Below are 72,089 nucleotides of genomic sequence, written 5' to 3'. Positions count from 1 at the left end.
AAGCTTCAAATGTAGGGTTCCTCACTTGCACTGGCCTCTTCTGAAGTATTTGGTGGGGACATAATAATGTATTAACAAGTCTAATGTTTTTAGAAAGTTTGCAAAAGTAAAATATGGGCATGTCTCCGTGCTATTGCATGTTTGATTCCAAATCACTGCATAAAACAAATACAGCAATAAATTCAATCACATGATATTTTAGTTACCCAGTGGATATAAAACTTATGTTTACACTATATTGTACTCTGAAAACCATGCAGTGACATTAAGTCTAGAAAAAAATGCACATATCTTATTTTAGAAATATTTTATTGTTAATAAAAATAAAGGGCTAATGATCACCTGGGCCTTCAGTGAGTCCTAATCTTTATGCTCTTGGTGGGTTTAACTGGATGTTGATGGCTTTTGATCAGGGTGGTGAAGGCTGAAGTTTGGGGCTCCTATAGTAATTTATTAAAATAAGACAACAATGAAATTTTTGAATTTTCCTCCCATGAAATACTTCTCTGTAGCAGACAATGCTGTTTTTTTGGTCATTTATCCAAAGACCTTCTTTCAAAATTGGAGTCTCAAACCCTTACACTGTTTTGTCATCAATTTTTGAAATATTCTATGTCCTCTAACACAATGTCAACAATATTCATAGCATCTTCACCAGGAGTAGATTCCATCTCAAGAAATAAGTTCCTGTTCTCAGCCATAAGAAGACACAACTCAACCAATAATGTTTTATCATGAGATAACAGCAATTCGATCACATCTTCAGGCTTCACATCTAACTCTGTTTCTTATTATTTCCACCAGTTACTTTCTCTACAGAAGTCCTGAATCTCTCAAAGTCTTCCATGGGGGTTGGAATGAACTTCTTCCAAACCTCAGTTAATGTTGATATTTTTACCTCCACCCATGAATCTTGGATGTTCTTAATGGCATTTAGAATGATGAATCCTTTCCAGAATGTTTTCAATTTACTTCCCCTAGGGTCATCAGTAGAATCACTATCTGTGGCAGCTGTAGCCTCACAGAATTTATTTCTTAAATCTTGAAATTTGAAATTACTCTCTGACCCATGGGCTGCATAATGAATGTCATGTTACCAGGCCTGAAAACAACATTCACCTCAATGCAGGTCCCCATCATAGCTCTTGGGCATTTTCAATGAGCAGTAATATTTTGAAAGGAATCTTTTTTTTCTAAGCAGTAGGTCTCCATAGTGGGTTTATGACATTCAGCAAACCATGTTGTAAACAGATGTGCTGTCATCCAAGCTTTGTTGTTTCATTTATAGAGCACAGGCTGTGGAAATTTAGTATAATTCTTAAGGGCCCTAGGATTTTCAGAATGGAAAAGGAGCATTGCCTTCAATGTAAACTCACCACTTCTCTCTAGTTATGAAAGTCTTAGATGGCATCTTCTTGCAATATAAGGCCGTTTCATCTACATTGAAAATGTAGCCACCTTCATGGATTTTCTTAGCTTGATCTTCTGAGTCACTTGCTACAGCCTTGATCAGTATAAGGTGAAGCATCAGCACTTGATGCTTCACCTTATACTTTTATATTATTGAGTTGACTTCTGTCCTTAACCCTCATGATCCAACCTCTGCAATATTCAAAGTATTGCAGCTTCCTCACCTCTCTTGGCCTTTATTAAAATTAAAGAGAGTTAGGGACTTGCTCTGGATTAGGCTTTGGCTTAAGGGAATGTTGTGGCTAGTTTGATCTTCGATCCAGACCACTAAAACTTTGTCCATATTAGCAATAAGGGTGTCTCACCTTTTTATCATTCATGAGTTCACTGGAATAGCAATTTCAATTTTTTTAAGAACTTTTCTTTTGTATTCACAACTGGCTAATTGGTGCAAGAAAGAGGCCTAGCTTTTTTGGTCAGTCTTGGTCTTTGACATCCCTTCCTCATTAAGCTTAATCCTTTCTAGTTTGGGATACAAAGTGAAAGATAAGCCATTGTAGGGTTATTAATTGGCCTAATTTCAATTTCATTGTGTCTCAGGGAGTAGAGAGGCCTGAGGAGTGGGGAAGATATGGGGAAATAATAGCCTGTTAGTGAAGCAGATAGAACACATACAACATTTATTAAGTTCACCATCTTATATAGGCAAGGTTTGTGGTGCTCCAAATCAATTACAATAGTAGCATCAAAGATAACTCACTGATCACACATTTAATAATAATAAAAAATTTTTAAATATTGCAAGAATTACTAAAATATGACACAAAGACACAAAGTGAATGCACACTTTCAGAAAAATGGTTCAGAGAGACTTCCTGTATGTGAGGTTGCCACAAACCTTCAACATGTAAACAAATACAGTGTCTACAAAGTGAAATAAAGTGAAGCACAATAAAATGATCTAACTCTATATAAAATTATTAAAAATAATTTTATATAAATAAATAAAATGTATTTTAAATAAAATTATTAAAAATACCTCAAATTTTCTCCATCATATTTTTGTTTACATCACTTTTCATTTTTCTGGTTGTACATGATGCTAAGTCACACCATTCATGCACTCATACATGTGCGTAGGGTAATAAGTCCATCTCATTCCTCCATCTTTCCTACTCCCAGACTCCCTCCCCTCTTTTCACTCCCTTCTGTCCAAGATAGAACTGCTTGTATATTATTTATACAGAAATATCAAAAGTCATTGTCATATGAAGAATTAAAGGATAAAAGATATGCAGACAAAAATATTTGACAGTTAATCTTAAAATGTAACTTTTCTGAATTTTTTACATTTGTCAATTTTTAAAAATGTGTATTAAGATCTTGAATTAGAAATATAAAAAATAGACTTAAATTTACTAATATTACTAGTTATATTAAATGTAATTGCTCCTACTAAACCAAACAAGAAGCAGAGATTGTCAAACCAGAGAAGATATCAAAAAACAATAAGTGCTTTCTATAAGAAATCCACTTAAATATGAAAAAGCATATCTTAGTCTGAAATAAATCTTTTTAATATTTAATGTATCTATTAAGAGAGCTTCAAAATCATGAAGGAAATACTGTTACTATTGGAAAAATGAATAGACAGATTCACTGAGAGCCAGAAATTTCAATACCTTTTCTCAGTAATTTACAGAAGTAGATAGAAAATTGTTAAATATATAGAAGATTTGAACATCACTCACCCCTGACATACTGAATTTTATAAAAAATTCTATTTAACATCAACAGAATATGCATTTTTTAAACAAATATACATAGTAGGTTTACCATGTATGTTAGTTTCCTGGGGCTTCCATAAAAAAGTACCACAAAATGAGTTCTATGATTTTGATATGGTTTGATTATATCCCAAAAGTTTTATGTGATTGAAGGATTGGTCCTCAGGGTGGCAGTACTGAGAAGTATTGTATAATCTTTAAAGAGGTAGAGCCTAGGGCAGGTCCTCAGGTCACTGAGAGTGTGAGGTAGTTCTTTTGCAACCCTTTGGTAGTTCTCACAAGAAATGTTGCTATAAAAGGAGAAACGCTGGCTCCTACCATCATCTCTGCTTTCTGGCTCACCATGCAATCCTTCATTCACATGCACTCCACCATCTGCTATCTGCTACAGGTTCCTTGCCAGAGACAGAACACATGCCATGTCTTTTGGGTCTTGAATCTCCAAATTAGAGCTAAATAAACACCTTTTTTATAACTATCCTCTGTCAAGTGTTTAACTACAGTAACATAAAGCTAACCAATACACAGAATGACTTACAACAACAGAAATGCATACTCTTACATATTTGGAGGTCTGAAATAAGGGTATTGTCAAGGTTGGGTCCTTCTGGAGCCACTGAAGGAAAGTCTGTTCCATGCTTCTCTTCTAGGTTTTGGTAGTTACTAACAATTCCTGGTGTTCCTTGACTTATGGTTACATCCCTATATGGAATTATTCCATAAAATTACATAGAATTATTACATAGAATTCTCCCATGTGTCTCTATGTCCAGGCAGTCATTGGATTAGGATCCAGCCTAATCAAGTATAGCTTCATCTTATCTTGATGACATCTGAAAAGACTATTTCTAAATAAAGTCACATTCATGGTACTGGGGATTAGGATTTAAACATATTTTGGGGGGAACACAATTCAACCCATATCAACATAAATTTAAAATGACTGAAATAATATAACATATATTCTCTAACCACAATCAAATTAAATTAAAAATCAACAACAAAAATATTCTCAAAATCTTCAAATATTTGGAAACTAAATAGCACTTCTAAATTACCCAGGGGTCAAAAGCAAATCATGAGCAAGATTAGAAGCTGAACTGAATGAAAATGAAAACACAACATCTTAAAATCTAAGGACCCAATATATGAAGGTAGATGAATGGATTAAGAAATTGTGGTACACACACACACACACACACACACACACACACACAAACACACACACTGGAGTTCTTCTCAGCCATAAAAAAGAATGAAATTATGGCATTTGCTGGTAAATGGATGGAAATGGAAAATATCATACTAAATTAAATAAACTAAACTCAGAAAGTCAATGGTCTAATGTTTCTCTCATATGTAGAAGCTGAAGTAAAACAAAGAAAATGGGGAGGGAAGGATAGGATAACATAAAGAACCAATCAAATTAAGATAAATAGATGAGAAAAAGGAAGTCTAGTAGAATAGATGAAGGAGAATACTGTAGATGGGAGAGAGGGGAGAGGATGAAAAGGGAAAGGGGAAAAGAAAAGGGGTACAAAGATCATGAGCTGAAATCGATTTCCATACATGTATGAGTTTATCAGGATGAATTCAACTACTATATATAACTATAAAGTGCTAATAAATAAATAAAATTTATTGACTACAATCTAAGTGTTCTTAGGGGTGTCATAGGTTTAAGTGTTTGTAGTATATATAGTATACTTGTATTAGTAATGTAGAAGGTTTAAAATGAATGATTAATGTATGAAGATGTGAGGGAAAAAAAGAATAGTATTACCTTAGATTAGGTAAAGAGAAGTGATGGGAGGGGAGGGAGGGGCTGGGCAGATAGGAAGGATAGTAGAATGAAACAGACATTATTATTACTGTGTATATATATGTGAATGCATGACCAATGTGATTCTGAAACCTGTATACTCAGAAAAATGAGAAATTATATCCCATCTGATTCAAATGTATGATATGTCAGGGTCATTGTACTGTCATGTGTAACAATTAAAACACATAAAACAAATAAAAAAGAGTTTCTTAAAGAAAAAGGAAACTTGGAAGCTGCTGAAAAAATGAATGATTTAGGTATATATCTTAAGGAACTATAGAAAGAATAAGCAAGGCTATATATGAATAAAAGGAATTAAAATAGATAATAACAGAAATCAACAAAACAGAGCACACAAATGCAATAGATTGAAAAAATTGACAAAACTAAAAGTTGGTTCTTTGAAAAAATAAATAAAATTGACAGACCCTTAGCCATGCTAGCGAAGAGAAGAAGAGAGAGAACTCAAATTACTAGCATACGGGATGAAAAAGGCAATGTCACAACAGACACTTCAGAAATACAGAAGATAATCAGAAATTATTTTGAATCCTTATACTCCAATAAAATAGAAGATAGTGAAGGCATCGATAAATTTCTTAAGTCATATAATCTGCCCAGATTGAGTCAGGAGGATATAGACAACCTAAACAGACCAATATCAATTGAGGAAATAGAAGAAACCATCAAAAGATTACCATCTAAGAAAAGCCCAGGACCGGATGGGTATACAGCAGAGTTCTACAAAACCTTTAAAGAGGAACTAATACTACTACTTTTTAAGCTATTTCAGGAAATAGAAAAAGAGGGAGAACTTCCAAATTCATTCTACGAGGCCAACATCACCCTGATTCCGAAACCAGACAAAGACTCTTCAAAGAAAGAAAACTACAGACCAATATCTCTAATGAACCTAGATGCAAAAATCCTCAATAAAATTCTGGCGAATCAGATACAAAAACATATCAAAAAAATTGTGCACCATGATCAAGTAGGATTCATCCCTGGTATGCAAGGCTGGTTCAATATACGGAAATCAATAAATGTTATTCACCACATCAATAGACTTAAAAATAAGAACCATGTGATCATCTCGATAGATGCGGAAAAAGCATTTGACAAAGTACAGCATCCCTTTATGTTCAAAACTCTTGAAAAACTAGGGATAACAGGAACATACCTCAACATTGTAAAAGCAATCTATGCTAAGCCTCAGGCTAGCATCATTCTGAATGGAGAAAAATTGAAGGCATTCCCTCTAAAATCTGGAACAAGACAGGGATGCCCTCTCTCACCACTTCTGTTCAACATAGTTCTTGAAACACTGGCCAGAGCAATTAGACAGATGAAAGAAATTAAAGGCATAAAAATAGGAAAAGAAGAACTTAAATTATCACTATTTGCAGTTGACATGATTCTATACCTAGCAGACCCAAAAGGGTCTACAAAGAAACTATTAGAGCTAATAAATGAATTCAGCAAAGTGGCAGGATATAAAATCAACATGCATAAATCAAAGGCATTCCTGTATATCATCAACAAATCCTCTGAAATGGAAATGAGGACAATCACTCCGTTCACAATATCCTCAAAAATAATAAAATATTTGGGAATCAACCTAACAAAAGAGGTGAAAGACTTATACAATGAAAACTACAGAACCTTAAAGAGAGAAATTGAAGAAGATCTTAGAAGATGGAAAAATATACCCTGTTCATGGATAGGCAGAACTAACATCATCAAAATGGCGATATTACCAAAAGTTCTCTATAGGTTTAATGCAATACCAATCAAAATCCCAACGGCATTTCTTGTAGAAATAGAGAAAGCAATCATGAAATTCATATGGAAGAATAAAAGACCCAGAATAGCAAAAACAATGCTAAGCAGGAAGTGTGAATCAGGTGGTATAGCGATACCAGATTTCAAACTATACTACAGAGCAATAGTAGCAAAAACAGCATGGTACTGGTACCAAAACAGGCAGGTGGACCAATGGTACAGAATAGAGGACACAGAAACCAACCCACAAAACTACAACTTTCTTATATTTGATAAAGGGGCTAAAAGCATGCAATGGAGGAAGGATAGCATCTTCAACAAATGGTGCTGGGAAAACTGGAAATCCATATGCAACAAAATGAAACTGAATCCCTTTCTCTCACCATGCATAAAAGTTAACTCAAAATGGATCAAGGAGCTTGATATCAAATCAGAGACACAGCATCTGATAGAAGAAAAAGTTGGCTACGACCTACATACTGTGGGGTCGGGCTCCAAATTCCTCAATAGGACACCCATAGCACAAGAGTTAACATCTAAAATCAACAAATGGGACTTACTCAAACTAAAAAGTTTTTTCACAGCAAAAGAAACAATAAGAGAGGTAAATAAAGAGCCTACATCATGGGAACAAATCTTTACTCCTCACACTTCAGATAGAGCCCTAATATCCAGAGTATATAAAGAACTCAAAAAATTAGACAATAAGATAACAAATAACCCAATCAACAAATGGGCCAAGGACCTGAACAGACACTTCTCAGAGGAGGACATACAATCAATCAACAAGTACATGGAAAAATGCTCACCATCTCTAGCAGTCAAAGAAATGCAAATCAAAACCACCCTAAGATACCATCTCATTCCAGTAAGATTGGCAGCCATTATGAAGTCAAACAACAACAAGTGCTGGCAAGGAAGTGGGGAAAAGGGTACACTTATACATTGTTGGTGGGACTGCAAATTGGTGCAGCCAATTTGGAAAGCAGTATGGAGATTTCTTGGAAAGCTGGGAATGGAACCACCATTTGACCCAGCTATTCCCCTTCTCGGTCTATTCCCTAAAGATCTAAAAAGAGCATGCTACAGGGACACTGCTACATCGATGTTCATAGCAGCACAATTCACAATAGCAAGACTGTGGAACCAACCTAGATGCCCTTCAATAGACGAATGGATAAAAAAAATGTGGCATTTATACACAATGGAGTATTACTCTGCATTAAAAAATGACGAAATCATAGAATTTGGAGGGAAATGGATGGCATTAGAGCAGATTATGCTAAGTGAAGCTAGCCAAGCCCTAAAAAACAAATGCCAAATGTCTTCTTTGATATAAGGAGAGTAACTAAGAACAGACTAGGGAAGAAGAGCATGAGAAGAAGCCCAACATTAAACAAGGATGAGAGGTGGGAGGGAAAGGGAGAGAGAAGGGAAATTGCATGGAAATGGAAGGAGACCCTCAGGGTTATACAAAATTACATACAAGAGGAAGTAAGGGGAAAGGGAAAAATAATACAAGGGGGAGGAATGAATTACAGTAGAGGGGGTAGAGAGAGAAGAGGGGAGGGGAGGGGAGGGGGGATAGTAGAGGATAGGAAAGGCAGCAGAATACAACAGACATGAGTATGTCAATATGTAAATCAATGGAAGTGTGACTGATGTGATTCTGCAAGCTGTATACGGGGTAAAAATGGGAGTTCATAACCCACTTGAATCAAAATGTGAAATATGATATATCAAGAACTATGTAATGTTTTGAACAACCAACAATAAAAAAAAGAAAAATATCAATGAAATAAAAATCCATGCACAAAAATTCAGACACAAATATGTTACAACAAATCCCACTATTGTGTATAAATATAATGCACCATTTAAAAAGCAGGTCTTTTTAATAAAATAAACAACATTAACAAATTTTAGCCAGAATGATCAAGAAAACACATAAGTTATCAAGGTCAGAGATGAAAGAGGAGATTCTATTGTCATTAAAAGGAAAATTAAGAACAAGTTTATGCCACCAAATTCTACAACTTGATAAAATGAAAAAAATTCCTTGAAAGACACAAATAACAAAAATTCACCTAAGAAAATTGAACTAGAGAACATTATATCTTTTAGATAAATTGAACTCATAGCTAAATTTTCAGACACATACATTTTTTTTAAAGAGAGAGAGAGAATATTTTTAATATTTATTTATTTTTTTAGTTTTCGGCGGATACAACATCTTTGTTTGTATGTGGTGCTGAGGATCAAACCCGGGCTGCACGCATGCCAGGCGAGCATGCTACCGCTTGAGCCACATCCCCAGCCCCACATACATCTTTTTAACAATTATTTTTAGTACTGACACATTTTAATTTTTTAGTTGCTTATAAAATTTTCTCCTTGTCTTTTGTGTTCTTAGTCTCACTGCATGTCTTATATGGCTTTTGGCAAGAGACTCCTTGTGTTTCCTAAATCTAGGAATTAATTTTTTTCCTCAGTTCCAGAAAATTTTCAGTCATACTTTCAAAAGTGGAAACTGACACTCAATCTTTGTTTACCCAGTGTTAGGTTCACTTTTTTACTGTAGTTGCAGAACATATTTAGACACACAGATCTATCTAGCTGAAATTTTAGTTCTTGTAGACACTCCATTATTGTAACCCTTCTGTATTTAGATAGACTCCTTCTACAAATAATCAATGCCCTATCTCTAAATTTAATTAGTAGAATATTGAAAAATAAAACCCTATAGTAGAGACATTTTGGAATATCTGCTGAGTGCCTGGCCCTTCTTTGTAATTTCTCTTGACTCTCACTCTTTTCTGCTATATTTGTACCATATTTTCTCTGCTCCCTTAATGAAGCAAATTGAAACAAAGATGCTGCCTCAATCAAACAGAGTTCCTTGTCTTTGAATTTCAGAATGAGAACATATTAGTCTAAGTCGGTTTATATGAGGAAAGAAGAGACATAAACCAAAACAAATGTAACCAAGGCCTTTTGAAGGAAGCACTATTATGGGGACAGAAAACTCCAAACTAGTAATACCCTCATAACTGACACTCTCTTACTAAAAAGATTAGCTTCTATGGGATTGGAATCCCCAGAACACCACCCAGTTTATTTAAGATAGAGTATGAGGGTTGAGAAAAATCAGCAACCCCACAGTACTCCACTTTCCTAGTCATTGGCCTTTAATCTTTGAGTCTAACATTGGGAAAGACATAAAGAAAGACATTTTTCACTTTCTTCCAGTATAGGAGCTTTGCCATAATTTTTGACATAAAATGTGTTGCTATCAATTAGAATTCTAAATTCAGTGCCATAGATATTGTTTTTAAAGTAAAGTGTCACATTGTTTAAAAATCAACTATCATTAGTATCTGGTGTATTTCTGTCAATTCTGCTCTTTTATTGATGTTGCTGCAGAAAATGGAGAATGGCTCAGAAGAAGACTACTGTCTTGACATCCTTTCTCCATGGTTCATGTTTACAAGACAAAGCTATTGATAATGCTCTTTGATTATGTGGACTCTGACTTTTCCACTGCCATAAATAAGCTTTTTGGAAATAAAATTTTTTTTCATAAAAAATTTCCAGTTTCTTGGATTTCCACAAAATCACACGAAACCTTAACACAATCCCACAATGTTTTTAATCTCTTATAACTCACCCACTAGTAAAATGATTAATTTCCAATCAGCTCTATATTAATGCTATTCATGATATTTTCATAGCAAAATCTGGGCCCATATTTCAGCATAAATGCCCTTGGAAAGGCTCAGATATATTCTAGTAACTTTAGTGTTGTAAGTATCTGACTAGAAACTAAGATATTTGATAATCTCACTCAGAGAATTCGCAGGAAATATGATAATCACACATGGCCATTACCAAACTGCTGCCTTTCCTCCTTTATCTTCCCATGAACAATGAATGATGAAGTATCTGATAGTGCTGTTAAGAATCACTTCTTGTTCCCAGGTTGATTTGCTCAGTGACCACAAGAATGGCTTCTTCAGTCTCAATAAACAGAAAGAAATCCACTTCCTTATGGTCAAAAGTTTTAATATGAACATGTTGGTAAGGCAATGTAATATCTCACATGATCATAAAGGCCAAACTATTAAAGGAAGGTTACTGTTATTTTGAGAAATTGAGAAATTTCCATTTGTGCTTGTCCATACCAGTGTTGTTCAACTTCCAGAAAGGAAACCAGACATTGCTGTCCATACCTAATTATTTTACCACTGAGCAGTTAGGCCAAATCATGAAGACCAATTTTGCTTTTAGAATTGGAATTGTAGACAATAAATTTATTTATACAAGAAGAACTCACAGCAAATACATATGATCTCAACAGCAGATTAGTGTACATGTCAGGACCTCATCAGGAAATACGGAGAGAAAAAAGAAGGAAAGAGAAGAGAAGGGGGGAGAGGGCCCTTGTACAAGTACTGATAACCTCAAATAATCGACTTAAAGAAGAGTAGATGGGTTGGGCTGTAGCTCAGTGGCAGAGCACTTGCCTAGCATGTGTGAGGCACTGGGTTCAACCCTCAGCACCACAAAAAAATAAACAAATAAAGGCATTCTCTCCATTTACAACAACAACAACAACAACAGAAATGAGAGTAGAGTGAGTTCATGATGATCTTATTCCTCCATACACTAAATCTATCACTCCCCATACCTATTTCCATTATCCTCATAAATGTTTATACATGAAAAAAAATAACTTCATTGCTTTGTTTTCTAAGAAAGAAAAGAATAAGCAAAGATGAATCTATAATATTCTAAATAAATAAGAAAGTAGATTAAATCACAGTCAATAAAGAACATCAGATCTATAAGTCACTTCTTTTTCCCATGTACAGTCCATTAGGAGGGGAAAGAGAGAAAAAGGAAAGAAAAAAGGGAGAAAGAAAGAAGAAAAAGTACTAAATATAGAAAATGAGAGAGAGTCAATGGGGGAGGTACAGAATAACAAAAGTGATGTCAAATATACCAATAAAAATAGAAAAGGAATAACTGAAATGAGTACCAATAACAAACTTAATTCTTTTGGTAAACACTGAACTAATTCCAAAATGCCTCTCTCTCCCTTTCCTTTTACCTCCTTCATTTATCAAATTGGTAGTGATCTTTAAATTTAAATTTTAATACAATAGTTTGCAGGGTTTAAAGACAGTTCTTACATCTTTCACCAGAAACTGGACTCTGAGCTTATATTCAGAGGTTTGTTGATTTTTATTTTCTGAAAAAATATGAAGGGAAAAAGTTACTGCTTCTCAGTGCTTGTGAAGTTAAAATATAATGGCACTTCATTTTGGGTTGAGGGGTCAGGAAAAAGGCTAAATGGTCAACCAACACCTCCAGTTTATTTCTATCATTTAAATAAGTCTCAAAATGTTAAATCAAGTGAGTAAACATTGGGCAATGACCTGAATGTTGTGGACATCATTCCCTATGTAGACAATATAGCAGCGACTAGAGCAATGTTATAACTCTAAAGAAAGTTTGAAATAATCAAATAAAATCTATAGCAAAGATCCCATTCTACATTAAGATCATGCCTAGGGCTTCCCCCAAATAGCTCAACTACTTACATTTTCATTTTTCACTAGGCCAAATTTCCTGTTTTTATGTTTGTACTAACAAACTGTGAAATTTCATTGCTATATAAAAATCTACATAAGTTGCATGTGGCAATGATATTTGAGGTACAAATATCCAGCTCTGTTAAATAAGATACTCAGAGCATACCCGAGGACAGACTAGAATTCCCTAGGACAAGTTTGGAAGAGACATTGATTAGTATTCTAGCTCCTAGATAATTACTTCTCACTTATGTAAATTATGAACTCCCATAAGAGGAAAGTTTTAAATATAATCTATATCATATCACATTTTATTTTAATAAAACCATGAAACGATCATCAATGTTTATAGCAGCACAATTCACAATAGCTAAACTGTGGATCCAATCTAGATGTCCTTCAGTGGATAAATGGATTAAAAAAATGTGGCATATATACACAATGGAATGTTACTCAGCATGTAAAGAGAATACAATCATGGCATTTACAGGTAAATGGATGGCACTAGAGAAGATGATACTAAGTGAAGTTAGCCAGTCCCCCCAAAACAAATGCTGAATGTTTTCTCTGATATAAGGAGGCTGACTAGTAGTGGGGTGTGGAGGGGGAGCATGGGAGGATTAGATGCATTCTAGATAGGAAAGAGAAGTGGGAGGGCAAGTGAGGGGGCAGGGGATTAGCAAGGATGGTGGAATGTGATGGACATCATTATCCAAAGTACATGTATGAAGACTTGAATTGAGTGTCAAACTACTTTATATACAGAGATATGAAAAATTGTGGTATATATGTGTAATAAGAATTGTAATGCAAAAAAACAAAGTACATGAATAAAGGCATAAATTGGTGTGAACATACTTTATATGCAAAGATATGAAAAATTATGCTCTATATGTGTAATAAGAATTGTAATGCATTCTGCTGTTGTGTATTTAAAAATATAAAATCAATAAAAAAGAGGCAATAGGCAATGAAGTATAACATCACACTAAAAAAAAAGAGGCAATAGGCAATGAACTATAGTATCACACTAAAAAAAAGCATAAAACAATATTTAAACTCCTTATTCCTTAAACACACACTTATGAAACCAAAAGAAAATTATAATCTTATAAACACACTAAAACAAAATTAGGAAAATTCAACTTTGCAATATTAATTTAATTTAATAGATGGAATTTGTCTGCTAAAACTCCATCTCTACAGCAGAAAAACATAAACTAAGATCCAGGTTTAAAATATGCTCTCTTTCATTCATGAGAAAGATTCTCCCTGGTATATGGAATAAAGTCTAACCTCTTAGCGTGGCATTTGAGACTGTCTTTGTAGTCAGACCTCTTCCAACCTATTCCCCTCTTTATTCCCTACTCACTCTTCAGACTTCCACCCAGATGATTTGTCATTTTCCAGAGAAGCCCAAACCTTGCCTATACCTGTGATTTTTGTCAACACTGTCCTCCCAGCCTCCACTCTTCTCAGGCTACCAGCACTCTAATGTTCCTCTCAGATTCAGATCCGAAGCCATCTATTTCATGAAGCCATTTCCATTCCTGGGACTTAAAAATCTCAGCCCACTTCCCCACCAACTTTCTAGAGTGTTTGGCTCATAATGTATCTTTTCACACCTTCTGCTATTATGTCAGTCATTTATAGATCTGTTTTCCTTACTACACTGTTAACTGGGAAAAACACAGATTTATTTAGTTATAATTCACATAGCATACAATTCACCTATTTAAAGTGTATAACTGAATGATTTATAGTATTGTCACAGGGTTGTACAACCATCATCACAAACAATTTCTGAACATGGAATCCTATGCCCATTTGTACTCACTTCCTGCACCTCACCCCAGACCTGAGCAACTGCTAATCTACTTTCTATATAGATCTGCCTATCTAAACATTCCATGTAGATTAAATTATCCAATATGTGGTATTTGGTGTATATGTAATATTTTAAGGGTAGAAACCAAGACCTATTCATAGAAGTAGGAGTTAATGAGAAGGACATGTGATATAATAAAAGAGAATATGTTGGGAGACAGACAGGTCTGAGTTAAAAATAACAATTAAGTTTTTTACTAGTTGTGTAACTTTGGGTAAGTCACTTGATCCCTCTGTTTATTGATCTATAAAATGTGGATAACAATATCCTTCTTAAAAGATTGTTGTAAGGGTAAGAAAAAGGATATGGAAAGTTCTTGAAGAAGAATTTGCTCAATAAACAGAAGTTGTTATTTGTATTTATCTGCACACCCACAGCACATGGCACAGTAGATCATAAGGTAACTTCCTTTTGTTTCTTAGCACCTGTTCTTCCTCAGAAGAAAATTAATCTAGTCAATATAGGGAAACGGTGAAGCCAATAAACAAATCTAGAATCTGAGATCAGAAGGAAGGCAGTTAGCCTTCTGAAGACACTTAGAAAAATCAGCTCATCCATCTCAATTTCTAGTTTTCATTTGCATATGCTTATCATGTAGTAATTATTTCTGCTTTCCTTATGATTGGACAATAGAAGCTTGAATTACACCTGAAATTCTCCTTAAGACAGAGGAGCAATACCATCTGAATCATGAGGAGAAAGAAGTACAGAACCCTTTTACAAAACACATGTTTATCCATAAGAAGGAAAATCTAACCATCATGACAATTAAATTATATCTAGATATATCCAAATAAATTAGAAACCTTCATCATTGAACAATCAGGTCCTTCATAGAAAAGAAAGGTATTCCCATTTTAATTCAATTCCACAAAATGAACAGGAAAGAGACAAAATCACAGTAATAAGTTTACTTGAATCATACAGCTAATACAGGATATAAATGTTTTAAGTAAGATTGAGAAAGAAACTGAGTAGTATGCCTTCAAATAAAAAGGGTATATAAGTAATTCAGTCCCTATGGAAGAGAAACACGACAAGGTGCTTAAAGAAGAAAACATCTAATTTCCAAAGGACAACAGTATAAGTTTTAAGAGATTTATTTAGGATGTAATTTTAAAAAAATAACCCTACAAATCATGGCAATAATTAAGAAGATAATTATTTAATCAGGATAAATATAGCATTTGACTATTACAGTAACTTGAATTAATAAATTCCAGCCTATTAAGCAGGATGAAGAAATTTTTAAACATAGCCATAAGGTAGGATCCATTATTAGGATAGAAATAAGCTGAACATTTCTATCTGAAATTGTTCTTGCTCTTTAATTTACCCTTTTCCCTCACTTTTCCAAAACTTTTCTGATATCAAAATTTAAGTTGACCTTCTAATCCAAAGAAAGAGGGCCACTAAGTTTTTTCCATTCACTTGTTTCTTTCAAAATCAGACAGAATACATATCACTTCTTAATATATCTAGTTCTTAATATATCTTATGCTGGTGGTCCTCTCACATGTGTTCATGAACAAGTCACTCTGAAACCTCATGCCATCACCTCTCCTCCCTTTGTGAAAAGAAATGCCCTGTCAAGACAGAAAACTTTGAGACCCGGTTTCTGGTTTACCATATAATCTAGCTATCACACTTCTGGTTATATCTCCAGAGGAAACCAAATCAGTGTATGAAAGTGATACCTGAACTCCCATGCTATTGCAGCACTGCTCACAATACCCAAGATACAGACAACTGATGTGTGTCCAGCAGCAGATAAGTGGGTATAGAAAACCTGTTATATGTTATTATGGAATATATAATTATATATTGTTATATGTATGGAATATTATTCAGCCATAAAATAATGAAATTCCATCATTTGCAGTAAAATGGATTAAATTGGATGACATTATGCTAAGTTAAATGAACCAGTCGCAAAAGGACAAATACTGCACCTTGTTACTCCTAAGTAGAAGCTAAAAATATTGACCTCCAAGAAGAGAGAACAGTGATTACAAGAGACTTGGAAGGATAGGGGAAAGCAGGAACAAAAGGAGTTGGGTAAGGGGTACAAAAATAGTTATTCAAGAGGCCCTACCCAGCTCCAGGACTTAGGGACCAAGGAAGGGAAGCAAGGTCTACACTTTTGACTGGGTTTCTATTTGCATAAGAAACTTTCTCATGCTGAGACAGACTTTTAATACTGAGCATCTCTCAAAATGGTCCTTCAAGTTCTGACAAGCTTAGGAGCTAGGGGGAAAAAGGAGAGGAAACTGAAAGGACAAGATATTGGCTTTCAGCATTACCCTAACCACACCTGGAATGAATAACAATCCAGAACCCAACATGAAATTCACTGTAGAAAATGACCAGAATATAAATATCATCTTGTGTAAAATGATGGAACAGGAAAATAGTTATTCTCCAAGCTTCTGAGTCCTCTCTAACATTCACAGTTCTTATCCCTGCATTGGATGTCTTCATTAATTCTCTCTTGCTGACAAACCACACGAAATCAAGCTTTAAGGCTTGGATTTGTTTTTGTGCTTTTACCATTTCCCAATGCCATGTTTCAAATGCCAAAAGTCTGCTCCCCAGGCAAGTAATCATTAGAATCCTGCCCTATCTTTGGCTTTTCCATTGAATTGTTACTTTACCCAGTTGAGTGGATATTTTTAAATTTCTCTAGTTTCAACATAGAAATGCATTTGTCTTAATAGGGTATGGTAAATGTTCTTCAATCTTACTGATATTCTTCTGAACAAATATGAAGAGGCATTTCATATTGAAATGTTATAACACATACTAATATGATATTGAAATAAAACATTAAACTTTATATTTTATATATGTATATAGTATGAATAAATATATGTATATTTATTTATTTTATATAGCTCTATGGAATTAACTAACAGAGGTGATAGTCATGAATAAACATACATTCCAGCCCTCAGGATACCTTATTACTGCCCACAGTTCTTTTTCTTCTTTGGAATGGAGGAGCCAATGGTCCATTCAATTTATTCCTTAGTCATCAAAATATTTTATATTCCACTAAAAGACTATTGCCTGTGACTCAGATATTATAAAAACTGACCAAAGTATCCTCTAGCATATAAGATTTCTATTTGCCTTAGATAGGTGTATAAATCAGATTTGCTACTTATTATTATAAAGGTTAGTTTGATGTGAAATCTAAGTCAAAGGGGCAGAATTATGGAGAAATGGAAAGTAAATTTAATCCATTCTACATTCATTATGGGCTCAATTCACCAAGATAATGGATTTTTGTTGCCTTAAAAATATAAGGATCTCAGCAAAAGTGAGGTATGAAATAGGATCAACTCTGTGATCACCTTGTAGAGACAGCTGTAAGGAATGACAGGAAGGATCTTAGAATATTAAACAAATTATTTATTTGATTGCTCTGAGGTTTCTTATGTATAAAATTGGAACAAAACTGCTTTTGTTGCATTAATCAAATCAAATATTCATTTGTTTATATTGTTCATTTGTTTGTAGCTCTGCCCCTGAGTTTCTTGACGTTTGGGACTAGTCTTATTCATTTCTATTCATTTGTTTGTTGTGCCCAACAAACAAAAACACTCTGTTAGTTAAATTATATTGAATCAACTATATATACTATTGCAACTCTTTGATAATAACATACTGCATAATATTTTTCTAAAGAGAATAATGCCATTTCAAACTCAGATAGTAAGGCACATTAGATTCTGCTGAATAAATCTTCACCATGACTTTCTCTTCAATGAGAAATTCTCCTACCCCTTGAATATAGGCTTGGCTATGAGCCTTGCTTTGGCTAATATAATTTTAGTGGCATGAGTAGAGACTTGTGTTGGGATTGCTCTCTTAAATTCCTGCCCTCCACAAAAAGAGGAGCATGCTATGGGTGGCCCCTAGTCCTGGAGGGAGGCCTTCCTGAAGCCAGGTTGGATCAGCCAACCTTCAACTGACTTAGATGTGTCAGCCAGAAATAGTAATCTATGCCACTGTTTGGGGTGGTTTACTAGACAAAATTGCTGCAGTATAATTGATTAATACAGATGGTGTTTGATTAGAGAATGTGCATCATTTTCTATAGTAGTACTTCTAAAACTGGACTATACTTTTAATCTAATGGGTCCATTTTTCAGTTCAACTCAATAGATTACCTAATTAATGTAAATGTGTTATTCATGTTTCAAGTAGTAAAATGTTTAAAATTGAAGACCCAAGAGCAACTCCTGAAACAAGGTATTTCTCCCAGGCAAAGTTCACCATGGCATTTACTGCTTAACTTTATCTAGAGGTAAGATTTCCTGTTCTACTGCCACTCATGTCACCCCTGAAAGCCTGATGTCAGCATTGAGAGCAGAACCATCTATCAACAAGAGCCACATTTTTTTTCTCCTCAGGCAACAAGGCACAGGGAACTCCCCAGGTAGCCACAGGTATGAGTTGAAGGGGAGAAGGGAATGAGTGGCTTTCTACTCATGGGAGTATGGGAGCTAAGCCCCTCTTGAATGTTTTACCATTGCTTTTAGAATCCACTAAGGTCCAATGCCATATATGACACTTTAACTTTAACTTAGCCAGGCACTATAGTGAATACCTGCAATCCCAGCAACTTGGGAAGCTGAGACAGGAGGATCACAAGTTCAAGTTCAGCCTCTGCAAATTATTGAGACCCTGTCTCAAAATAAATCATAAAAGGGCTAGGGATTTAACCCCCTGGGTTAAATCTCCAATACCATAAAAAACAAAAACCACTTTAACTTGATAATGAAGCACCTCTAGGTACATCTCCTTTATGATCAACCAGCTATGAGACCACCAGTTCATATTGGAAAGTTTAGGTCCAAAATTCAGGTGCAGACCTATGGCAGACATTCTCTTTTAGTAGAATCCCAGGAGCAAGTAATCTGTTTTTCAAAAGGAAAACAGTGACTTTATAAAGAGGTCTGAGCCTTGTTCTAAAATCCTAGGAACCCATACTGATTCTCTCATCTGGACTTGGTGCAGGCTCTATTCATAGGCCTCATCCACTCTGGACACTCAAGCACCTTGCTGTCCATTGGTTTAGAAAAGCTTAAATTGCACAGCCTCTTTTACTGAAGTCTGGCCAATCCTGGAGTTTGTTTTTATTTGTCTTGCACTGGGCTCCACTAGAAATATTTTGGGATGGTGATGAAACAAGTCAGAGAAGATCTAATTTGGTTCATCTTGCTTCAAAAATCCCAAGATGCCTGCTAAACATTGCTCCTCTTTCTTAATGGAAGGGACACAAGGTGAACAGTCATTTCCTCTTGACTGAATATCCCAACTCAATGCAAAAAAATAGACCCTTCAAACTTGATTGAGATAGTGGGTACCTAAATTTTCAGAAATTTTATCTCTCAACTACTGGCACAAACATCTGTCTATTATTTATTGCTACAAGGTCTTGCCAGTATAATATCAAAGATGTAATGCACAAATGTGTTGTCTTATAGGACAGACAGAGTTGACATAAGCCTTTGACAAGATTGGTTTTTGAATAGTTGGACATTACCCAATTTCATGACTAGGTGCATCAGAAAGTGTGGCAGTTTGTATCAGAAAAAAATAACAAGAAAAAAAAACTACATCTGAACATCTACAAATTTCAACTTAATTGATTGAGTCTTGGTAATTCATAATCATTCACTAAAATACAGTCAAACTGGTGAGCTAAATGAGATATAATAGCAATTGCTAAGACAGACTATTGCTTCAGTCTTAGGTCATTTTCTGTTGCTATAACCACATACTGAGGAACTAAACAGGCACTTCACAAAAGTACAATGATAGGTCTGCAAATATATGAAAAAATGTTCAACATCTCTATTAGTTAGAGAAATGCAAATTAAAACTACACTGAGATTTCATATCACTCTAGTCAAAATGGCAATTATCCAGAATCCAAATAACAATTATTATAGTGAGGATGTGGGGAAAACATTTACTCATATATTGCTAGTGGACCGCAAATTGTTGCAAACACTATGGAAAGCAGTATGGAGCTTCCTCAGAAAACTTGGAATGGAACCACCATATGACCCAGTTATCCCACTCTTTGGTTTATTCCCAAAGGACTTAAAAACAGCATACTACAGATGCAGCCACATCAATGTTTAGAGCAGCTCAGTTCACAATAACAAAACTAAGAAACCAACATAGGGGCCCTTCAACAGATGAATAGATAAAGAAAATGTAGTTTATATACACAAATGGAATATTATTCAGTCTCAAAGAAGAATGAAATTATTTCATTTGCAGGTAAATGGATGCATCCTAAGACTATAATACTAAGTGGAATAAGACCATCCCCCAATATGAAAGGCCAAATGTCCTCTCTCATATGCAGATGCTGACTTACAATAAGTGGGGTGGTGGGGGGATAGAAGTAAGTTGGATTACACAAAGGGGAATGAAGGAAAGGGAAATGGAATGGGAATATGAAAGACAGTAGAATAAATTGGACATTAGTTTCCTATGTGTATATATGATTACATGATGATCAATGTAATTCTATATCATGTACAAGCAGAAGAATAAAAAGTTACACTCTCTCTATATATATAATATATATACATACATTTTTATATAAGTATATATATTATATATAATATATCAAAATATATAATACTGTCAAGTATAACTAATCAGAACAAGTTTTAAAAATATCATATACTTGGTAACTAAGAAAATTATTATTTTTTTAAGCACCAGAAGCTGGGAAGTCCAATATCATGTTGTCAGCATTTGGCAAGAGTCCTCTTGCAGCATTATCCCACAACAGAAGGGAAGAAGGTGAGAAGTTGAGAAAATAAGACACTGAATTTGCAGCCTCAAGCCCTTTTATAATCTGAATTAGTTAATTCACGAAGGTGAAGCCCCACCCTCCAACACTGTGGCATTGGGTTTAAGTTCCTAACACATACATTTTGGGAACACTTTCAAACCACAGCAACTTTTCCAAACAAACATAGCCTCTGAGTCTTTAATGGTGGCAATTATCTCTATGGTCACTACTCAAGGATGTAGGATGGTTTTGTTTGTTTAGTTTAATAATATGAGGAAGGAGATCTAGAAGCTTCTACTGTTGCCTATAATAGTCTTTGTTCTAAAGAAGAGGTTCTCAAATTTTAGTGTATATCATAATCACCTGGTGGGAGGGCTTTAAATAGAAATTGTTAGATCCAACCCCAGAAATTTATGATTCAGTAGACCTAGGAAGGTCTGAGAAGGTTCAGTAGACCTAGGAAGGTTTGGTACTTTTAAAAAATTCACAGATAGTACTGATACCAATGTAGACTGTGCCCGAGGATTCCATATTAGAGAAATAGAAATACATTTTTAAAGGAATGTAGAAACTTGAGCATTCAGCATTACACATTATTGGTCACTTACAGAGAATGAAATGGAGGCAAATGGTGAATTTGGTTCAATGACAATTGGTTAAAAGATCTACCTATCCACCACATTTAGATGCTGTAAATGTTAAATGAGATCATGAATTTAAAATGGTCAGCACTGTACTTGGTATATGAAATCACTCAATAAGTAAAGGAATATTATAATTATTTTATTACTATTTTATTTTTCTCTTTATTAACTTAAAAACTCACCCAACACAGCTGATATCACTTCTGCATCTTTGTCTGTTATTTAACCACTTGGTCCCTGCTCTGTTAATCTGTAAATAAAGTGTAAAATAATAGGTGATCTTTAGGTTTTTTTCCTAAATTTAAAAATCTCTAGTTTTACATCCATAGGAATGCTTTCAACTGCCCTAATCTAGGTTTTACATTCACTGAGAGTATAGAAGCTCTTGATGATCATAGCTCTGAGTCCTGAAAATCTTGTTTTTTATTTATCTTATCTAATGTTTTCATCCTGTGGAAAAAATAAAATGTAGAGTGAACTTCCAGTCAGTTTCTACCTCTGTTTATTCCTGGAAACACAGAACTGAGGTAATACAAAGAGAAAACCCCAAACAGGCAAGGTTGAGTCTTCTGTCCTTTAGGGTCATACTTTTTCCATTTGGGTTTTCTCTGAGGTTTTATTTGAGAGAACTAAAGCCCCATTTAGCAGAGGTTCTACAGAAACAGAAAAGAAGCTGTTATTTTTTTATTATATAGGTCTAATTATAATAATATGATAGATTACTTATCCTATAATGACAAGTAAGAGTTTCAAGTTATTATAAGACCAGGAACTGCAAATAATTCATTAAGATACCACTGAATTCACTGGAAGGCCATTAAAAATTCTGCAAAACAGTCTTATTATCAGTGGAATTTCAAATTATAATGATGAGAAAGCAAAACAGACCAGAAATAAAAGGTGTACTTGCCAAAATGGTTAGTTTACCACTGACTTTACCATTGACAATTTGCCTTCTTTTGAAATTGCAAAAGCTGAACTTTTGTTGTTGTTGTTGTTTGTTTTTATGTAAATTTCTTTTAATTTATATATGATAACAGAATGCATTACAATTCTTATTACATATATAAGTACAATTTTTCTTATCTATAGTTGTATACATAGTATATTCACACCAATTAGTGTCTTCATACATGTACTTTGGATAGTAATGATCATCACATTGCACCATCATTAATTACCTCACGCCCCCTCCCTTCCCCTCCAATCCCTCAGCCCTATCTAGAGTTCATCTATTCCTTCCATGCTCCCTCTCCCTATCCCACTATGAATCAGCCTCCTTATATCAAAGAAAATATTCAGCATTTGTTTTTTTGGGATTAGCTAACTTCACTTAGCATTATCTTCTCTAACTCCATCCGCTTACCTGCAAATGCCATGATTTTATTCTCTTTTATGGCTGAGTAATATTCCATTTTGTATATATTCCACATTTTTAAAATTCATTCATCTATTGAAGGCCACCTAGGTCAATTCTACAGTTTAGCTATTGTGAATTGTGCTGATATAAACATTGATGTGGCTGTGTCCCTGTAGTATGCTGCTTTTAAGTCCTTTGGGTATAGACAGAGGAGACGGATAGCTGGATCAAATGGTGGTTCCATTCCCAATTTTCCAAGAAATCTCCATACCGCTTTCCATATTGGCTGCACCAATTTGCAGTCCCACCAGCAGTGTATGAGTGTACCTTTTTCCCCACATCCTTGCCAACACTTATTTTTGTTTATATTCATAACAGCTGCCATTCTGACTGGCATGAGATGAAATCTTAGAGTGGTTTTGATTTGCATTTCTCTATTGCTGGTGATAATGAACATTTTTTCATGTATTTGTTGATTGTCTGTACATTATCTTCTGAGAAGTGTCTCCGTAGGTCCTTGAATAGACTGATATTGGCACCAAAACAGACTGGTAGACCAATGGTACAGAATAGAGGACACAGAGACTAACCCACAAAACTACAATTAGCCTATATTAGACAAAGGTGCCAAGAACTGCATTGGAGAAAAGATAGCCTCTACAACAAATGGTGCTGGGAAAACTGGAAATCCATATGCAACAAAATGAAATTAAATCCCTATCTCTCACCATGCACAAAACTCAACTCAAAATGGATCAAGGACTTAGGAATACAACAAGAGACCCGGCATCTAACAGAAAAAAAGTAGGCCCTAATCTCCATCATGTGGGATTAGGCCTCAACTTCTTTAATAAGACTCCTATGGCATAAGAATTAAAATCAAGAATCAATAAATGGGATAGATTCAAACTAAAAAGCTTCTTCTCAGCAAAAGAAATAATCTGTGAGGTAAATAGAGAGCCTACATCTTGAGAGCAAATCTTTACCCCTCACACATAAGATAGAGCACTAATCACTAGGGTATATAAAGAACTCAAAAAGCTAAAATATTGATTGTCTCCAAATCAATAAAAGGCTGAACGTTTTTTAAAAAATATTTCTTTAGTCATCAATGGACCTTTATTTTATATATTTGTTTGCTTGTTTATTTATTTATTTAATTATGTACAGTGCTAAGAATTGAACCCAGTGCCTCACACATACTAGGAAGCGCTCTGCCACTGAGTCACAGCCCCAGCATTTTTATGGGAGGAAATGTAGTTCACATGCACCCTGAATTCCCCTGCCTCTTCTGGATACTACAACCTCTCTCTTTTTTGCATCACCACTTTTCCTTCTCAACTGCATCTTTGTTTGCACATAAAAATGCTGGGGTTTCTCCATGCTTGGAAAAATAAGAACTTCTCTTGGTCCCACAGCTCTCTGTGGGTACTGCTCACTTTCTGCTTCCTTTGTAGCAATGTGCCTCAAAGACACAATGCACTTGCATCTCTCCATTTCCTCCCCTCCCACTCTGTCTGGAGATGATTCCAATCAGGTCTCCTCCAAGTCAATTGAAGTACTGTTGTCTTGATAACCACTAATTTCCATGCTGCCAATCCAAAGGTCAACTCTGTCAATTATTCTCCTTTTTTTATAATGCTTTCTCGTTTGTCTTCCAGAACAACTGCATACTCCTGTAGATGATTCCAAAATGTCTCTCTGTCCAGGCCTGCTTTGGCCATCCTGTCTAAATTAACAACTCCTCTTGTTACTTTCTACTCCTTTCCTTGCTGCTTAATGTTTCATCACACTAGTCACTAAATTTTAGCATTGACTAAATTTTAGATTGTATATCTATCCATGTGTTCATTTCTTGGTCTCTCCCTGACAAGAATGTAAATAAACCTCATAGGGGAAGGGATTTGGTTTTGTCATCAGCTATATCCCCAGCATTCACAATAGGATGTTAGGTATTTAATAAATATTTGTCAAATGAATAATTAATGTCCAAATTTATATTGTAAAATAATTTAACAACTACCTCTCCCCACTTGTTTTATGTAAAAGTGTTGGTCAAGGAAGATCTTTAGCTCTCAGAGGAATTACCCCTGGTTGCCTAAGTTGTTTACCATGGGGCTTGCCAAGAGGAGGGAGGGCTGAGCTGAGGAGCATAGTGTTGAGAGGTTAGAGAAAAGGCAGCTACTCTAACTTGGATCCAATCCAGGGATTAGCAAATCTGGTTTAGCTCAAGACAGTTGAGGCTGGGACTGGGAAAACAATGGGAAAGGTGGGCTTCATCACAGAGACACAGCTTTATAACTATCAGGCAAAGAATGAAAGGAGTAGGGCTCTAAACACTAAACAGGTTATCCGCCTAAAACTACAGGTGTCCTGGAACAGAAGAAAATCTGCCACATCTGAAGGAGACCTATCACCCAGATGCCTATTTCCTTGATTTCAGTGCAGGATCAGGGCTACCTGCAAGATTCATGGTCAACTTCACAGCAGCTACTAGGAAAGAACTGGGGCAGGTACAATTGGAAATGAAAAGACAAATAAAACATAATCTCTTCCTTCAAAGTGTCTGTAGACTTTTAGGAGATAAGACACACCAATAGATGTAAGAGCATTACATAACATGTAATGTGCTCAGCAAAGCATGGAATCATAGCAAATTATATCTAAAAAGGAGACTATTTATGGATTGTGTTTAAATTTAGAACTAGTCTCTTGGGTACAAGAAAAAGAACAATTTACCAGTCACATATCTCTTCATCTGCACAAAGTAGGATTTAGGCAGAACTCATTTTTATGTTTCCTTCCAATTTGGAGTTACTGATTCTTAATTCACATACATGTTACACTACATGGATACAGACATAGACACAGATAATAAAATATCCTTAATTTGAACTGTGTTAATTTGAGAATTTATGATCAACCTTCAAAGTGAGGCTAGTTAAGTTACAATCTTGCTCTATCAGTGACTTTAGTAGCTTGTTCAAAAACAATAAAACAAATCATAAAAGGCTTACCAGCTTTAAAGAAAAAAAAACTATTTTCAAAATGTTTGGAACTCCTGTTTGAAAAAAAAAAAAAGAGAGAGAGAGAGAGAGAGAGCAGAAATGGAGGTCAGCCACTTGGAAAACACAAATGATGTTTTGATGTACTTCAGAGAGATCTTCAACTAGGATCCCCTAGAGAGAAGGCCTCCTGACCCTCAGAGGACCAGGAAGCTTGCTGTGACAGAAGAAGCCAAGGGAAATCATCTGCAGAAGCACCATGGCCTAGCAAATTATCCTCTGAGTCTCCTCTTGTATTTTTTGCTCTGGCAGTAAATGACATTCAATGAAGTTATACAATGAAGAAGAAGTAGTCTTCCTTATTTACAGGTTATTATGTGAAATTCACTCATTCAGAAAGATTTATTGAATGCTTCCTTGTAAGATTTGCTATTATGCATACTTACCAAGTGTTGATTTTATTTACTGCTTTTCAGGATATGTTATATGAGTACCTCATTATTACACAGTTAACTCTAATGGGAGTTTAGTTACATCGCCTCAAAAGGCTGCATGTGGACCTCACAGGTAAATGGGATGATACCAAAAACAGAAACTAGGGCGGTTAGAGAACACTAAAATTTATTAAATGCTTTTAGCACTAAGGCCAGAAAAGCCAAAATTCAGAAGGAGATGCAAATTTAGAAAAGCCAGGAAAGGGATAAAAAAACAATGTGGAAAACATATAACCAGAAATTTTCATCACACTTTAGGAAAACTATCACAAAATGAATGCTGAAGAGAAAGTGGATGCAGGAGAGCAGCAATAGGAGTCAGAGAACCTGTCAGATTCATTAAGTCACTCTAGCTGAGTCCAAAGGCTAATCAAGATTGGCCAATGCCTTTTATCCCCCTACATGGACTCCTACTTGTCTCTTGTAATGCTGTTCTTTTTACCCCTGTCTGACTTTTCAGAAACTGTTCATACTTTAGAGACTTGCTCAATTCCACCAATCCCTACTGCAGTCCTCTCTAGTTCCTCCTTACTCAATGGGAGATCCACTTTCTAGATGTCCCACAAAAACCTTTAAAACGTGGCAATTTACCACTGATTGGTTCTCTGATGGGTATTAAGTTCTGGGAGTCATACCTTAAACCTTTTGATGATTTATGAATTTACTTGTGCACAAAAGTCTTACAAGATACAAAAATTACATCGTATCAATTAAATCGTTAATATATTGCATTTGTTAAAATGTAAGAGAATGACACTGTTTTAGAAATTTGGGGATTTATGATCCACAATCCCTACTGTCCTAACTCCTATAAGAAATAAGGAAGACATTTAAATATTTTTGCCGAATTAAACAATGGTATTAAGGAAGTTTTCATTAGTTCTTCGAACTAAAAAATTTCATTCTACACATATATTAATGTATGAAGTTAATTAGTACAAATAATGAGACCAAAATGTCCCCAAATAAACTCAATACATTTCATCACCACCACCTCTAAGAACTATTCAGTTTCTGTATCCTCTCTCCTAATTAGTGATATCAGCTAGGAACCTGGGGTCCACCCAATCCTCTTTCCCACTCCTATATCTGATTATTCACCAAATTCTGTTGAACCTTTCAGATCCATTCTTGCCCCTCCTTCAGCACAGCTTTTACCTTTGTTCAGGCCTTAACATCCCCGCCCATCCAGGCTCTATGATCATTTTTTATTGGTTGCCTAGTTGGTCTTACCCCTTTCTAATCCACACCATGATCAGGAAGGATCTTTCTGAAAGAAAAATCTGTTCTTATCATTCTCCTTTTCTAAGTCTTGTAATAACTTCTAATGCCTACAGGATAAAGCCTTAACTTCTTTGCAAGTCCATCAACGGTCCTCATAATCTGGTCCCTGTTTTTATTTATTTTTTCTCTTATTTATTTTGGCACTAGAGATTGGACCCAGGGGCACTTAACCACTGAGCTACATCCCCACCCCTATTCATTATTTATTTATTTATTTATTATTTTTTGAGACAGGGTCCTGCTAAGTGGCTTAGAGTCTCTCTAAGCTGCTGAAGCTGGCCTATAACTTGTTATCCTCCCACCTCAGCCTCCCAAGCCATGGGATTCCAGGTGGGCACCCCCACACCCAGCTACGCCTTCCTAACATTGCCTTTTTCTTCTTGCCTATATGCAGGATACCTTCTACCTACCCTACCACTGTTAGGCTTTGAAGTGCCAAACTATTTCACCTCACTATGTAGAAACATTTTGACCCTGTATCCTTTTAAACTACTTGAGTCACCTTCAGATTCAACACAAGGACCAGTTTTTTTTCTTGACCACCTCTGAAAGATGGATGCCTGGGTCACCATGCTGCCTGGTAACTGCCTCTAAAATGGCACATAACAATTTGACCTACTAGACTTTCTCAAGTAGGGAGGGCTGGGAAGAAGATAGATTCTGTGTGAGGGTAGAAAATAGAGTTGGGCATTTCCTATATTACTATCAGCCATCACCTAATAACTACTCAAGTGCTTGCTGAACATTAGTGACTTTGGACTCAGCTAGAGTGAGGTGATGATGGAGAGAGTTTCAAAGAGAAGGAATTTCAGGGAAAATGAACAGCAAGAGCAAAAGCTCAGAAGCAATAATTTGAAATATGCTGAGAACTGCACACAAGATTTTTTTTTTCTTTCTTTCTGATATAGTTACTTTGGAGGGATTTTACAAAAGGGCTAAAGATGAGGAAAGGAGCCAGTCTGTACTAGCAGTGACTCATTAAGTAACAGATAAAATAAAACAAAAACAACTCAAAGACTTCTGCCTGGGAAGCTGAAAAAATAGTGGTATCCTGATAGAAAATGATAAGCCTCAATTGCACATTCAGACCTGTTCTTATCATCTGAACTTAAAATGACATCAAGGAGGAAAAATTGGAGGGTCACCTACAAACTAACTACAAATATCATTACCTACCTGAAGTCTTATGCCCCTGGTTGTATTTCTATTTAATTAACAAAAGTGGTGCAAACTCAAAATTTGTACTTTTGAACCCTAGCTAGTGTCAGGCATGAAATAGCTATCATAAATATTCTGTGGAATAAATGAATGAGTCAGATGTACAAATGTTGAACAAAGCACAACTCTGTTGAAAAAAGCTCTGATTTGGGGCTGGCGTTGTGGCTCAACAGAACACTCGCCTATCACGTGTGAGGCCCTGGATTCTATCTTCAGCATCACATAAAAATAAATGAAATAAAGGTATTGTGTCCAGCTACAACTAAAAAGTATTTTTTTTAAAAAAAGCTCTGATTTGAAGATCAAGAGAGTTGGTATTTAATTCCCCACTACTGACTGTGAAGTGACCCAAAGGAATACACCAGACCTCTCTGAGTCTTGTCCTGGTATATATAGAATCATTATGTAAGTGATCTCTAAGGTTATGTCCACCTCTAATGTTCTTGACTTTATGCTGGGAATTTAGTTTCAAAAAAATGATAGGTAACCATCCCTTATAGTTGAATGATTGTTTGATAAACACGCACAAACCATGGTGGTCCTTGGCAGTTATTAGCTGAGTTCTAAGCTCCCGAGAGAGTCACAGCATAAAAGAACTGTCAGAAATGACAAAGAAGTTTGTGGCAATTGAATTTGAACTCACAGCTGCAGGAATCTTTGTGGTTCTGATCTAGCTTCTTGCTGATGTCATCATCTTTCCTCCCTTAGCTAGAAGTTTCTGAAAAAGATTTTCTAAATACCATTCCTTATAGCTTGACCCAACCCCAGGATCCTCTCCTACAGCACAATTGACCTTTCCCTCAAAACCAAGCTTCACTCATGGACAGGAATTGAAGGGTAAACAAGTACTACAGGATTTTTTTAGGTTAATATTAAGTTTAATAAATGAGACTGTGATAAATGTGTGTGTGGGTGTGTGTGTGTGTGTGTGTGTGTATGTGTGTAATTTTTTCAGGTAAAATACAAGATGGATCTGAAAAGAGATGTCTTAAAAAATTGTTTTCCTGCTCTTCCTGTAAAAGGCCTGAAGTACTCTATGAAATGGCTTGCCATTCACTTAGCCCAAAGAACCCCACAAAATCATGCAAAGCAAGAGGTTCAACTCTTCATGTTCAATTGTTTTTAACAAATGGTATTCCTAATACAAGTTCTTACAAACAACAGATGTACAGTATTTTTCCCCCTTTTATTGTGGTACTAAGCATTGAACCCAGGGGTGCTTTATTACTGAACTTTATAGCCCTTTTGCATTTATTTATTTTGAGACAGGATCTTGCTCAATTGCTAAATCTGGCCTTAAGCTTGCTATTCTCCTGTCTTGGTCTTCCTAATAGCTGGGATCACAGGCATGCACCTCTGTGCCTGGATGATACTCAGTTCATTTTAAAATTTGATCTTTATTAAGATCATCATCCAAAGCTCATCAGTAGGGCACTTGCCTAGGCTGGGCAAGACATTGCATTCAATCTTCAGCACTGATGATGATGATGATGATGATGATGATGATGATGATGATGATGATAAATTAAATAATCAACTAATTCTAGGACTTGGGTAGCGACTATACAAAATGAGTAATATTCATGTAGTCCCAGAAGGAAGGTCTATAGTGCCAGAAAGTAATGGAATGCTGGGATTGATGAGCATGCCTGTAACCCCAGGTACTCAGGAATCTGAAACAGAAAGACTGCAAATTAAAGGCCAGTCTGGAAAATTTACCAAGTCACTGTTTCAAAATAAGAAGTACTGGAGAGCAGATTGCTGGCAAAGTGCTTGCTTAGTATGCTTGAGTCCCTGGGATCAATCCCCAGAAGAGAGAGAGAGAAAGAATGAAAGAAAAAGAGAAAGAGAGAGGAAAAAAGGAAGGAAGGAAGAAAGGAAGAAAGGAAAGAAGGGAGAGAGGGATGAAGGGAGCTACTTATAAACTAAAAAGAAAAAAAAAGGTATGTCTAAGCTATTGGAAAATTAGTGGAACATACAGAAGAAACAGAAGTTTTTAATCTAGGTAAGAAAAGGATTAAAGGTGGTTTAAGTGTAATGGTATATATTTTTCATTAACCATAATATAGGAAAATTACAAGATAGCAGAAAAGGGAGATAAAAGCTTTTACAATTCCATCTAGAACAACTATTATTAGGAATTTGTTTTCATTTTTTAAAATATCCATATGTTTGTGGGTTTTTCATAGTTGTAATCATACTTGACATGTAATTTAATCTCTTGGACATTTTTGCCTCTCTTAATTGAAGATGAATCTTACATAGTCCATGTCAATTGGCCTCACTGTGCAATATGAACAGAATTGACTTAAGTGAAAGGGAACCATATGACTTCCCAAGAATACAGGTGATGAAACTCAAAATCTGCTCTGTTTATCTAGGACACAGTGCAGAGTCAGAGAAGATACATATGATATTATATGGGAACTCATTGGTCTATCTCTTGATTTCACTGTGGAGGTGGTATGATATTTAAGAAACAAAACAGAAAGTAGGGGAAAGCCCTTTGGCAGGCAAGAGCCACAGAAATAAGAGCTAGGGTACTGAGAACACTGAAGAAGGAAAGTGGGCTTGAGGAGTTCGGAAAGGGCATGTGTGTGTTTCAGATGTGAAAAATTTTACAGTGGTGATGAAACCAAAGAGCACAGGGGAAATCTATTTTGTACATGTGTGGTGTGTCAATCTGATGACAGAAGGAAGAATGTGTTGAGAGTAAATGGAAAGAAGCATAAACACTATTAAAATTCCTGTAGTCTCCTCAGGGTAGGAGCTTACATTCAAGACAATACTTTTTCTTAAGATTTGATAAGATGCCTATTTTCCTAGTCAAAAAGTTTGGTGTCTGAAATTCTGTTAGAGACCAGAAATAGTAAACATTCTTGAGCACAAACTGCCACCCAGTGGATGAATGTGCATGATGCACAAAGCATTTGCAAAGGAAAAGACAAAGGAAGACAGCAGGGGGTTGCCTCCATGATGTGAGGTTGAAGCCTTGTGTTCAGTGAAGAAGGCCTACCATGTGATCCAAAACTGATTATGCCACTAAGAATGCCAGGCCAGGTTTTACTATATTTTTCAACATTATCAGAGGCTTTGGCAATGAAAGAGAAATATTTTGGGATGTGTGTTTACCACCACACTAAATACTAAAGTCTCATTGATGCTACTGAAACTTATGCCCATGAATTTCCAATAAGACGGGAGGGGAGGGGAGGGGGGATAGTAGAGAATAGGACAGAGAGCAGAATTCATCAGACACTAGAATGGCAATATGTAAATCAATGGAAATGTAATTGATGTAACTGATGTGATTCAGCAATCTGTATACGGGATAAAAATGAGAGTTCATAACCCTTTTGAATCAAACTGTGAAATATATCAAATTAGATGTAATGTTTTGAACGACCAACAATAAAAAAAAAATTTCCAATAAGACAAGTCAAAGTTACTTATCTTATAACAGGGCATAAAGAGGTTTGTCAAGGCATAGACTTGAGGTTCAAGTCATAGTCCTCCTGGTACTGAGATCTCTGACATAAAGTCTGAGATGAATTACATTTTGGGTGTATCATTTAAATGTCCTTACATCTAAAAGCAAAATAAAGATTTAAAGTGGGGACATATAAAGACAATGGATGGGAACTGGACCATTTAAATAAACAGTGAGGCCATGTTTACTTGGGGATTTCCTAATGGTTCAACTGGGAGGGTCAGAGCAATATTTTTCTTTTGGGGGTAACGCCACAAGTGTCATCTGATATTCTGTAGACAAGTCCAAAACTATTCACTGTGTTATTTAAACAAGAAGGACAGAATATAAGGGATTGGAATGACATTGAAGGTCCAAGGAAATCATCTTGTCTGAGACTTGATTTTTTGCTAATATTCAGCACCCTCACAAAAAATCTTTATTTAATCCACCTCTAGATAGGGAACTGCCAACTGATATACTTATTCATTATCAGGCCTGGGATTTACTGACTTGGTCCTATTTACAATATAATAAAGTAGCCTATCACGGTTTCAAGGATATTGGCAGAAGACAAGAGATATCTGCCTTAGACTTCATTATTCACTACTATTGAGCGGAATTAACACCAGATTTAAATTGGTTTCCCTTATCCCCCAAGTCCTATAGCAAGCAGCACCATGGAGGAGCCTAGATATATCCTATGCATAATAGATCTGTTTCCTATGTTGAGAATACTGAGTCTGGGGAATCCACGATTTTTTATAACAAATGGGAACCAAGCTAGCTCATTTGTCCAAAGTAGGACCTAATATACCTCAAGTTGCTTACTGAAAAAAATCACCTGTATAAAGAGCAACCAAGTAGTTGCATTCTTGGCATACCCAGTAAAAATGTGCTAGGGTGCTTAAGCCTCATTAGTGATTGCCTTTCCCAATATTCTTACCAAGCGAAAATCAACTTTCTAATAATTCCCACTAGTTTTGGTATTTTCTAACTCTTGAGCATTTTCTACTTCAAATACATGGTGAGTGCAATCCTATTGTCACTGAGGGTTCTTTTCTCCAAGCTAATAATTTCTCACCCTATTCCTCCATTGATCATATCTGAGTTCCCTCACCATCAGAATTGCTTTCCTCTAAACTTATGTAAGAGTTACTTTCCCAAATGGACTATGATACTCCCAACTATGGTGCAATACCTTTAGGGCAGACTGGGAAAAGCACTTTACTTATTTTAGAAATATGCTTTTTAAATTTTTTTTAAGAAAACTACTCTTCCATGAGTTATTTTTGACAGTTCTGATAGTTCCCAAAGCATAATCCTGGTTTTTACCATAAACTGCCACTAACTCATATACTCTTCTATTCCTATGCCAGAGAATGGAAACTCCATGTAGTGTTTTATCAAAAGAATTATTATGCAAAAGGGATTCCATTAATCACAGTAAAAAAGTGTTAGAGTGAGCTCCTTCTTTCTTCACCATTTAGTAATTCTAGCAGGATAGTATAACTATTGTCTTTACTTTGTGAATTATGAAACTCTTCTACATAAACTACTTATTCTTATAAGCAGTTTATAAACAGCATATGACTCTCATACTCTTTGTTTCAATAGGTATGCAACAATCAGATGCTTTTACCACCTCTGCCATGCATATAGCAGAATATAGACAATTTGCATCTTTTGCTTTAAGGAAAAAAAACTGACATGTATGTGTGTATATATATATATATATGTGTATATATATGTGTATATATATATATATATACACACACATATATATATATATATATATTTTAAGAGAGCAATGTTATCCTACTACTAGGAACATAAGTTTAATTTTAAAAACAATATAATAACTACAAACACACAGAAAATTTGAGAAAATCATACAATTGACCCCCAGATACCCATCACTCAGATTCCACAATTATCAAGATTTTGTCACATTTGTATAATCTGTCCCTGTTTTCTTTCTTGTTATTAATAGCATTGAAGCATGTAGTAGCAACACTTAGATAACATCAGCTCATCTCTAAATAGGTCAATATGTAGCAACATGGGTGCTTTTTACATAACTGCCATGCCACTAGCATCTAACAAGATTGACAATAATTCCTTGGTATCATTTAATAGCTAACTTACTCAAATTTTCTGAATAAATCAGTCTTTAGAGTTGTTCTAATCACAATGCAAACTATATTAACTCATTGTATGCGATTGACATGCTTCATAAATCTTTGAATCTAATAGTCCCTTTGTCATTCGTTTTTTAATTTCTTGCCTTTGACCATCAGCAAAAAGTCAATCTTTAACTCACACTCTAAATATGTGGTATCCTTTAACTTAATCCTCCCTCTCCATATTTCTTATTATCTGTGGAATTATTTAAAGGTGTTTTGTGTTCTTCTTATTGCAGCAGATTGAGAAGCAGCAATGTCTGCTTGCCTCACATCTATGAAATCCTGTTAAGGAATTATTGATTGACTCATTTCTTGAACTAGCCTTCCTCCCTCCTTATCTGCCTCACTTTTCGATTCCTTCTTTCCTCCCTCTCCCTCCCTCCTTCTTCCCTTTCTTCCTTCTTTTTGTCAAAAATGTATGTTAAATTTTGTTAAGACTTTTAGATACCTATAAAGACAGTTACATGATTTTTCTTCTTGTAACTATGGTAAGATGAGTTGATGAATTATACTAAGGGGATTTTCTAATATTGAACTCATGGCATTTCCATAATGAATGCCATGTGCTTATGATATATTCTTAATTTTTGCTTTCTATTTGACATTACATATTCTATTTAACAATATTTTTTAAAGATTTTGCATTGATATTCATAAATCAGGCCTGAAATTTTTTAGTACTATTTATCAGGCCTTCGTGTTGACACATACTTTATAAAAAGAATTTGGAAGTTTTCTCTCTTTCCTATACTCTGGAATAATTTACGTACCACAGGGTTTATCAGATCATCCAAAGACCAATCAAATTTCTTGGTAAAGTCAATTAGGTCTAGAAAGCTTATCATGGGTGGAGGATGGCCAGTAGCAGAGTTTTGACAACTTTTCAGACTTTTCAAGTACTTTTGTACAGAATTATTCCTTGTAGACTTTTACTATTTTCTGTTTCAAACTTTATTTTCCCTGTGCCATTTTGTATTTTGTGAATTTGTCTTTTCACCAATTAGGATGATTAACAGCTTATTTCTCTTGATTCTTAATCACCTTTCTTAATGTTTTATTTTGCTTTCTAATTATCAACATCTGCCCATTTTTCTCGATTTCTTCTGCTGAATTTTAGTTTTCATTTCTGTATTCTTTTGAGTTGAATATTGAATTCATTATTTCCATCTTATAGATAAAAGATTTTAATGTAATAAATGTTTCTCAGAACACTGCTTCAAATGTATCATATGGTTTTGATTTTTCTTTATTATTATTTTCTAGAAACTTTATATTTTCATTTTACTGTTACTTTCAGCAACAATTACAGTACTGCTGCTCATCTTCATCTTGTTTAAGTCCTGCTCTTTTTGGTGATTTGGTCACATCTACCAATAGACTGGGATTTTGTTACCAACTTTTCTTGAAGATGCTATCCATGTTTTTTTTATTCTGCTATCTTGATAATCTATTTGAATTTCACAGAAGGAGTTCAGTAAGAAAACCAGTGAGAGATATAGATACTTTATGAGACCAAAGGGTAGTGTCACAGAATGTACTAACAATTACAGAATCTGGGTGCCTTAACAGGGAGGTGCTTTGTTAGAAACAGCTTTTGCAGGATAGTTTTATAACCCAAAATCATTTCTTTTATGCATCTAGAGGAGAAGATGGAATTTTCCCTTCATCCTGTGATTTTTTTAAATTTCCTTTGCTGGCAGGTTGAAGAGCCTAGTTTCAAGACCAAGCACAAGAATCACATAAGCAATGAGAAGCTGAAAACGTACAATATGGAAAATGATAAGAATAGAACAAAAATTTTAACAAATGAAACCTGGAGCATATAATGTTCCAATTATATTTCCAAGACCATAGCTTTGGAAGGGAAGTGTAAAGTCAGGAAGAAAATGATGACCACTTAGACCTTCAAATGAGAAAGATCTGCAATTAACTACTAGTATTATCAAAGCCAGATTTTCTTCATAGTCTTTAAATACATGTGCTCTGTAGAAGGTTATGAATTTAAAAGTACATAAATAAAATAATATGACTAAAAGGGGGAGGAGGAGAAAAGATAAAGCTGGTATAGATTCACTTCTTATAAATCTTTCTATAAAACTTCATCTACATTGGAAAAGAAAAGATGTGATTTTCTATGAAATTAACAAAATGTAATGGGAGAATGTTTTTCTACTGTGCAGCTCTTGTTGAGGAGCCAATGCTGAGAGCAACAGCTCCACACTCTATAAACAAACAAATAGGCATAAAAAGAATTTGCTAAGAGGTGGGTCCCCAAATATCACCTGAGATCTCTAAAGCATCCTCTACCTGTAGAGATTAAAGGTTGGGATAGAGGAAGTTGGTAGGGCTTTTCTTAAAGAGTATTGTCAAGGTCTTGTGCATTTTCCTTCCCTCCTTAAAAGAATCCACCCTCAGCAGGGCCAGGTGCTAAAAGAGAACTAAAGCCAACAATTGAAAACTTTTACTAAACTTGACCTGTGCTTCCCCTGTCTAGAGTGTGACCTGTTTATTCTCCCCTGTTTTAAGTCTAAAGGAAGAGGTTGGTGGTCGAGAGAGAAGAGGGGAGGGGAGGGGAGGGGTGGGGGGATAGTAGATGATAGGTTAGAGAGCAGAATTCATCAGACACTAGAATGGCAATGTGTAAATCAATGGAAATGTAACTGATGTAACCGATGTGATTCAGCAATCTGTATACGGGGTAATGATGGAAGTTCATAACCATTCTGAATCAAATTGTGAAACATGATATATTAAGAAAGATGTAATGTTTTGAAAGACCAACAATTAAAAAATAAATAAATAAATAAATAAAAAGGAAGAGGTTGGCTAATGGTTAGAGCCCTCTGCAGTAAGAAAAGAAAGAGGACTATATATGAGGAATAATCTGCACATCTAGAATCTGTTGGGGGACAAAAAGCCAGCTTTCCTGTAGGCTTAGGAACCATAGCTAGGCTAGAACTATCTTTGAAAGATTTTGCCCCAGACTATAGAAAGAGGCTGTGTAAAGTATACTATCAGAGTAAGAGCTGAGAGGGACAGAAAATGGTTAACACCTTGTCTGAACATGTGTGTGAAGAACATAATTGGGGAGGACTCTCACTATCCCAGCCTATCACTCATCTTTCCCTAATATCAAAACTCTGGCATCAAAACATTAGCATCATAAGGAAAACAAACACATTATGCCTTATTCCCCCGTGTTTGTCCAGTCCCACCTGGGAAGGAGACAAACTTTAAATTGAGATAAGATTAGACTTGTTAATATTCCAAACTTTACCACAAATTAGAAACAGTTTAGTCTAGTGATAGATAAACAAACATGACCAAATGCCTTAAAATAGATCTCCTTTGGAAACAATCTTTCTTTGGGGTACTTTTAACATGTTATTATTATTTAAAGGAACTCACCAAAACATTGAAGATATAAAAGCACTTGGTTAACAGTGGTCCTCAAAATTGGTTACCATTAGAATCATCTAATAACTTTTAAAAAACCACTGATGTTTGTCCTACCCCAGATTCTGATTTACTAGACATCAGAGTTTCTAAAGCTTACTAGATGATTCTATCATACAGCCAAAGTAAGGAATGACTCTAAAAATAGTCTAGCAAAACGTATACATATATATCCCTACATTACCCACAAATATCAAGAAAAAATAATTAAAAGATGGAATTTTTCATGGAAAAGATCTACATGTTTGTTTCCTCTCTGGGCACTCTCCTAGAGATCTGCTTAAATAGTTTGCATTCATTTCATTAAAGGCATATAAATGAGTAAGTGCTAAGGACAGGGTGTAATATAAACACTCAAAATATACATGAGTGGAAAGAAATATAATTTTATAAAAATTAATATTGGTTATTAACATACAGGATTCTATAGAAAGCAAGTATCTTAAAGTGGCCTGTTAAAGTTTATATTGGTATACAATTTGGAAATAAAAATATCTAAGGATAAATAAAGAAACATGGCTGAATATCCTAAAACAAACCTTCATTAAGAGTATTCTTACCTGAGAGTGACCTTAAATTTTCCCTAGCATTGAGATAAATTCACCTAATCATTGAGAATATGATAGTACCTGGGGAAAATTGATAAAGCACACTTACTCCAAAATAAAGCTTATTTATTTATTTTATCATTCCACACCTTACATTACATCATTAAAGGATTCTTTTCCCTCCCTTCTTCCCTTTTTCCTTCCATAGAGCTAAGATGAATGCAATTTGAAAATCTTTGCTAGATCATAAAAATATGAAGATAATTAAGACATGGTCCTTACTCTATGAAGGTTATATTTAGTACTAGAAAGGCAAACAGAAAAACATTTACAAACCAACTCATTAGGAACTCTAAAAACTGATGCTCAGAATGGATAATAATGAGGCAAACAGCCAAAGAAAATGTTCTGGTTGAGGTGATCTCTGATCTGAATTTTTTTTTTTTTTGTACTGGAGAATGAACCCAGGCCTTACACATTCTAGGCAAGCACTCTACCATTGTGTTACATCTCCACTTCTGATCTGACTCTTAAAGGGTGGTTATGAGTTCTTCAAGAGAGTGAGAACTCAAGATAGCAGATTAGAGGAAAACTGAATTTCTAGTTGGTTCATGGCTCAGGATTCAAGCAGTGGGAGTATTACTTCAATGCAAAGTGGGTGAAAGAAGGTATTAACCCAATGTCGGGCAGAGTCCCTTAGAGACTCAGAAATTTGGGTGCATTGAACAAAGAACAAGAAGGAGTACATTGGAGCCAAGTTGGCTGCAGCAGTAGCAATAGAGCTGGTTCACCTCAGAGAGGAGTAATACAAAGACAAACACAGTGGACAAATTTGGCACACACAAAAAACTGTGGATCAAATAAAGCAGCCTGAACTTAGCTGATCCAGAGGCTGCATAGCAAACCGGTGTCTGGAAAGTGGAGAGAAAGCTGAGGCCAGAGCCTTCTTGGGCTACACTGCAGCTGACTGCTGTAGAAACCTGGGAGACCAGAGAAAATGTTGCCATATTGTCCCAGGAAGCCCCTACCATGTGGCATAGGGTGTATTTAGCAGAAAGTGAGTGGAATGGGCAAAGGGAAGAATGTATCCAGGGGATTCAAGTCAGAAATACAGAAGAGAATGCAACTGGCCTTCCCTTAGAGTCTGCAGAACACATGACCAGCTGAAGAGGGTCAAGGAAACTGAACAGGTGGGTGTTAATATAGTCAGGGACTAAGCCTGGGAAGGTAGTATTTTGGGGTCACAGAATGTGCGAGACCTGTGGAGGATTGGCTCCCCTGTCCCACCAATACAATCCTTGGGAAGGACCCGAGATCCATACTGGCAGCAGAAATATCTGCTAGGCCCTTAGGGTATGTTGATCTAATCTCCCCAGATCAGACCAACAAAGCCCCTAGGGTCTGATTAGACCTAAAACCCACCCCCAAAACTTCCCTCCCAGAATTCTGCAGAAGTCTCATCCTGGAGTGCATTGATTTGTTCTGTGCAGACAAAACTCCAATCAACATTACTTCCCATTCCATCCTACCTTTACTGGTGAGAACAGAAGTTGAGATCTACTTCAACCAACTTCAGGTTTAGACCACTCCTATTGGCAGGGTTTAACAACCCCTTGGGGGTTGTGTGTTCTCTTCTTTGCTCACTTTCAACATAGCCCAAGAAGAAATGGAAACAGGTAGAGGCAGTGATCATTCATCCATGTTAACAGTTTTGAGTACCTCAGTAAAAAAAATTCTTTCATTTTTCATTGTGTGTGTGTGTGTGTGTGTGTGTGTGTGTGTGTGTGTGTGCGCGCGCGCGCACGCGCGCGTTTTCTTGCTGTGCTGATCAGTTTGGGGACATATTTATTTCTTATTTTTAACAATAGTTATTTTTTTGTTGTGTTGTCTTTTGATAGTTTTTTGTTTATTTTGTTTCTCTTCTTCTCCCATTTAACACCTAAATTCTCTTGTTCTTTTTCTCTCACTTTATTTTTTCTCCTTCTTCTTTATATACCCATCACTTGCTGCATCTCTTCTGCATTCTCTTCACATTTCAAACATCCTAAACTTTCTTTTACCTTCCTGTCACATTTTTTTCTTTTAAAGAACTGTATTTTTACAATCTCTTAGAACTATTTGGTTTATGTAATTACTGCCCCCACCATTCATGTTGGTAATTATTAGTAGTATGGGTGGTATACTTAACACCTACTGTTTACTGTAACCACATGTAGTTCATGGCTATTTATTGTTTTTGCTGTTGGCAATTGCTGACTCATCTTTCCTGTTTTTGTGGTAATTAGTGTTGCAGATGTCATTATAGGCAAGAGGCATTTATTTTGATGCTGTACATTGTTGGCTTTGGTTTTTGCTATTTTATATTTCCCCCATTTCTGTGAGATGCTGAGAATCTACAGGGCCACTACAAGATCATAGGATAGATGCATCACAATACCTGACTTCAAATTATACTACAGAGCTATAGTAACAAAAAACTACATGGTACTGGCATGAAAACAGACACAGACTAATGACACTGATCAGAAGATACAGAGACAAATGCACACATCTACAGCCATCTGATCCTTGACAAAGGTGCCAAAAACATACACTGGAGAAAAGATAGCTTTTTAAATAAATGGTGCTGTGAAAACTGGTTATGCATATGTACAAGAATAAGACTAGGTCCTTATCTCTCACTTGCACAAAAATCAACTCAAAATGAATCAAAGACCTAGGAATCAGACCAGAAACTATGCAACTCCTAGAAGAAAACACAGGGTCAATACTCCAACACACAGGCACAGGGAATGACTTTCTCAGACCGCTAAAGCTCAGGAAATAATGCCAAGAGTTAATAAATAGGACAGCATCAAATGAAAAAGCTTCTGTATAGCAAAGGAAACAATTGGGAATGTGAAGAGAGAACCTACAGAATGGGGAAAAATCTTTGTTAGCTACTCTTCTGATACATTATTAATATCTAAAATATATTTAAAAAAGATAACACAAAAAAGAAAAATCCTAATTAATAAATGGAAAATTGAATTAAACAGACACATCTCTAAAGAAGAAATACAAATGGCCAATAAATAAACACATAAATGTTCAACATCATTAGTTATTAGGGAAATACAAATTAAAATAACACTGAGATTTCATCTTACACGGTCACAAAGAACAATAAGTGTTGGAGAGAATGTTGAGAAAAAGAACACTTTTCCACTACTGGTGTAATTATAAGCAGTATAACCACACTGGAAATCAGTATGGATATTACACAAAAAGTAGAAAAAACACCACTATATGACCCAGTGATAACACTTCTTGGTATTTATCCTGAGGAATTAAAGTCAGCACACTATAGCAATACATGCATATACATGTTTATACCATCACAATTCACAGCCAAACTATAGAACCAGGCTAGACGTCCATCAATGGATGAATCAATAAAGAAAATGTGGCATACATACAATGGAGTTTTATTCAACTACGAAGAACAATGATTCATGTCATTTGCAGGAGATGTGCATATACTATATTGACAACTGAATGTTGGCCACATCTCTGTAATAAACTAGGAAGACACAGTGTATTCATTCCCTTACTTGTTTACATTGTACATACATGTCATCGGTATTAATATGCTAATTTAATAGAAAGACTAAGTAAAAGTAATCTTGAACAAAGTCTTCAGTTCTAGATGGTCTTTGAATGCAAACCAACCTCTGTGATCTGACCTAGCTTACTGGCTCCATATTCTAGGAATTGGAAAAGTACAGAATAGGTAGAGTAGATGGTGTAGATAAGGGAGTGGAAAGTGAAGTAGTAAGCAAGGGTGAGCTCATGACTACATTTGCACATTTTAGTCAGCGTATTCATTTTGGAGGTTTTGGGAACCATGAAGTAATTTAGAAAAGTGTCCTGGGATGATATTTGGGTTTTAAAATAATCAATAATGTCAGGGTGAGATGTAATTAAAAAGAAAAAAAAAAGGCTTATCTAGTGACACAGGTGAGCAATGATGACCTGAATGTCTGGTGATTGAAATAGGAGCATAGGAACAGATGGTAGACATACCGAGTCAGTAGTGTGGGAAAGGAAAGGGAGACATTCAGAGGAACTCCAGGTCTTCTGGCTGGACAACAAAATGGTTGAATTCTCTAAGATAACATTGAGCACCAGAGTGAAGCAGATTTCAGTGAGGTAGAGTTAAGTTTGGAAGATGTTGTATTTAAGGGTCCATAAAATATGGCCAATAAGCAACATAGCCAAGAGTGGATATGTGTTTAAAAATAGAAAAAGAATGAAGTTACTTATGACTATGAAATATCAAGGATAAAACCAAGGTAATGGAGATAAGGAAATACAACCTTAAAGCATGTGATTCAGGAAAGCAGTGGGAAAACATGATAAGCTATAACTGAAGCAATGTATGATGCAAAATTTTAATTAAGAAAATGAAGGCTGTTAGAAACTCCATTGCCACCATCAGCAAATCTGTTTTCTACAAATATTTCTCGTGAAATGAGAGTACTCATTTGGTGTGTGTGTGGGGGGGTGGGGGGTGGCTGGTTGGAAAGAAATGTGGTATTTTAAGCTATAGTCTGCTGGAAAATTTAATCATTTAATAAAATGTGGTATTTGAACACTCACTCCAGCCTTCTGAGAATTTGATGAAACAAATGAGCCTGCTCCTGATAGAGATAGGACATGGTTCACCTCAGACATCTGGCACAAGCCACAGGTAATGTGATGTAAGCATTACTTTCTCTGCAAAGAAAATGCATCTAAATAAAGTATGAAAAAACTGTCTCAACACAGAAGACATGTAATCACTGTGAGTTCAAACTAAATGTGTCAATCTGGAAAAAGCTGTACTGGCAGATTTCTTTTTCCTTCATTAAGCAATGACCTAGTGTAGAACAATGCACTGCTTACAGCAGCTGTCTCATTCTTGAAATCACAAGCAAAGTTTAAAAACACTGTCTATAATGGAAATGTATGAGCCCTAGACCAGGTTACCATAAACACATCCAGTAAGCATACCTGTCATGCTTCCCATTCTTTGCTTTACAATTTATTTTTTTAAAAAAATTATTGAGAAATCTATCATTTCATTGCAGCTAATGTGTTTGTGCATATGAACTGACATTAGGTACAGCAATGAGGCTACACACCACACCTAACACATGCACATTTCTTGTTTGTATTTCAAACACAAAGACCCATGCATAACACACACACACACACACACACACACACACACACATAACTGAACAATGTTTCTTTAAAAGTGCTGGAATTCCATAGATTGGTACCATTCTCTAAGAGTTCACAAAAAAAAAAATTAAGATGGATACATTATAAGTATAGACTGAGGGGACTGGATTGGAGCCTCAACAATGCATGAAAGTAAATAAACAAAATAGGGCTTTGTGTACACCTATACTTAAAAAAATTTTAAGTATAAATTTAGGACAACCAAATGAAAACATTTGAAATCCACTTTGAGATTAAAACAATGTAACTCATATATTACTGACCTCTTATATTTCAGATTTTGAATTCATAATTAGTTTCTGTTTTTGTTTTGTAACACAATTTCTTCTGAATTCCCCCAAAATATCAACTGACATAAAAGTTGTTACTAACAATTGTGCAGAAGATTAAGGGTTCCTAAATGCTTTTATCAACTTCAAGTACAATATGTTGTGCCTAAAGTAAGAATAATACACTCAGTCATTTTAAATACAATCCTCTCCCCCCTTTTTTTTTCCACAAGAAAATTATAGATTAAATAAGATTGGTTCAATTTCGTGCAAAGAAACAGCAGAGATGCTCATAGAAATTCTGCTATCTAGTGCTCAAGCCCTCTCTTTGCTTTATAAAGCACTAGAGTATAGCCACTATGCAATTCTTCATTATTTGAAATTATAATTAGATAAAGAGAACAAGGTCATCTTATGTGACCTATTAGACTTCAGTTTGATAATTAGTACTTCCATAAAAGTCAGGCCATGAATTCATTTGATTTACAAGTTTAATTCCTCTTACTAATAAAATGGCAACCAAAATCACTGATGTGCAGTTAGAAGCAGTGCTTATATTAAAAACAAAGTCACTAGAAATAATCATTGTTTTGTAACCTAAAAGTCCAAGAAACCTATAAATATATGCTTGAGCATTACAGGGTCTTTAGAGGCAATAAAATATGATTATTTAATAATCTAGTGGTTCTCTGAGTTGCTGAATCAATTCTTCTCACTCAGTAAAAACAACAAGAACCCAGTTTGACACAGATAATCCAAAATAACAGATAATAAAAATAATTTTATTTGTGTTTTGAATGTTGTCATAATGAAATGTGGCTTATACTGCCTAATACTCTGAAATTATAAATGTCAAATAAAATAACACACAGGGAAGAATTAGAAATTATCAACCTTTCTCAAACAGTAAAATTTTTTGTTGATCTATATTGTTACCATTAAACAAAAGAATATTTTGCATAAGTTTAAAATTTCTATCCTGTGCTTCCTGTTCAACGCCTTCCCTAAATTGGTAAGAAATGTATTTTTTTTTTAAACTTCACACTGGGTATTGAATGCACAGAAAAATTAAACAAAACAAGGTACCCTTTAGCCCACGACCAGTACCGGCTTCATGAATGAAGGTTCGAAATGTGAGAAATATCTAGGGAGTTTTGAATTAAAGAGACAAGACTCCAATTACCTTTAAACCAGCTCCAGGATGGCTTCTCCTAGTTCCAGCCTCCAACCACTTATGATGGTAGCAAGGTTTACTGAAGAGGCTAGCGAGAGAGAGAAAACATGCCATGGAGTGGACTTTTATTGGGGAACAAAAAATTCTGGGGAAAATCCCATCCAATGAAGATTAAGCGGGGCAGCATCCCAAGGTTAGGGGCGACGATTGGGTCTTTGGGGTAGTGGCCAGACACGCCTCCACTCCGACAAGCCCTTAGACCTGAGAAGGGTGAAGAAAGCTCTGGACACCAGATGTACCTAAGTACCTCTCACCCAACCAGGGAGGTAACTCAAATCATGTGCAAGGATGGTCTCCCACATATTCCCCCTTTTTTTCTTTTAAAAAGCAGGCGATGATTTACTCTCTCAAGTCTCTGCACTCTCACTCTGAAGACTCGCCATCCTATAATTACAACAAAAAAAAGAATTTACATCAAAGAGAACAATGCAATAATGTACCAGGCCGAGTGTTTAAGAATGTTTCCAGGATTAAATCCATTTAATTCCTTTAATATTTGATTAGCTAAAGAAGAAGGATCTGAAAAATCAGCTCTATTATTTTGAATATCTGGATATGATGATGAAGTTCCAAAAGATCCAAGCTATTATTATTATTTTGCCAAATACCCAATCCCAGAGAGAAGCATTGTACTTGGCAGCTGAAACACACACATTTATAACCTGCATGGCATTTAAGCCCTTTTTTAAACTTTAAAGCCAAGAGTTCATTACCTATAACAGTCACCTCTAAGGCATTTAACTTACTCTCAATCCTTTCATCAATATTTATTTGATTGTGCAGAGCCTTGGAAGTATTTTGGGCTAAATTATTGAGAAATTTTGCATGTTAAATATTTTGAGATAAAGTCACTGAAGCTGTGACTGTGGATGCAATGAAAGAAACCAAGGCTATAATTCCCACAATTATAATTCCAATGGCACATCTAGGTTTTGCTAGCCGGGTATGGATTTGTTGTAAGACTTCAAAACCAGCATCAGTGTACTATGGCTCTGAAATATTAGCAGGCAATAAAACAAAAGAGGGCTGATGAAATACCAGCACTCCTTTTCCTCTATTATATTTAGTAATACAATTGGTTAGGTTACATTTGTTACATGTTACGACATATCTGTCATCTATCCATTTAACTTTTACATTTCCAATGATTAAAACGTGAGGAGATTAGACACAGGCTCGTAAGCCATAGCAAGAACCTTCCTTACAGCTTTTGCCAACAAATTTCGGTAAAGGCTTGTCTGTAAAATGTAAGAATTCTGAGGCAGCAATTAAGCGCCAAACATATTTTTGAATACCACCTTCACTGTAGGTCAAAATATTGCTAACAAATCCTGCAGGTGTCACAGCAGAACTTTTTTGTAATTTGTCTTTTATCAATTTTTGGAGACCAGTCTAAAATATACCCACTATCTTTAGACACCTTGCACTGGAAAGATATATACACAATCTATCCATCTAGGAAAGGTGCCAGTTTCAATTGTAGAACTATTAGGACAATGAGGTATTCATGGAGGTTTTGCAGAAATGACTGGCTTGTTATGGGAAAGTCCTATTTTGATCACTGATCTAGTATAAGGTTTTAAGTCCATAAATAGTATGATTAATTAGTCTAGGTCTCCCAATCACTGTCTTTTCCTCAAATGATACTCTGAGACATTTTTATTGTGGGATCAACACAAAGGTAATTGGGCACTGTAGCCAGAATAATTAAATCTAGTCACATGATTGGGAGTAACATGAGTATCTGTAAATCCTCCCATCATGAATGAGTTATTAGTAAACACTGGAATAGATTCTCCAGTCCACACAGCTGGATGTACCAGGGGTGGATCTGGGAAATATGTCCAGTATATGTCTGCCTGACTCCCTTTTACCTGACAGCCCAGCAGGGCAATCACTGTTGCTACCATCATCAATGGGGTCTTATTTCTTCCTCAGAGTTGAATAATTCGTGAAGCTTGTGTTGTCAGCTTTTTCATGTGTTCCCATGAGATCAGCTTTTCAGCTGGGTCTTGCTGGGTCATCTTTATTCTTCTTTGATATCTCTTCCTTTTGAGAAAAGGCTTTTCTGGGTCAATTTTTAGTCGCTTGAATCTCAGCTCTATCTCCTCCATGTCTGATTGCGTGTTCAGGCACCCAGATAGGATGGAAAGCACCTTCTGGAAAAATACAAGCATAATTTCTGCTCCACATAATCACTGGATCTGGGCCTTTCCATTGACCGTCTGTAAGTCTTTCCTCAAAATTCGGCCTAAAAGGCCTGTTGCTATGGAAGACATGTGTCTCTCAGCTGCAGTGTAACCTTCTATGTCACAAATTAAAAAATTTTAAACAAACAAGGCATGATTGAGGCTATTTTGGGAAGTCATAAACCTATTTCCCCCTTTTAATTTTTGTAATTGTAGCTTAATAGATAAATGAGCTTGTTCCCCAATGGCTTGACCTTGGGAGTTATAAGGAATTCCTGTTTTATGGTCAATTTGAAACTCTTGGCAAAACTGTTGAAAAGAAGAGCTTACATAAGCTGGTGCATTATGTGTTTTAATCTGTAAAGGACATCCTAACACAGCAAAGGCTGCTAGGCAATGAGAAATTACATGTTGAGTATTTTCCTTTGTACGTGCTATGGCAAAAATGAATCTGGAATGTGTATCAACTATTACACATACATAATATTGTTTACCAAATTGAGGAATATGAGTTATATCTATTTGCCATATTTGATTTGGTCTTAATCTATGGGTATTTACCCCTGATGGCAGAGACGGAGTGTGAATAACACCTAGGTCAGTGACTTATAATTTGACAAGCTTGTTTTTTGGTAATATTAAATTTTTAATGTAAACTAGAAGCATTTTGATGATGTAAAGAATGTGAAGCTTGTGCACAATCATATGGAGACATCTGTTGACAAATAGCTACCAATTTATCAATTTTGTTATTACCTGAAGTTAAAGGTCCTGGAAGATTAGTGTGAACTTGTATGTGTCCTATGAAACATGGGTATTTTTGCATTTGCACTGCCTTTTGTAGATTATGAAATAATTTAAATAGCTCCTGTGATGGGGTATATCCAATAACTAAAGTTTCAATATTTTTAGTAATTCTGACTGCATATAAGCTGTCAGAATAAATATTAATAGGCTCATTTGTAAAGTAATTTAAGGCACAAATGAGAGCTTGTAGCTCTGCTCTTTGGGCAGAAGTATATGAGGTTTGTACTACCTCTGTGTGAACATGGCTATAAAAACCTGCTTTACCTGAGCTTGAACCATCAGTGAACACTGTTAGGGCTCCATCTATGGGCTGTGCACATACAATCTTTGGAAAAATAAGTGGTGTTATTGATGCAAATTGAATAACTTCAACATGAGGGTAATGACTTTCTATCTGACCAGGAAAATCAGCAAAGGCTATTTACCATAAACTAGAAGCTTGAAAAGCCAATTATTTTGTTGAACAGAATAGCCTCTATTGTCAGTTGATGAGGAGAAGTTGGAGAAGGATCTCCTTGTAATATCTGGAATAAAGGACTTAAGTCAGAAGTAGTTAGTTTTAAGGATGGCCTTAGCCAATTGATATCTGCTAATAAGTTTTGAAAATCATTAAGGGTACGTATCTCCTTAACTTTTATCTGTAGATTTTGAGGATAGATTGTACTTCCTGAATTAATTATCTGACCTAAATATTGAAAGGGAGGCATCTTTTGTATCTTTTGAGAAGAAATGCACAAACCCATTGCTGTAAGTGAAGTCTCTGAGTAAAAATTTCGGAAAGTACTTCTGGATTAGTATGAGCCAATAATATATCATCCATGAAATGAATAATATATGCATCAGGAAAGTTATTTTTTATAGGAGTTACCACTTGACCCACAAATTTTTGACATAAAGTTGGACTATTACACATTTCTTGAGGCAAAACCTTCCAGCAATATCTCTTAACAGGTTCTTTAAAATTAATTGTTGGGATACTGAAAGCAAATCTTTTATAATCCTCAGGATGCAACCTTATTGAGAAAAAAAGCAATCTTTTAGATATATCACCATTAAGCTATAATTTAAAGGAATTTCTGTAGGAGAAGGAAGTCCAGGCTGCAATGATCCCATAGGCTGAATTGCATGGTTTATTGCCCTTAAATCTTGTAGTAAACTCCAATTACCTGACTTTTTTTAAATAACAAAAATGGGGGTGTTTCAAGGACTAAGCGTTGATTTTATATGACCAGCCTAAAGTTGGTTCCTCAACTAACACATGAATATCTTAAGTTTTTCCCCTGAGATGGACCACTGAGAAATCCATATATGCTCTTCTGTGAGCCAGGTGATTTTTTTTTTCTGTCTTTTGGATCAGGGAGAAACTCAGGGCCCCTAGTAAAAATTTTGGTCTGAAGCATTTACTAGTCTCTGTGGAGGAGACTGGTTTGTAAGCAGATACTCGTTCTGATAATTTCTTTCATTATCTCTAGGGGGAAACCCTTGATTAATTTCCTCAGACGATCTCATAGAATTTGGAGTTATTAATGATAATCCTATTTTGTTTAATATATCTCTTCCCCACAGATTTACTGGTAAAGATTCTAACACATAAGGTTTAAAAACTCCACTATTCCCATCAGGATCTTCCCAATGGAGATACAGAGAGAGCACTCTGAGCAGGCTGTGAGATTTGTCCAATTCCTTTTAAGTTAGATGGGGCTATATGCAAGAACCAATTCTTAGGCCAGAAATGACTGGACAGGACTGATTTGTCCGTTCCTGTGTCCACTATGCATTTGAACTTTTTATGATTAATTTTAACTTCCAGTAAGGGGTGCTCTTGCTGCACTAATTGTCTTTTGGATCAGGGAGACACTCTGTCCGGTGGTTTGGAAACTGAATTTACTTGTGGGTGTCCATTGGAAATACAAGTAAAAGAATTAATTGAGCTATGGTGTTTTTAGGAGTAAGCTGAATGGCATAATTTGATTTTACGGTAACATTTAATTCTCCCTCAAAACAAAAATCCACCACTCCAGGTATCACCTCAATGGCCTCTTTTAAATTGTTACATCTCAAAATTAACCCAATATTTTTTTTTAGGGAGTGGCCCGAAAACCCTAGTAGGGATTTGCTGTGGTCCTTCCTCAGGAATCAATTCAACTACCACTGATGGTTGAAAAGGAACCGCTTGTGAGTTTCATGCCAGTAAAAATGGCGGCTCCCTATGGTCGGCTGTGATGATGTTAGGCTGTGTGACTCTCTTCCAGTTCCCCTGTTTTTCCTGCCCGGGGATGGGCCGACTGGAAGTTTTTTGACTCCCTACTAGGAGGAAATGGAGGTCAAAATGCAGAGGGGTTGACACCATCTTGATCGCTTTCTTCCCCTGCCATGTGATCTCTAACTCTACAATATCAATTACTTGTAACAGGGGAAGCTCTGGGCTTATAATGGTGGACATTACAATTTCACGAAAAGTAGCCACTTTTTCCACAATTGAAACATTGCCCCTGAGATAGATGTACTGATTCTTGGGGCTGGAAAGTTTGTTTTAAAGCCACCGTGAGAGTAAAAGTTTGTAAATGAGCTGGATCAATATCAGAACACAAACAAATGAACTCTGAAACTGTTCCCTTCTTTCTATGGGATCTAAGAACATCTTCACAAAATTTGTTTGCATTTTCAAATGCTAGCTGTTTCACAATAAACTCACAAGCACCTGGGTCTCCAATTGATTGGAAAGCCGAGCGACAAAGTCAGAATAGAGTTCATTGGCACCCTGCTTAACTTTAGTCATAACTAAGCTAGATTGGTCCCTAGAGGCAATTTGGCGCCAGGCGCGTTTAGTACACACAGTAATCAGATCGTACACTGTAAATTCATAATTTAGCTGTCTTTCCAAATCAATAAATTCACCTGTTCCTAAAACATGTCCACTGGTGTTTGAATACCCTGCCTTCGGTTTCTTTCTGTCTGCTCCGAGCAAAAGTCAGTCAAATACAACCATCAAAGCAAAAAATCTCCACCACTCAAGCAACAGAAATCCAGTCACTTGTTAGGAGCAGCTGACTGCAAATTGTTTCAAGCAAGCTCTGTACAAATGGCAAATTAGGACCGTAAACATCACAAGCATTTTTTTAATTCCTTAATAGTTTTAAATGGAATTATCACATGCATGTTAGCACGCTGGTCTTGATTGTTAACCTGTTCAAAAACTGGGAAAAGTTGATGGGGGTGGGGTTGTGGCTCAGTGGTAGAGCACTCACCTCGCACGTGTGAGACCCTGGGTTCTCACATACAAAAATAAACAAGTGAAATAAAGGTGTTGTGTCCAACTGCAACTAAAAAAATAAATATTTAAAAAAAAAAACTGGGAAAAGTTGAAACCCACTAATGTCTTCCCGGCTTCCTGCGCCTTTCTAACTCCCCACTGTAGCGGAGTAAGGAAGATCATTGCCTGTTCAGATTACCTGTTAAAATTTGTCCTTCTAACAGGAAGCAGCTGAATTTGAATGGCCAGAGCAGGCCCCTTAGACATAATCTGTTAAAATTCCCTGGTAATTCCTGGACTTTATTGTCTGACTCCTCTCCCTCAGACTGTGACCCCTTCTCCATCACCAGCTTGATTCTGACCTTCAAAGCTTCGAGGAGGAGGAGGACTGTCTGTCTCTATGAATTTCTCTGGATTTTCCTCTCCCGGAGAGGGATTCTCTATCCCTCCAGAGGTTTCCTCTCTATGGTTTTCCTCGGACTACTCCTGTTTGGTTCAGGCAAAGCTAAGTTTTTTGCTTTGGGCTTTGTGCCTGAATAGGGTTTGTTTTTGTCTTTAGTCTGGTTAAAGAAAAAGAGGTTCCCTTAGCCTCAGGCAATTTTTCCATTTGAATAAACTTAATGGCTCTCTGAATACCTTTCAATAGATCTTCAGGGGGCCAAGGACTTTGGCCCATGTAATCAAAAAGACAAATCTCTAATGGAGTCCAAACCTTTTGAATATTTTCAGTATTGCCAGGTAATTTATCAGAAAGACAAACTTTATGTAACTTCCTTTCTAATTTGAACCATGTATGTAAATTTGGTGAATCTTGGTCACAAAACCAAGGACAGAATTCACCAACAATTTTTAAAAATTGTAGGAACTGGGTCCTTTTGACCTGCTTTCCCTTCTGATTAATTATTGTCTCTAAAATGGTCAAATACATGTCCTTTTTGTAGAAGTTGAATTTCCCATTATTAATTCTTTTAACGTCTCTTAGCTCCAAAAACTGCCTGGTACCTCTGAGACCCTAAAAATTGTCACAATTTCTAAATTTCTATAGCATGCTTTCCAACTCAACCTAGACGATTTAACTCATGTGCCCCATGTTGGGCGCCAAATTTAGCCTGCGACCAGCACCAGCTTCATGAATGAAGGTTCAAAACATGAGAAATATCTAGGGAATTTTGAATTAAAGAGACAAGACTCTAATTACTTTTAAACCAGCTCCAGGATGGCTCCTCCTAGCTCCAGCCTCCAGCCACCTATTATGGTAGCGAGGTTTACTGAAGAGGCTAGCAAGAGAGAGAGAGAACATGGCAAGGAGTGGACTTTTATTGGGGAACAAAAAATTCTGGGGAAAATCCCATCCAATGAAGATTAAGAGGGGTAGCGTTCCAAGGTCAGGGGCGATGATTGGGTCTTTGGGGTAGTGGCCAGACATGCCTCCACACGGACAAGCCCTCAGACCTGAGAAGGGTGGGAAAGCTCTGGACACAAGATGTGCACAAGCACCTCTTGCCCAGCCAGGGAAGTAACTCAAATCACATGCAAGGATGGCCTCCCACAGTATCCAGTTGTGGCAACTTACAAACACAGTACTGAAACTGCTGGTCTATTGATCACCAGTTTTCACTATATGAAACATCTTGGGGGTTGCAACTATATGTTTTTAACCTATCCTAGTAGTACCTCAACAAAATTTTGGCTGAATGTATGAATAAATGATATTAACAGAAAGTTGAACATAAAATTTAGATATCTTTAATTAACAATAAAATCTGAATGAAGATTTGGAGATACAAAATATGTGTTCAAATCTTATCTTAGGGGAAACAAATACACCTGTAATTCCAGGGGCTCAGGAGGCTGAAGCAAGAGAGTCACAAGTTCAAGGCCAGCCTCAGCAAATTAGTGAGACCCTAAGCAATCTAGTGAGACCCTGTCTCAAAATTTAACAAACAAAACAAAAGCTAAAATAGGTCTGGGAATGTGGCTCAGTGGTAAAAGCCCCTCTTGAGTTCAGTCTCTACTAACACACACACACACACACACACACGCACACACACATTACAAATGACATGATTTTGAACTGTAAGGGTCTGGCGAAGTGTCGGAGAAAGAGACCATCAAGAGACCACTCATGCAATTGGCAGAAGGGGATTTAGTGAACCAGCATGCTGGGGCTCTGTGCCCACTCAAGAAAGGAGAGCAGCCCAGAGCCCCGGGCAGGGGTTGAGCAGTGCTTAAGTACACTTTTTGGGGAGGGCCGGGGCTTTGCATACATCACAGTCTCTTTTAACAAATCACCATACACTGCAGGAAAATCAAACAATAATTCTTAGACTTGATTAGTACATTTATTGGCGGGAACAGGCTGGGAAGGGGTGATTGGTCACTTCTAAGAGGGGTACACATTCAAACTGATTGGTTTTGGGGCCTGGATGCCTACGAGCCGGGCTACATAGAGCCCTAAGTTATTAAACAACCAAATGACCAGTAGGGCATTGTCTTAACTGCCTCAGGAGTTTAACCCAGGCTTTGCAGTTTAGAAGCAGCTTTACAATGCCTGGTCCTTTACATTTTAACTTTAGGCTTTGCGGTTTAGAAACTTTACCCTTTCAGAACTCCACCTCAGTGCAGTTTCCCATCTGAATAAAAGGGCAAACACTTCTATGTATTTCATAGTAGCTGTAAAGGCAAAATGAGGTAATAAATATGAAAGTCCTTTGTATATATTTTAAAAAATGATATCTAAGCTGGGTGTGGTGGCACATGCTTTTAATCCCAGTGGCTTGAGAGGCTGAGGCAGGAGATCACAAGTTCAAAGCTAGATTCAGAAAAAAGCAAGGTGCTAAGCAACTCAGTGAGACCCTGTCTCTAAATAAAACATACAAAGTAGGGCTAGGGATGTGACTCAGTGGCTCAGTGCCCCTGAGTATTTGGTATTCAATCCCCAATACCAAAAAAAAAAAAGATATCTGCTGTTATTATAGTATATTATCTACATGTAGGAAATACATGTGTGAAATTTACAAAATTTTTAAAGATATGACTTACATTTAAAATATTTCCCCAAATTAAATGAAGTTTAACATTTCTCTTTAGCCTACAAATAAATTCAACCAAAAATGTGTGTGTGTGTGTGTGTGTGTGTGTGTGTATGTGTGTGTGTGTATATATATATATATATATATATATATATATATATATATATATATATATATATATATCTTCCTTCTTCCTTCAAGATGTAGTTCTTAGCTTTTTCTCATCTCAAGCAAATATTATCAAAGAATGGACACCTATGCCTCCTCTTCCTCAATGCACCATCATCTGACCTGGCCACCACTGCCTGCAGAACAGCTTCAACACAGCTAATCCATTAGTTTTTCTTCTCAGCTTTTGTTTTATTTTATCCATGAAGATTTCTTTTTAAGCACTTCTCATAACTATGTTGGCTCCTTCAAAACAGCAATACCCTATTTATTTCTACAATTATTTTTTGTAACTGGTTCAGTTTCTTGTTGTTCAAATGCAGGTGTTGTATGAGATTCCATCCTTGCACCTCTATATTGCTCACCATATTTTTTTCTTAGATGATCAACTTGCTCCAACAGACTCAGGCATCATCTCCCCATAGCCAACTTCTAAATCCATGTGTTTGTCTCAAAGTACCTTTGAAATATTTCCATCTGCATGGTCTTCATTCTGTTTGAAGTGAAACTCACTACCTTTCTCCCTTCTCCAAAACCTCCTCCCTTCATTTGTTACCACTCATGGTAGTTAGTGGAACAAAAATTCTAGAGTCATCAGTGACTTCTTCACTCTTCCACCCTTCTTATTTCCATGATCTACTCACATAATCTATTGATTCCATCTCTGAAGTGTCTCTCTAATGCATCTACTCTCTTTTCTATTTTAACTTCTAACATCTTAATTGTGGCTCAGTTATTTCTTTTTTGAAATATATTCACTGCTTCTTATCTAATCTCTCTGGTTTGTGTCTCTCAAAATTTGAATCCTTCCTGTGAATGGATGACAAGGAAATTAAAACACTCCTCTACTTTTGATGCTCATACACTATCTGGAAAATAAAGTTCAAATTCTTCAACATGGCATTTGGGACCTTGCTAATCTATTTCAAACATGTTTTTCCACTCCTAACTCTGCCCACACTGTTCTCTCTCTAGAACATGTTATAAACTAAATGCCCTGGATCATGGTGTTCCCTCTACCTATTATGGTTGTTCTTTATTTTGGGTCTATTCATATGTCATTTTCTCTGTAATACTGTCTGTGACTTGTCTTCTCTCATACCTTTCCTTCTACTGTTATTAAAAAGAAAGTTGTAGTTACAGAAAGTGTTCATCTCCTCTACTGCAGTAGGCCCAAAGGGAAAAGTCTTATTCATTTTGGGTAGCACAATATCTGACAAAGAGAGTATCCAGTAAATTTTCTAAACTGAGCAGAACCTATTCCTCATTTCAACAGGCTATACCAAAGAATCATTCTCATCTGTAAAACATCATACTGATTTTTCTGTCAGTTATCATTATAATGTCTTTCTTTCTTGTACTGAGGATTGAACCCAGAGGTGCTTTCCACTGAACTATATCCCCAGCCGTTTTTATTTTTCATTTTGAGGCAGGGTCTCACTGAGTTGCTAAGGGCCTCACTTAGTTGTTGAGGCTAACCCTGAAGTTGTACTCCTCCTGTCTCAGCCTCCCAAGTCACTGCAATTAGCATTAGAGTTAAATGAAAGTCATTTGGTTTTGGTAATAATAGGGAAAATGTCCCCTAAAGATGAATTATCCATTGTAATCTTCTTGATTTTACATAAATCAAATAGCTAAATTTATCTCTTGCAGTCAGTTTGGAAGGACACAGAGAAGTTATTAAAAAGTCCAGTTAAGGGCTGGGGCTGGGGCTCAGCTGTAGAGTGCTCGCCTAGCACATGTGAAGCCCTGGGTTAGATTCTCAGCACCACATGAAAAAATAAACAAAATAAAGATATTGCATCCATCTATAACTAAAAACTATTTTTTAAAAAAATCCAATCAAATATATGCAAAATACACAGAAACAAAATATAAGACCTTTACTAGCACGATTAAAGTATCAAGGTAAGAATCATAATGTCTATTAATTTTTTACATATTAAAAAGGTAAAGATATTGTAAAGTCTGAACATAATATTAATATAATGAAAAGTAACTTTAGGGAAATTGCATATATGCTAAACAGGCAGTGTTAAATCAATGTCATAAAATATTTTTGTATAACTCTTAAAAAAATCTAACAAATACTATTTTAATAAAATTACCTTCAAATTACCTTCAACCTCACTCTATGACTGTGTGTGAGGTGTCAGCAAACTATAACCTGTGAGCAAAATATAGCTCCTCACCTGTTTTTTGCTTTAAAAAAAAAAAGTTTAACAAACACACAGACACTCTTACTTCTGTTCTGTCAGAGGTGAGTAATTTAGACAGAGACTGAATGTCACACAAAACATTAAATATTTATTATCTGGCCCTTTAAATAAAAATCTGGTCGACTCTACTATAGATAGCAGCTGGAAATATAGCTGGAAACTAATTCAAATTGTATATTGTGGATTTCTTTTCATTTTAGAACTTAAGATCTTATGCAAAGACGTCATTTCAAAAAAATTTTTTAAAAAGGCATAAAGATGATATGATAGGAATGTACAGATATCAAGAACATAGTAAACATAAAGAACTTACATACATTTAGTCATTTTAAAGACAAAATCAGTTTATTTTAGTAGTTTTAATTTAAGCCTGCCTGATTATTCATTACCTACCTAGGAAAAGAAATGGCTCATTTTTATAATAGAGTATGTTACTGGAAATTAACTTTTCTTCTACTATGGTATCAATAGAAAAGAAAAACCAATTCTTTTTCTAGGGATAAAGGGGTAAAATTAAGTATACTTAATTAATTTTTTAAATATGGGGAGAAAAAGGCTGACAGAGGAAGAAGAAGAGAGGAAAAGAAAGAAGGAGAAAGACAGGGGGTCAGAGAAAGAGGCAAGAGAGACTAGAGAGGGAAGGGAGAACCCAGTACCTCATTATCTAATCGATATGAAGTCAATCTGTGTGCCAAAATTAAGGCCATCTCGGACATGGGAGAAAAACTTGTCAGGATGGCAAGATGTACAGAGGTTGAGATCCTGGTTCAGGTCGTGAATATTCTGTGGAAGAATTCCTCCTTGTTCTAGAAGAATCCATAGGATAAAGATTTTTCGAAAGAGAGCAAGCATTTATTTTACCAAATGCCAAAGAAATATGAAAACAGTATGTACAATAATATAAAAGAGTTCTATAAAAAATCTGGTAGGAATAATGCAAATTGTTACTTATGTACACAACAAGGACTAGTTAAGAAATGGTAGATTTTTATCACCTAAGTTTATAAATGAAGTGTATGAACTTCCATACTGTCCTATAGACATAATCTAGTTACAGAATTTTATAATGAAAATCAAGGGCTTACTTAAGAAGAAAATTTTCAAATTACAAGAGTATTTTTAACCAAAATTCATTTGATTTAGATAGAGTGTGCTTTTTAGTCATATAACCATCTGGTCTCCTTTCTTCTTTATTAACTATATTTTTCACTGAAAACTTGCTTCACTATGAAATATGAATGAAAATTAGTGATACTTATATGAAAATTCACATCAAGAATCAATTCTAATCCTTTATACTTATGTGTTAAATGAGGCAGAATCTGGGCAAGATTTTACTGACTGGAATAGGAACACAATTCAAATCAGATATTAATTTTCCTTTGTAGAATTAACACATATTTTTCAATAGATATTAAAAGCAAAATTTTTAATTAAACATACATGAGACCACAAAAAATGGTTATGTATTTATATTACCTAATATTTTTCTAAGAAATACATCCTTCCAATTAATTAGAAAATATGAACTATTTTAAAATATTAGTTTTCTAAATGTTTTTATATTCTAGAGAGTTTACCAAGAAATGACTATAATGTCAAGTAAATGCCAGTTAAGTTTAAGTAGAAACTGGGTCTATTTCAAGGCCAACTCTTTCTTCCTTCACTTTCAAATCAATGAGAGGTTACCAGAGAAGAAATTTTATGTCATTTGAACATGTTGAGGATAGATTTTATATTTAAAATGAGTTTTTGTGTAGTGTATACTGCAGTGTATATCTGCCACCTATCTTCTTGGAGTTAGCAATTGTTCTCTAAAATAATTTTCATTTCATAATCAATAAACAATAATCAAACTTGCAGTTCCACAGTGAAATCAAACATACCTGGTGGCTTTACGGATGTCAATATGGGGACTGGGTGAGTTAAAAAGTCATACACATTCAGGATGAAGATTTGAAATGTGTTTGCTGATTCCCTGGGAAGAATAAAACAGCAAGGTCCTACTGAAGACCACAGTACAACCATAATGTCTTCTAAGCTACAGCCATATTCTGTTATCATAGCATTCACTGTAGCCATAGTAATACCTAATAAATAGAAAGAAAAAGAGATAAGGAAAATTAAAACATAAAATTTCAACTCAATTTGTGTCTAAGTTAAAAATGAATATATTCACATAATTATTACACATAGTACTTTTTAAAAAATGAGACATTATTAAAAAATACATGACATGGAATAGCTATTTAATGAGAGTCACTGTCTTTTTCCTTTAAAAAATGTACTATATGCTTCATTTCCACCAGGTTTATACCATCTTAGTCTTCTCTCTTTTTAAAATATTAATTGTGGTAAGAACATATAAAAATATACCATTTTAAGTGTACAATTCAGTAGTATTAAGTATATTTACACCAATCTCCAGCAGAATTTTTTTTGTTCTGCAAATGTGAATGTCTATATCCATTAAATAATTAATTTCTCCTTTCCCTCTGTCCCTGGTGTCACAATTCTTCTTTGTTTCTACAAATTTTATTGGTCTAGATACTCATATAAGTGAAGTCACTGGATGTTTAGTTTGCTTCCAACTCTTAGGTATTATGAATAATGCTGCTATAAATAGGGGTGGGATATGTCTTTTAGATTCTGCTTTTAATTCTTTTACATGAATACTCAGAAATATAGTTGATAAATCATATGGCAATTTTATTTTGAAATACTGAGGAATTGTCATACTGTTTTTGGAGGTGTGAGTCATTCAACATTGTTCCTCCCCCCCCCCCAGATTATTGTAACTAGCAGGAGCTCTTTGAGATTCCAATCAAGTTTTGGAATGGATTTATTTAGAAAAAAGTGTCTTTGAGATTTTGTAGTGATTGCATTAAATCTGTAGACCACTTTGGGTAATACTGACATCAATATTAAGTCCTCCAATCCATGAACATGGCATTCCTTACCATCTGTTTGTTTCTTCTTTCATTTCTTTCAGCAGTATTTTGTAGTTTTCATTTCTACCTTATTTTTTACACGTAAAACAACTCTATTTCAATTAAGTTTCCCTTTTACAAACTTCCCAGTCTTACTTTTCTTCCTCTCTTTACTGAATCCTGTGGAATTCTAAGATTAAACCATTTCCTTCACTCCTGCTCTCATCTACTTCTGGAAGACAAAAACCAAACAATGTTGCTTTTTCCTTTATTCCCTTTATTGGGAGTTAGATTCAGCTGATTTAGCTGGACAGTGAGGAGCCCCCTTACTCCTTCCTTCAGCACACCATATGTATATTTTCTAAAACTAAGCACTCAGGTGAAGACATCAATCTTTCTAAATAAAGGAAGGAGAAGATGAAAGGAAGAAATATTTGGATGATAGATTAAACTTCTGCTGGGAACCCACTGAATATGTGGTTATGGGAAGAACAGAATGAAATATCAGATTCTAGGTAAATAAATGGATGAGATTATCAGTAGTCAAAATAGGAAATCAATGTGGTAGAGAAGGCTTTAGGAAAAACATATTGCATTATTAACATGATGATTTTGAGCTACATTTGAAATTACAGGCAGTGATTTCAGAAGAAAGCAACTATAAAAAAGCATTATGGGCTAAAAAGAAGGATTTTTAATACGGACAAGAAGGGAGGAGCCTGGAACTTATGATGGAATAACCTCAAACCAGAGAGGAGTCCCAAGAGCAGCTCTTGGTGCTGACTGCTTTTATATGGACAAGGCTTTTATATGGACAAGAGCATCTCTTTGCCTTGGAGGTCTTTCTTAATTATTCACACACCTATAATTTATTCATCCCCTCTCTATTTGTTTCTTTCCTGAAGGACATGAATATGCAAAAATATACATCTGGCTGAGGAATTGTTATTAAATTAATCATATAGAAGAATTTTATACTTTCTGATATTTGATAAAATAATAATTTCGTAATGCATCCAATTGTATCCTATTTTAAGGTTAACTTAATTATAATGTGAAAGTTCTCTTTTAGAACTTCATTTTCACTGCTTCATCTTAAAGATCTTAAAGCTAAACATTTCAAAACATTATTAGTAAATAATATTTCCTTTTTAAAACCAAAAACTGAGATTCAAAACTTAAATTTCTTTGACAATGTCATATGATAAAACTGACTTCTCAACCAATTCCATTAATTTAGCTTGGTCAAAACAAAAATGTCACTTTCTTCTTTATGGTCTAAATATCAAAGTCACAGATTTACAACTAAAAGGGAATTCAAAACATCATTTCTCATTCCACATAGAATCATAACCACAGGAAAATCTAAATATTATTTTCAAATACCTTCACACAAAAAAATTCTGTAACCTTAGTACAGCCTCTGAAAGTACACCTGTGCTCTTCAGCAACAGTTATGGTTAAATACATGTAGTCATTTAAACTAAAAGCAGGTTTCCAAACGTGTCTTGTTTTTTTTTAACTCCTTATTTTTACATCTGCTGCTGCATCTGTGTGAATTACTTTCTACACCATGCCTGATATTCCTACTCTCTGGTGCCTGGATATCAAGGGTTCCCAAACAGAGGCAGCACCATGTCCCTAGGCAGTACTTAGGCAATCATGGAAGGTTGCTGTTTGATTACTGCAATGACTGGGGGTGCTACTGGCATTAAGAATTGCAAGGGCCAAAGATACTTTTAAGGGCACAGTAGGATTATCTTACCCTCTAATGTAAATAATAATATCCTTGCTTACAAACACTGACACTTAGCCAAAACCTAAAGACTCCTCAGGAATCTACCTAGGGACCATCTCCTTTGGGAATTCTACTCTGATTCTTATCATTTGACTTATATATCCCCTTTATCTGCTCCTATAATAAGAGTATAGTACGCAGGCCCCACCCCTATCATTACATTGATCACAAAGTAATATAATTAACTGTCACACCCATTAGAAAAATTGATTTTTTTCCCATACTAAAATATCAGGAAAATTCTCGATGCTTAATTAATATACTTACCAGAGTGAGCAACTCCACATGATTTTTGGCAGGATCTGCAAAAACTATAGATATGCAATTAGCACCAAGAGCTGCTATTGTGATTCCTCTCTGGTTTGAGGTTTTCCATCATAAGATCCAGGCTCCTCCCTTCCCATAATCCAGATTTCATTGGCATGATCAGTCTGATACCAAAGATACATGATAAAAAGATTTTGAAAATGGGGTTTCTCATAACATAAGCATTTCTGAAAGTACTTATTTCAGCATAAAATTATGTAACCAGCATAAATTACTAGAATTCAATAAGACTATCATTTCAATACAAAATACTAAACGCAGCATCTCTGCATGTTTTATTCAAAGGAAACTGGGTTTTAACACTTAAGAGTTCAATAAAGTTCATCGTGAATACCTTATACGAGAATTGGGTATTAGTCTTCCACAAAGTAGACATTTAACATTTTAATAAAGAACTTAAATTAATTATCAAATTAATATTACATTTATTTTTCCTAGACTCAAATGAAGCTAGAATTTTGTAAGGAACAAGATATTATTCCTTAATTATGATGCTAGTTTTTAGAAAATAATGGCTTTTCTTTCCTAGAATTCAATGATCTTTCTTCTATATAAAAAATGACAGTGTTACTCTAAGAATTAACCATACTTTTAGAATTGAAGAGCTCTATATGAAAAAACTGAGATTCATATAAATATATATTGTGAGATTTATGTAAATATATATTCATGACATTTATAAATCTCATAAAATTGATCTTTATGTAATGATACATAAATCTAAGAAAAACAACTACTAAAATTTTAGCTGAAACACCAGAAACAAAAGTGAAAGAGTTTAATTAAAATCGATGGAGTTACTGGTATGGTCTAAAAATATGGTTCAAAACATGAAACAAAATTTTACCTTTATTTGATAAAAATTTTCTACATTAAATCCTGCAGTATTTGTCAACCTACATACATTTTCTTGAACAACTACCTTGAGATCTTTTCGTTTGGAACTACTAAAGAGATTGAAGGAGCTAAAATATCCCACCTGTTCTTGAAGTAAAACCATGTATGAAAATATCTGTTGAAGACATGTAATGAGGATTAAAAAGATGCTCTCCAAAAGACTACAAAGCATTACAAAAGCCAGTCTCTCCAGTAGACCTCCCTGATCACTTCAACTAGCTCTTATTTATCTGGCTTCTAATTTTGACAGCACTTTGTACCTCCATATGTTCTTATTACCTACTGCTGTTTACCTTCCATATAGGATTACTGCTCTTCAAAGGGTATCTTCTGTCTCACTTGTCTTTTTCGTACCAACAGCACACAGCTCACAGTAAATACTGTCTAACCAAGAAGGAAGATTGACTATTTTAAATTTCACCCTTCTGGGAAAGTATTAATGAGTTGATGTTTCAGAACTTCTAAATAAGATTTCCAGTGTTATAAATCGCATTGTAAGGAAGGGCTGGGAAATTTGCTTAAAGGTAAATTTGTTTAGAACAAATTTGTTTATTTAGTATGGCTTTGAAGGAGTCTTCCCATGTCACCCCTGACCCACAAGGCCATCCATAACACACATTGCAAATGATGCTAACAAATAATAAGTGAACAAAAGAAAGGGTGGGGAGAGGTGAGCAACTTCTGAAGAAAGACTGGATTTTTACATATACAGAAAAACAACAGAGAATGTTGAATATACCTGGGACCAAAGGAGATGCGATAATAGTTAATTCTCCTTTCAGTGCTGGCAGACTTCTCAAATATATTTCTATTTCACTCTGGATTTCTTCTAGTTCATGAGCTGTGATTGTGTTTATCTCAGTGGACTGTTTCAAAAGGCCATCCCTCAAAGTCACCTAAAAATCGTCAAACTCAAAATTGTAAACCTCAGTGAAGAGACGATTAATAAAAGCCTTCATTAAGGTTTTCCTGTGTGCAGGTACAATTGCCTTAATGCTGTTCAGATTTTTTTCATCTATTTTTTGCTTAATGGTACACAAAGAGGCAGCCATGCTGGGATTATTAACTGTCTCAAATTCTCTCCAGAGAGCTAACAATCTATTTCTTGTTTCCAGTTCACAATTAACACAGCTGGTGTTACTGCAACCCATTATGCAAAGGAACTTGGCCTTGGGTATTGGATGCATTCAATGTCTTCAATGTCTTCAATGTCTCATGGCAGTTTTCCTGACAGTTCAACTTCAAATCAAAGAGACCAATCAAAACTGCATCTGCCACCCTTCAATAGTATACAAAGTTTTTCAAAGAAGATTTCTGTGCCAAATTACCTGAAAAAAAATGGCACAAGTAAGAATACAAAATAATATCAATTTTCTTACAGTTACAAAAGAAATTTGTGGTGAATTAAAAAAAAAAAAAAAAAGAGAGAGAGAGAACTGTCTTGACCTCAAAAGGTAACCAAAATAGGGTTAGGGTTGTGGCTCAGTGGTAGAGTGTGAAGCAGGGGGTTTGATCCTCAACACCACATAAAAATAAATAAATACAGTCATTGTGTCTATCTACAACTAAAAAAAAATTTTTTTAAAGTAACCAAATAGTAACTCTATACTGCTTCCAGAAAAGACAGACCACTATTAATCATAAGAGAAACATAACAAAGTCATCTTTTATTCTTTTTATTAACATGTGGGTACATCTTTCCAGAACAATAATTCTGCTTTATTTTCTTTATATTTATAGCAAGTTTCAGTAGAAAATTACTTGTTGCCTTAGAAAGTCCTGTTTTTTAATTACAAGGTGTCAATCTACGCGCTCTACCATTGGTTCTGCATAATTGTTAAATTGGGTCACATCCCCTCATATGAAACCTAGAGAGGCCTTAAGTTTAAGAGTTTAACCTGAAAATCGAAGTTTTGTGGGATGGAAGCTGAGGGACTAAGGGACTTCCCTCAGTGTGTGCCTTCTGGGCAAGAATCGCGGAAGCGGCCGCCACTTGGATCCCAGGCGCTTCCTACCTACCTGGTTATTCTGGTTGGCGCCCAACTCCTCACCTTCACGTGGGGTTAACGGTCCCCCCGGTGACGCTTTGGGTGACCCCTTTGCCCGGACCCTGTTTTCCCGCCGCCCCTCGTCCTCTCCGCTCCCGCCGAATTTCATTTCCACAGCTGTGAGAGGGTGGCCTCCCGCCTTTGATGGACACCATGGATTCCCACGCGGCACGTCTGTCACCGCGGAGTCCCTGTCCACTGTGTGGCGCTGGGCTCCGGAGCGCGGGTGGCAGCTCCGCACCCGCCCGGCTGCTCCACCGACCGCTCCCCGCCCACTTAGGGCTTTGGGACCTGCGGACAGACTCGCAGCAGCGCGGTTCCCATTCTCGCGCCTCACCCTGGGCTGTCGGCCTGTCCGCAGGCAGCTCGGCCACGACCCGCTGCCTCCCTCGCGAGCCCCGAGTCCGCCCGAAACCCGGAAGCCGCGAGCCCCACGCACCTTTGACCCTCACCGCGCCCTGGCGCCCCAGCAACCTCCACGTCCGCTCCGGGTGGAAACCCGATGGCAGAGGATGGGGGCCGGGGGCTCCTGGGGCCGGGGTTCCTGGGACCGGTCCGCGCCGAGCGCCCGCCGCCGCTTAGCAGTTCCCAGTCAGGAGCCGCCCGCAGAGGACCCTCAGGCGGGTCAGCGGGCCCGAGGCGGGCACTCCGGACCCGGAGAGGGGGCGGCGGGAGCGGGGGCGCCGTGGAGTGGTCGCCAGGAGCGAACGGCGGGTCCTGTGAGGGCCGGGGCGGCGGGAATGGCGGTCGTGGGGCCGCTAGCGCGCGGAGGGCAGGAGTCGGGGCTGCGGGCGAGTCCCCTGAGCCGGCTGGAAGTCCCCGCAGCTGGCGCTTCCCGACGACCAGCTGAGCCAGCAGTGGGGCGGGGACACTTGGTTTTAGGAGCCCAGGCCCGATCCTGTCAGGTTACCTGTTAGGAACTTGTCCCCTCCTGGTTCAAGGAATGGGCCTCTAGGGGGCGATTGGTTAGTGTAGTTTTTGTTTGCCTTTTGGTGATTCTGCCTTTCTTGAGAGCAAGCCAGTCCTCATGACAGCTCCCTCACTTTTATTGACTACACAAGGGTCACCTTTGCCCCTACCCCTTTTTTGCCCTTTTAAATAGTAGGTTTCTCTAATTGGAAGAAGGCACCAATTCTTAGAATCTTGCTAAAGGTACAATTCAGCGTCCCTTACCTTTCCTCCAGGAGTGTGATTTCACACGTATTGAGCAGCTAAGGTATGGAAGGCATGTGCTATGATGGTGAAGGGGGAAAAAATCCAGCCTCCTCAGAATAAGAGTCTCTGTAGAACTGGCTAAGGTGGAAGAAGAGGTCCCTTTATTATTGTTCAGGTGGTAAGTGCTGAAGAAGCTTTGCATGAATGACAGAGAATCTCTTGGAGGTGGACACCTGTTTCTTCTTGACCAGAGACTGGGAGCATCAGCCCAGAATAGAGCCCATTCTCCTTATCCCTGGCAACTGTTCTTGTCAAATTGGTATTTTCCCTGGACATCTGTTAAGAACCTTGAGTGGTAAGTGGTACACCTAACCAGGAGGTACACTGTTGTTTTATGTTAACTTTTACCTCAAGCAAAATATAGGTCTTGTAGTTGTTAAAGCAAGTTTACTATATTTATATAGACAGTGTTGAGAATTCAAATTCTTTCATGCATCAGTAGTGGCACTAACAAACAAAGAAAATATTTCAAAATAGTGAAGTTGTTAGGGAACAGTGTTATTTTGTGTTTACAATCATTTCCTTTCACCTTCTGGTAATAACTTCATGTGTCATTCCATTCTTACTCATCCTACCTCAGTGGTTTTCAGTCCTGGCCAAAAAACAGAATTAAAGTGGAAGTTAAAAAAAATAATAATGCAGGGAACTCCACCCCAGATAAACATTGAATCAAAATCTCCTAGAATCAGTCCTGGCATGTTTTGTTTTTCTTTCTTGTTTTATTCTTTACAGTTGATTTAGATGCATAATTCATTTTGAAAAAATAATGGCCTTCTTCCCAAGCCATTCAAATAAAGGCTGTTCTTTGGATAGGCCACATGACTTCATCTTTACATTTGCTGTTTGTTCTACTTAGGACACTCTTCTTTTTGTATGCCTGTTTAGATAACTGTTCCTTATTCAATCTTCAAGCTCAAACATAGCCTTCCTTGAATTCCCATCCTAGATGCAGATAGTTTCTTTGGCATTTTGTTCACATACCAGAAACCCTGTATTTGAGGCAGTCCAGACCTCTTCCCAAACAAAAAATTGAAAAAGTTGGTTAAACATTGAATTGTATACTGTATAGGGATGAACTTTATGTATTGTAAATTATATCTAAGCAAAGCTTTTTTAAAATAGAAAAAGAGCAGTTTAACCAAAAAATCATGAAAGAGTGTAACATTATAAACTTTTATTTTTTACCTAAAACAGCCATCTGCTCATTTGCCAATCTATTCAGAAAGCTCAGGGCCTTTTCTTTGCACATGGTCTACTGATTGGAGTTCTGTATTTTTATCTCTTGCATAAATCATATAGCTAACCCACTAGTAAGATTTCCCAAGACTTTGTTCCTTTAAGAGGAGAATAAAGGCACTTGAGAAGCAATCTGAGTGCAATTTTAATCTTTATACTCTTTATAGTTATCTCACACAGCTTTATTGGATCTTTCCAAAATATTAAACATAGTTTTTAAAGAAATGACAAACTTTATTTCCATGCTGTTTTATTTATGTATATGTTATAGAAGCACAGTATCAAATACAAGTGGCATAAATACACAAGTAACTTATAGGACCCTACACCTGGTAGTGCAGAAAGGGGCAGCCTCATTTGAGGTAACTTTGCTAGCCATGAGCATTTAGCATGATATGGGAATTAGCCACTTAAGATTTACAAAAGAAATAGGGTTAATTGCTTAGAGGTCAAATGTAGATAGGCTAGGAGAGCATCTACTCTGCCTCTCCATTTTAATTATTTGACTATATGTGTTCTTCCTCATAGAGATTTAGAACATTTATTCTGAAGACAGAGATTGGACCTTTCTTTTCAGGGGAACTGTTGGGGAAATCCCCAGATAGTCTTACCCTAACATGTAAATTTTATGAAAAGAAGTGGAATTTTAAAAAATTGTTAACATTTTTTTTAAGGCATTTTAACTACAGTTTGTGGATCTTTAATGAAAAGGTAATGTAACAGATAAATTTTTCCTTCTTAAAAGCTTGAACTAGTTTCCTGGGGTTGCCATACTAAACTACCACAAACTAGCCGGTTTAAAATGACAAGAATTTGTTCCCTCACAGTTATGGAGGCCAGGTTATAAAACAGAGGTGTTGACAGGTCTTTGTACCTTTTGAAGCTTTCCTTGCCTCTTCCAGTTTTTGGTGGCTCCAGACACACCTAGCCTGGTGACTATGTGACTTGGGTATCTGTGCCTCCATCTTCACTTGGTCTTTCTGTGTGTCTGAGTCTCAACTCTCTCTGCCTACCTTTCTCTTATAAAGAGAGCTTGAAAATAAATGGAAGAGCAATCAAATGGAACAAGCAAAGGCTATTTGTTCAGAGGTTGCAAGGAAGTGCTACCATCTGCATTTTAGCTGAGTCAGAGGCAGGAAGTGGAGTGAGTATAACTTGATTGGAGGTATAGACATAGGGAAGCTACAGGCAGGCTGGTTAAGAGTGAGGCATCCAATGTGATTGATCAGGGGTGTATATTTGGTGTTCTCTGGTTGGCCCCAAGTTGGAAGCAGAGATAAGAATTAGGGAAAATATCATCATTAATCAGGGAGTGACTATTTGGGGGCACTTGTTATATTTGGTTTCCTAGGTTGTTACTAGAGATAGTGTTCTGACTTCCTACATGTCTGATTTATAAATAACAAATTGGCTTCCTGGACTGCTTACTGTAGGTAGTGAGTCGGTTTCCTGGATAGGTTGCTACAGATTGTTTTTGATTTTTATTTTAATGGTCTGGCCATTGTATGGTTGCATATTTATTCTTACACCTGCCATTGAATTTAGCGCCCACACAAATTCTTTAACCAAATCACATCTGCAAAGATCCCTTCTTCTTCTTCTTTTTTTCCCTACATAGAGTCACATTCATGGGTTTTGAGCATTAGGACATGGATGGAGTATCTTGGGAACCACCATTCAACCCACCAAAAACTCTTCTTTGTTTAGAAATGATGTTTGCTTGTTTAGAGGAATAAAACAAAAAGAAGCAAAAACCTTATCCTTTAGTGTCCTAAATAGGCAGGTAGGTTATGACTAGATTTCACCAAAGACTTATGATTTCTATCACAAAGGCAGGGACATTTTGCAATAGTTGCCTGGGCATTCTTTAAAGCTTCATTTGGAGTTTCAGACCAACCCTTTAGTCTACCACTCCCAAATGAGACGTTTTGGTAGACACTAACAAAACATGTCTATATATTCAGAGAAACCCCACCTTTTGTATGAAACTTGATGAAATATAGATAACATATGGATACTGCCTGAATTATCTTAGAGAGTTAAGGAATAAAACAAACCTTTTCTCTTTCTGTTTTCAATATCCTGAAATTTTAATTTCAGTGCCTGGTCAGAAAATGGAAAAATTACTAGTTTCAGTGGATTCTAAGACACTGGGGTTTAATAGGGATATAATAAAAATTTCATGATTTGATTTATTCTTTTTGGATGATGGCTGGCTATGTTCTAACTTCTCCTAAAAACGTGGTTGAAAGATCTGGACAGGGGCTGTACCTCAGTTGTAGAGCACTTGCCTAGGACATGTGAGGCGCTAGGTTTCATCCACAGCACCAGATAAAAATAAATAAAATAAACATATTGTGAAAAAAATTCTTTAATTTTTTATTATTTTTTATTTATATATGACATCAGAATGTATTACAATTTTTAGTATACATATAGAGCCCCATTTTTCATGTCTCTGTATATGAAGTATATTCACACCAATTCATGTCTTCATACATGTACTTTGGATAATAATTTGATCACATTCCATCCACTTCTAACCCCATTCACTCTACCTTCTCCTCCCACTACTCTGCCCTATCTAGAGTTCATCTATTCCTCCCACACACACCCCTCCCTACCCCACTATGAATCAGCCATCTTATATCAGAGAAAACATTCAGCATTTGATTTTTTGGGATTGGCTAACTTTACTTAGCATTATCTTCTCTAACTCCATCCATTTACCTGCAAATGCCATGATTTTATTCTCTTTTATTGCTCAGTAATATTCGATTGTGTATATATGCCACTTTTTAAAAAAAATCATTCATCTATTGAAGAGCATCTAGGTTGATTCCACAGTTTAGCTGTTATGAATTGTGCTACTATAAACATTGGTGTGGCTGTGTCCCTGTAGTATGATGTTTTAAGTTCTTTGGGTATAGACTCAGGAGAGGGATTTCTGGGTCAAATAGTGGTTCCATTCCCAATTTTTCAAGAAATTTCCATACTACTTTCCATATTGGCTGCACCAGTTTGCAGCACCACCATCAGTTTATGAGTGTATTTTTTCCCCACATCCTTGCCAACACTCATTGTTTTTTGTATTTATAATATCTGCCATTCTGACTGGAGTAAGATGAAATCTTAGAGTAGTTTTGACTTGCAATTCTCTAATTGCTAGAGATGATGAACATTTTTTCATATATTTATTGAGTGGTTGTACATCCTCTTCTGAGAAGTGTCCTGTTCAGGTCCTTGGGCCATTTATTGATTGTGTTATTTGCTTTTTTGGTGCTTAGTTTTTAGTGCTCTTTCTGATGTGTGAGGGGTAAAGATTTGCTCCCAAGAGGTGGCTCTCTATTCACCTCACAGATTGTTTCTTTTGCTGAGAAGAAACTTTTTAGTTTGAGTCAATTCCATTTATTGATTCTTAATTTTAATTCTAGTGCCAAAGGAGTTTTATTAAGGAAATTGGGGCCTAATCCCACATGATGGGGATTAGGGCTTAGTTTTTTTTCTATTAGATGCAGGGTCTCTGGTTTTATTCCTAAGTCCTTGATCCATTTTGAGTTGAGTTTTGTGCATGGTGAGAGATAGAGGTTTCATTTTATTTTGTTGCATATGGACTTCCAGTTTCCCCAGCACTATTTGTTGAAGAGGCTATTTTTTCTCCAATGTATGATTTTGGCGCCTTTGACTAATATAAGATAATTTTGTAATTTTATGGGTTAGTCTCTGTGTCCTTTCTCTGTTTCATTGGTCTACCACTCTCTTTTGGTGCCAATATCATGCTGTTTTTGATACTATTGTTCTGTAGTATAGTTTAAAGTTTGGTATAGTAATGCCACCTGCTTCACTCTACCTGCTAAGGATTGCTTTAGCTTTTCTGGGACTCTTATTTTTCCAGATGAATTTCATGAGTGCTTTTTCTATTTCTATGAGGAAAGTCATTGGGATTTTGATCAGAATTGCATTAAATCTTTTAGTAGTATGGTCATTTTGATAATATTAATTCTGCCTATCCAAGAACAAGGTAGATCTTTCCGTCTTCTAAGGTCTTCTTTGATTTCTTCCTTCGGGGTTCTGTAATTTTCATTATATAGATCTTTCACCTCTTGTTAAGTTGATTCCAAGTTGAGAGTTCTGGGCTGGGACTGTAGCTCAGTGATAGAGCGCTTGCCTAGCACATGTGAGGCGCTGGGTTCAATCCATAGCACCACCTTAAAATAAATGAAATAAAGATATTGTAGAAAAATTTCTTAAAAAAAAAAAAAGTCCTTCAATCTTGGTTCTGAAGTTCAATTCCCATTGATTTTTGCAATTCCAATGAATTATCAGTAGATGGCAGTAGATTGTTTTCATTTATTTCCATTCTATTGTAGAGATAAAAAAAAGCTCACACACCCAATTTTACAGCAGATATCCTTTCATGATT

General features: G+C 36.1%; 1 pseudogene across 1 annotated transcript; it reads right to left on the bottom strand.

The window, feature by feature from the left end:
- Positions 1 to 45,492: 45,492 nt before the first annotated feature.
- LOC101978069 (purine nucleoside phosphorylase LACC1-like) lies at positions 45,493 to 64,999 on the bottom strand (annotated as a pseudogene). The gene is made up of 5 exons (XR_013423342.1): positions 64,986 to 64,999; positions 63,907 to 64,446; positions 62,211 to 62,374; positions 59,102 to 59,305; positions 45,493 to 58,021 (listed from the first exon to the last, which is right to left on the bottom strand). The product of XR_013423342.1 is annotated as a purine nucleoside phosphorylase LACC1-like (transcript).
- Between the last annotated feature and the right edge of the window lie 7,090 nt (positions 65,000 to 72,089).

This window comes from Ictidomys tridecemlineatus, chromosome 6, assembly GCF_052094955.1.
Source record: "Ictidomys tridecemlineatus isolate mIctTri1 chromosome 6, mIctTri1.hap1, whole genome shotgun sequence".
Classification (NCBI taxonomy): domain Eukaryota; kingdom Metazoa; phylum Chordata; class Mammalia; order Rodentia; family Sciuridae; genus Ictidomys; species Ictidomys tridecemlineatus.
This window is presented reverse-complemented; position numbering and strand designations above follow the sequence as displayed.